At 31.6% G+C, this 72,089-nt stretch overlaps 2 protein-coding genes across 2 annotated transcripts; both read left to right on the top strand.

The window, feature by feature from the left end:
- Positions 1–32,641: 32,641 nt before the first annotated feature.
- Positions 32,642–33,620, top strand: LOC139887938 (uncharacterized). The gene is made up of 3 exons (XM_071870984.1): positions 32,642–32,809; positions 32,891–33,037; positions 33,435–33,620. The coding sequence occupies exons 1-3, from the start codon at positions 32,642–32,644 to the stop codon at positions 33,618–33,620; spliced, it is 501 nt and encodes a 166-aa protein (XP_071727085.1).
- Positions 33,621–57,757: 24,137 nt separating this feature from the next.
- On the top strand, positions 57,758–63,364 carry LOC139890968 (bifunctional dihydrofolate reductase-thymidylate synthase 1-like). Its single transcript, XM_071873904.1, has 12 exons — positions 57,758–57,946; positions 58,724–59,199; positions 59,804–60,203; positions 60,314–60,358; positions 60,447–60,512; positions 61,043–61,104; positions 61,203–61,277; positions 61,351–61,516; positions 61,597–61,720; positions 61,811–61,917; positions 62,183–62,318; positions 63,141–63,364. The coding sequence occupies exons 2-11, from the start codon at positions 58,769–58,771 to the stop codon at positions 62,291–62,293; spliced, it is 1,587 nt and encodes a 528-aa protein (XP_071730005.1). The 5' UTR covers positions 57,758–57,946; positions 58,724–58,768; the 3' UTR covers positions 62,294–62,318; positions 63,141–63,364.
- The last annotated feature ends 8,725 nt before the right edge of the window (positions 63,365–72,089 follow it).

The following is a 72,089-nucleotide window of genomic DNA, read 5'->3' as shown; positions in this document are numbered from 1 at the left end:
CCATCACACAGTGCTAGAACCCGCACTAAAACACAAAAATATATTTCATCCGCATAACGGTAGCGAACCGTCCGAATGAGGGTTTGTTAAACCCGTATGGCCACACAATATAAGTTCTCGCTTACACCCTGCAAGTGTAACTAATGATAATCGAATTGAGGCATTTTTGTTCTAACTCGCACGTGGAATGTTTGTTTTCACACTTGTGTTCAAAACATAAAAGTAAGTAGTACAAGATGTAACAAAGTAGATGTTTTCTCAGCCCACGATTTAAAGTATAAAAGTTGTTGAAAAAGGTGGGACTATGATCTCACCTTGAGCGCGAGAGTTAATAAAGTACTTCAACAAGTAAACGCGTGCAAAGACAAAGCTAGTCTTGACCTAAACAATAGGTTTGTATCAATAACGGTAAACACGATAGGTCAAAGATGTTCAATTAGTCCTATGGCTCGTTACGACTCAATAATGTAGCATGTGAATCAAGTTGTCATGTTTCATGCAAGATACAAGTATAAAAGCATGTTAGAACGATTGCACAACCATTTGGTTAAGTTTGATTAAAAGTCAAACTTGGTCAAAGTCAAAGTCAACGGGGTCGGGTCGGGTATCCGACAATTTTTCTAAGTTATATAATCATATATGAGCATGTTGGCCAAGTTTCATGTTAATCGGAGGTCTAGAACATGCCAAACATTTTTCGTCAAAAGGTCAAGCAAACAGCCAGTTTTAGGCAAACGGGACGGCGTCCTGAGAAGCTAGACGGCGTCCCTCTTTTAAGGTTGGGACGGCGTCCCTGAGAGCTAGACGGCGTCCCTCTTTTAATGTTGGGACGGCGTCCCCGAGAGCTAGACGGCGTCCCTCTTTTAAGGTTGGGACGGCGTCCTGCTTTTCTGGACGGCGTCCTGGTTTGTTTCCAGACCCTGTTTGCTGCAACTCTAAGTGCACGAACCAACAATCAAACCAACCCAAATTATAAACCGCAAACAATTAGAACATGTATTTTATATCACCGGAAAGGTAATTTGACGAGGAAAACACCTAGACACATTTCATCAAGCAATTCAACACTTACACATCCCAAAACCGCATTTAAACGTCCATAATCAAAGTTCAAGTTCCAAATATGCATTTCATGATTCGGGAATCCAATTTATACATATGATATGCCGTTTTGAAGGTAATGAAATGTGTAATACAACTAAACACTTATCAATAACATTAACAAGCATTCAACGCATCAAAAGTTCGTTTTTAAGAGTTGTCAAACCCTAACCAAACCTCAAAATCACTAATCATGTTAATGTAAGGTTTTCATGTCAATCAACACACCAAAACGAAGCTATTGAAGTAACTAACACTTTGAACACACAAACATTAACATCTAAACACATTTCATCATCCAAAATCAAAGATTAAGCATACACTTTTCATTATCAAGCTAGTTACACCTAAACATCAAGATCGAGCATACAAATCATATATTCATGTTATACACGAGCCATAGACACTAACTAACAACATATCAAGTCAAAAACACGAATTTGAGAAATCTAGAGTTTTAGAAATGTTACCCAAAATCGAAGTGGTTAGCATCAAATCGAAGAGGATGATGAGAGGATCAAGAATATGTAGTCGGATTTGTTGTGAGCTTCCAAGATCAAAATTAGATGATGAATTTGTGTTTGTGTTCTTGAGAGAAAAGGAAGAAAGAAAAAGAGGAAGAAGATGGTGAAATGAAGTGTGTGGTGGTGAGGAGTCACTAGTTAGCCAAGTTTACCCGAGTGGCGAGATTAGTCCCTCAAGTTTGTTGTCGGGTGCGGGAAATAACCAAACGACTATTTTTAAAACGCAAGTTAACGAGAGATGTCATAATTAAATGACGGAATTATTATGAACGTTAGTCAACGGAAACTACGAATTTAAATAACGAAAGGTATTATTTAAAAGAAAAAGACGGTGTTAAAAATAAATTTAACGGAAAAAAAAACGCGGGATGTTACATGACTCTGGTCCCGGTTCCGGATTTTCGAACGTCCTTGCGTACAATTTAATATCTTGTACTTTGCGTTTTGAATCTTGTATTCTTGTAATTTCGAGACGTTTCTTATCAATAATTGGAACCTCTTTGATTGTCTTTTGTACTTTTGAACTTTTTGGTCGTTTGCGTCTTCAATTCGTCGAATCTGTCTTTTGTCTTCACCTTTTATTATTTAAACGAATATCACTTGTAAATAGAACAATTGCAACTAAAAGCTTGTCTTTCTTGAGGAATAATGCTATGAAATATATGTTCGTTTTTAGCATTATCAAATATTCCCACACTTGAGCGTTGCTTGTCCTCAAGCAATATCGTCTTGAAATACTAGAATCACTTCTTTATTCTTCACACTTTGTACATCAGTGATTTCTATACGGTGGTATGAACAATGGTAGTAACGATATGGTTTACAGTCCCACATGACTATAAAAATTTAGATCCATTAAGGAAATTGGATCTTTATGAAAACATTTGATCTTTTGAAAATTAAATATAGTTTTTTACCCTAGATAAGTTTTCCGGGATAACCCTTTACCGGTGTTTGCAAAATATTTTTGTGGGTTTGGTGGGTTTCAGATTTGAAAATTTTAGCTCAAAACTTATGGTTTTGTGTCACCCACTTGCTAACCTTGTATTTGGAAAGCAACACGTCCAGTTTACTTGTCCCGTATATTACCTTTCGGTAAACTACCTTCCGGTTGTAAAGGAAAGCGTTGAACAAGCAACTGTTAAGGCAATGTCCCCTGACATGCTTTTAATTATGGTCTATAACGTGTCGGACGCAATTACTATCCTTGATAGGAGCAATAGTAAAGCTCACCCTTATGATTTTTCGGTATGGCACAAGGTCCTGTCTTTGACCACTATGCAACCACCGTTCTTACGGTTGACACCCAATTTGGTTCAGGTGACCTAATGAATTCCAGGTGAATTCCTAGGATTTTACGTTCAATGGTAATGAACGCATTGAAAATAGGGTTTTCAGAAAACAAATCGGTTTGTAATTTTGATCAAAATATTTTCTCGTTCAAGCTCGAGTTTAGATATCATTGAATTCCATGAGTTTGTAATTCTCAATCTTTAAGGTCAATCTCTAGGATTGAGTAATATCAGTCTTAAAAGCTAATTTTTAATCTTTAAGGAGATTATCCTTTCTGGGGATCTGATTCATTAGTCTTATCCAGCTAATTTGCATGGTGCCCCCCATTGTACGAGATAAATCCTTCTCATGGTTAGGATAAATCTGACCACTTGGCGACCCTGTTTAATGTTGAGGTCCGTGGATTTCCTGCTGATTTTAGTGATGACTTTTCTAGATTTTTCGTCAACCTACAGCTGGTCTGGACGACAACTTCATGACCTAAATCAAGAAGCGCGTTTCTTTTTCGGAAGACTTTACTTCCTTTTAATGATGGAATTGATTCATCGTGTAGATTCATCTCTTCTTTTCTTTCATCGGGTAAAACTGTTTAGTTTAGTCCAAAGCAAAAGTATTTTCAGTTATTTGTTACAGATATATGTGACATATGTTTAAGATAACTTGGTAAATTTTTTCACACTTGGCTTTTATTTTCCTTTTTATCGTCCTCTATTCCATTTTAAATGAATTTTAACATTTTGGTTTGTTTCTCAATTTATGTTCTTTCCGAGGTAACAATAATTTCGGTGTTAAAACCTAGTTTTATCGTTCATAAATATGTATAAACATGATTTTGAGTTCATTTAATTGAAAATTTTGAAAAATTTTACTAGAATTGGGTAGTCAGTATATAAGACCAGGGCTGTTCTTTATTATCAGAGAGCACTAGATTCTAATACAACTACTGCTTTACTAGTATTTTTAATGGTAACCAAGTGTATAAAGTAAAAAAATTTTAAAATCCGAAAGAATTTAACCCCTTCCCACACTTAAGATCTTGCAATGCCCTCATTTGCAAGAAATCAGTAATAATTTAAATTATTGAGGGTGATTTGTGTGAAAATGATTAAATTTTTACCAAAGTTTCCAAATATATTGGCGTTTGTTTGCTGAATGATAAATGGTGCACATCATTTGTTCATTCCGTCTTGTTGTTATTTCACATATATTTTGCATCTTGTCGTCAAAATTAATTGCTTTTGCTGAACTTAATGTCAGTCTTTGAAAATGCGTTGTTTTACCCTGTTGTGTACATAAGATAAACTGCAAACATATATACATATTTTTTTTTTTTTTGAAGTTTGGTATATTACCCCACATTCAAAAATTATTAAAATCTAAGAATAAAAGTTAGACAATTATAAAAATTATTACAATATTAAGAAAAGTATTAAACGTATCAATCATTACAAATTAAAAAAAAATAAGTATACTAGGGATGATACTGGTACCAATAGGGGTTCCAGGCATAACCATAGGTGCTATAGAATGCTTCGGCAGGGTTATACGTAGGATATGGTGGCTGCATCTCTATAGACCAGGGAGGGAAGATGGGTTTCGGTGTAGGAATATAGTTTCTACCTATATGTTGGCAATGAGCTATGATTTGGTTCTGATGAACTTGCCAATCTTCAAATGCTCTCTGTCTAGCATTTTCGTATTCCAGAGAAGCTATAAACCTTTGCATTTCTTGCATCTCATTCCCCCCTCCTACATTACCTTGCTGTTGGTTTCTCTCCACCTGTGGATGTCTACCATGGTATCGTACTGCGGCGTTATTTCGCCTCTTCAAAACTTTCGCACCATGGTATACATTTAAACCTATAGTATCGCGGGGTTCTGGTTCTTCTACTAATAATCCCCCCCGACTTATATCCACACCGAGATATTCACCAATCAAAGTAATAAAAATACCACCTCCTGTTATGCTATGCGGTCGCATCCCCCGAACCATAGCTGATAAATAATAACCCACACAATACGGTATACTTACAGCGCTTTGTGGGTCTCGAATACACATATGGTAAAACAAATCCTGTTCATTTACTTTTTCCTTGTTCTTACCCCTTTGTGTAATCGAATTAGCTAAAAACCTATGTATCACTCTTAATTCGGCTCTATCTATATCCAAATAAGAGTAATTTCCCCCTTTGAAACGGTGATGGCTTGTCATTTGACTCCACACACCGTGTGTATCAAAATTTTCATCTATCTTTCTACCGTTTAGTATCAACCCTCTACAATCGGCAGATGCTAACTCCTCAGGCGTATATATACGTAAAGCCTGAGCCATGTCTAGTAAAGACATGTGGCGCATCGAACCGCCTAACAAAAATCTAATAAAAGAACGATCGGTTAAACTAGCTACCCGATCATTCAACTCTATACTACATAACAATTCTTCACACCATACTTTATATACAGGTCTACGCATGGTGAATAAACGTACCCAGTCATTAAAAGTAGAATTACCATACCTCTGTACAAGTAATTCCCTAATTGGCCCGGCCAATTCTACAGCTTCTAAGGGTCCCCATTCTATGACCCTCGGTACCTCAACAACCTTAGAATGAAGAGTATGCAAACCCCTTTGATATTTTGGATAATCTATCCAAAGTCTGTCAAATCTCAGGTTCGGGTGCAACTCTTCCAAGTGCATATCAGAAAAGGTCATGACTGGATGAGGTATATCCTGCTTGTAGTAGTTATCCACCTCCTGTTGTTCCGCATTCTCAGCAGGAGCATTGCGGGCTTGGGATGAAGATTCACCCCTTTCAGTCTGCAAAACACATCAAACACAAATTTTGTGCATACAAATATGCATTAGTGTCAGCAAAATCATCAATCAAAATAATTACAATGACATTATCAATTTATATCAAACTTAAGCTTATTTTCATATTTTCATCAAATCTACACTTTTTCAAATAAGCATATACGAAAATGTTTGCCAAGTTCATAATCATTCAACTCAAATAACATGTCAAAATAATCATTACTAGCAATTAAACAAGTCTCAAATGGCATTATCTTTCAAAAATCAAGTTCATGAATTTTAGACTTGAAAAAGTCCACTTTAATTCTCAAAATCATGTTTAGGCTCAAAGTTTGGATCATTTAACTACCTAAACATGTTACACTACTTAATTTAGTAACAATTCATGACAAAAATCGGCCATAACCTGTTTATATCAAAAAGCCCCAAATTTGCTCAAGAACACAAACCCTAGATTACTCAAAATTTGAAGTTTAAGCCTTCTAATCATGTTAAACAACATCAATCTAAGTTATACAAGCATAATACATAAACAATTTAAGCCTAATTACACTAGAAAGCATCAAAATCAAATTGGGGAAAAAAATGGCTCAAGAACACTAATTTCGGATTAAATGGTGTTTAGGTGTAGAAATTTACCGTTTTTGTTGAGTAATTCCTAGATAGCATCCTTCTCAACATGATTTTAGTAAAAAATTTGGTGATTAACGGTTAAAAATTGTGATTTTGGAGGTGTTTTTGGTGTATTTTCGGAGTCTTTTTTCGCTGTGTTTTTCGGTTTTGAGGGTGTGGACTGATCAGTTTGCAGCTCTTTATTTTTTTTCTGATTTCCGGTCCTCCCGCGACTCGCGGTGAATAACCCTTCATACTCCGCGAGTCGCGGAGTTTGATATATATATTTTTTTTTATATAATCATTAACTTATAAAACAATTAAGTACTTAATTTTAAAATTTTGTTTCCTTTGTTATTTAGGACGAGGTCGTTTCGGATCGATGTCCTAGTCCGTCCCTCGACAAAATTTTAAAATTTGTCTTTTTGTAGCGATTGTTTTAAAAGCTAAGATTTTTGGGGTTTTTTAATGTTTTTGGCATACTTTAAATTAATAAGATTAAAAATAATGATATTAAAAGTTCTCGTCCCTTCCTTGGGTAAAGCAATTTCGGTTCAAAGACCTAGTCTTCAACTTACGACGAATTTTAAAAATCATATTTTTAACTTAATGAGATAAAGTAAAATTTTGTTTTTAAATTCACACAACTTAAATATAAAATTCAAAATTTATATTAAAAATTCACACCAAACTTAAAATTCGAAATGCATAAAATTAAAAATTTATATTTTTTTAAAAATTAAAAATTCACACCAAACTTAATTTAAAAATTTATATTATAAATTCATACCAAACTTATATTAATTTTTCAAATATTTACAATTTTAAATATATTGTTTTTACAAAGTTTACAATATTAATTTAAGATTTAAATATTAATTTTTAAAAACATGGTAAAAATAAAATTAAAAATCTTTTTTTTTGTCTTTTTATCCCACTTTAATCAATCAAATATTATCAAAAATATGCGCCCCTCTTTTCGGTAAAGTAATTTCGGTTCGAAGACCTAATTTAACTCATGACGAATTTTTGAAATATTTTGGGTTGATTGTTTAAAGATATTTATACCTTAAGAATAAACGTTAAATTTCGCAGTGATGTAATAAATTTTTGAATGATATCAATAATTTCGGTCGCCAAACCTAATTTTATTCAATACCAATTTAATACTTTTTAGCGAACAAATTAGCGTTTATTATCAAAAGGTTAAAAATAAAAATAAAAATAAAAACTGTACAGACATACCTGTGGAATAGATTTCTTAGTTATATGATCTATCCCATTCATAAGATAGTCGGTTTAATTGGTTTTCCATGGCTACATAGGCGTAACCTCGAGCATTTAGTGTCTTTTCTTCTAAACATATGAACGGTCCGTCTCTGCATAAAGTAACAAATTCGGTATTTGAATAGGTTTGATTATTTGAACATTTACCTCCATGTGACCATTTTCCGCATTTGTGACATCTTTCTAGGTGTCGTGCTCTTCTTTTCGCTGCGAATTTTGATTTTTCTTTACCAAATTGTAACTTATTATCTTCGCATCTTGATTCTTTTCTAACTCCGTCCATTCTTTCTCTGATTACTGATACTATTTCACTTGGTAGTATGTCATTATTTCTTTTAGTGATCAAAGCGTGTAGCATTAGACCATGGTTTAGTTCACAGGCAGTCTTCATTTTGTAAAAACCTAAAAAAAATAAAAATTCAGAATGGGGGGAGAAGACTAGTTCTTTAGGGTCTGCTAGGGAAAGACCATTCGGGTTCTATTTTCGAGAACTATATGAAAACAGACAATCTAACTCTATCAGAAATACATATTATCCTTTAAAGACTTGATTCTCCCCACACTTAGTTAGCTGTGGTGTCGAAATTGTGATTAACTTCGTTGTCGACTTCCATCGGACCATGTATGTAATGTTTAACTCTGTGACCATTAACTTTAAATTCAATCCCATTTGAATTTATTAATTCTATTGTTCCGTATGGGAAAACTCTTTTGACCATGAATGGTCCAGACCATCTTGATTTCAATTTTCCAGGAAATAGCTTTAATCGTGAATTGAAAAGAAGAACTCTGTCTCCTTCTTTAAATTCTTTTGAACTTCTGATTCTTTTATCATGCCATTTCTTCGTTCTTTCTTTATAGATTAACGAATTTTCGTATGCTTCATGTCTTAATTCTTCTAATTCGTTTAGTTGACTTAATCGTAGACGTCCGGCTTCATGTAAATCAAGATTACATGTCTTCAAAGCCCAAAATGCTTTGTGTTCAATTTCTACTGGAAGATGACATGCTTTTCCATAAACAAGTCTAAAAGGTGTGGTTCCAATTGGAGTTTTGTAGGCTGTTCTAAAAGCCCAGAGTGCATCCTCTAATTTAATGGACCATTCCTTCGGATTTGATCCTACGGTTTTCTCTAGAATACGTTTTAAAGCTCGGTTGGTATTTTCAACTTGTCCACTTGTTTGTGGATGATATGCGGTGGAGATTTTATGAGTTACTCCATATCTTTTAAGAACTTTCTCAAGTTGATTATTACAGAAATGAGTACCCCGATCACTTATTAAAGCTTTCGGTGTTCCAAACCTTGCAAAAAGACGTTTTAAAAAGTTGACTACAACTCGTGCATCGTTAGTTGGGAGAGCTTGTGCTTCCGCCCATTTAGATACATAATCAATGGCTACGAGTATATATAGATTATTATGAGATTTTGGAAATGGACCCATAAAGTCAATACCCCAAATGTCAAATACTTCACATACTTGGATGACATTTTGTGGCATTTCATCACGTTGACTTATTTTTCCGGCCCTTTGACAAGCATCACAGGATTTGCAAAGAAGGTGTGCGTCTTTGTAAATTGTAGGCCAATAGAATCCAGCATCATAAACTTTTCTTGCTGTTAGTTGAGGCCCATAATGCCCTCCTGTTGGTCCTGTGTGACAATGGTTTACAATTTTACTAGCTTCATCTCCAAATACACATCGGCGTATTATTCCATTGGGACAACTTTTAAATAGATGTGGATCTTCCCAGAAATAGTGTTTTATATCACTGAAGAATTTCTTTCGTCTTTGGTACGATAATCCTTTTTCAAGGAATCCACAAACTAAGTAGTTTGCATAGTCTGCAAACCATGGGATTTCATTATAATCTATCTTCAATAGATATTCATCAGGAAAGTTGTCTTGTATGGCCGATTCATTTAGAACTTCTAACTCAGGATTTTCAAGACGAGAAAGATGATCAGCGGCGAGATTTTCTGCTCCTCTTTTATCTCGGATTTCAATATCAAACTCTTGTAAGAGTAAGATCCAACGGATTAATCTTGGTTTAGCATCTTGTTTTGAAAATAGGTATCTAAGAGCAGAATGGTCGGTATAGACCACCGTTTTTGCTAGAACGAGATATGATCGAAATTTGTCAAAAGCAAAGACAATAGCAAGGAGTTCTTTTTCAGTAGTTGTATAGTTCGTTTGTGCTCCTTGTAACGTCTTACTAGCATAATATATAGGTTGAAATTGTTTTTCAATCCTTTGTCCTAAAACTGCTCCCATTGCAAAATCACTTGCATCGCACATTAGTTCAAATGGTAGATTCCAATTTGGTGTTATCATGATCGGTGCATTAGTGAGTTTCTCTTTAAGAATATTAAAAGATTTGATACACTCATCTGAAAAGATGAATGGAGCATCCTTTTCTAGGAGTTTATTCATAGGAGTGGCAATTTTAGAAAAATCTTTTATGAAACGTCGGTAAAAACCGGCATGCCCTAGAAAACTCCTAACTCCTCTAACATTGGTGGGATGTGGAAGTTTAGCAATTACATCTACTTTAGCTCTATCCACTTCAATTCCTTCTTTTGAAATTTTATGTCCATGAACGATGCCTTCTTTAACCATGAAATGGCATTTCTCCCAATTAAGTACTAGATTTGATTTTTCGTATCTAATTAGAATTCGTTCCAGATTAACTAGACATGATTTAAATGTATCACCGAAGACTGAAAAGTCATCCATGAATACTTCCATGCATTCTTCTATCATGTCGTGAAAAATCGCCATCATACACCTTTGAAAGGTTGCAGGGGCGTTGCAAAGTCCAAATGGCATGCGTTTGTAAGCAAAAGTACCATAAGGGCACGTGAATGTGGTTTTCTCTTGATCTTCGGGTGCTATTGGAATTTGAAAATATCCGGAAAATCCATCTAGAAAACAATAGTAACTATTTCCGGCTAATCTTTCCAACATTTGATCTATGAAAGGTAAGGGAAAGTGATCTTTTCTGGTGGCGTCATTTAATTTTCTATAATCAATACACAAACGCCATCCTGTTACAGTCCTAGTAGGAATAAGCTCATTTTTCTCATTTGTAATGACAGTCATGCCACCCTTCTTAGGTACGCATTGAACTGGGCTTACCCATGGACTATCAGAGATTGGATAAATTAGACCTGCATCTAGCAGTTTAATAATCTCTTTCTTAACTACATCTTGCATATTAGGATTTAGTCTTCGTTGGCGTTGCACATACGTTTTATGACCTTCTTCCATAAGGATTTTATGTGTACAATATGAAGGACTTATTCCTTTAATATCATGAATCTTCCATGCAATGGCTGGTTTATGAGCTTTCAACACAGAAATGAGTTGTGATTTCTCATTTTCAGTAAGAGAAGACGATATTATTACAGGTAATTCAGATTCACCATGTAAATAAGCGTATTCCAAATGGTTTGGAAGTGGCTTTAACTCTAATTTCAGAGGTTCTTCTATCGATGATTTGTATCGATATCTGTCTTCTTCTTTTAGCATTTGAATTTCTTCTGTTGTTGGTTCATATCCATTAGCTATAAGTGTAGCTAACATTTCAGCTTCATCAATTGGTTCATTACCTTCTCCTAAAGAACATTCTCCTGTTCCTTGTAATTCTGGAAATTCTTCTAATAATTCTGCATGTGCATCTATAGTTTGAATATAATAACATGTATCATCTGCAGATTATGGTTGTTGCATTGCTCTATCAACTGAAAAGGTAACACTCTCATCCTCTATACTTAGGGTCAATTTCTTACCCAACACGTCTATCATTGCTTTAGCCGTGTTTAAGAATGGTCTTCCTAATATGAGAGGAACTTGAGAATCTTCTTCCATGTCCAGAACAACAAAATCTACTGGAAATACTAAAGTACCAACTTTAACTAGCATGTTCTCCATTATCCCTCTAGGATATTTTATTGATCTATCGGCTAGTTGTATGCTTATTCTGGTTGGTTTCAATTCTCCAAGGTCTAGTTTAGCGTATAGTGAATACGGCATTAGATTTATACTAGCACCTAAGTCTGCCAATGCTTCTATTGAACTAAGACTATCCAGAAAACATGGAATTGTGAAACTTCCTGGATCAGATAGTTTTTCTGGTATCTTATTCAACAGCACTGCTGAACAATTAGCATTCATAGTAACAGCCGAGAGTTCTTCCATTTTCTTTCTATTTGAAATTAGATCTTTCAAGAATTTAGCATATCTAGGCATTCCTGAAATCACATCAATGAAAGGAAGATTTACATTTATCTGTTTAAACATATCCAAGAATTTGGATTGCTCGGCTTCAAGTTTCTCTTTCTTCATTTTACTCGGGTAAGGAAGTGGTGGTTGGTATGGTTTAACATAAGGTTTATCCTTAACTGTGTTATCTTCATTAACCTTTTCAACTACCGGTTCTTTTTCCTTATCTTGATCAGGTTGTGGTTCTTGTGTAGTAGGAATGGCTTCATCAGAAGTTACAGGTATTTCAGGTGGTTTAAGTGTTGTACCACTTCTTGTGGTAATAGCTTTAGCTGTTTCACTCCGGGGGTTAGCATTTGTATCACTAGGTAGACTTCCCGGTTTTCTTTCACCTATTAACCTTGCTAGGTTACTCACTTCTTGTTCCAGATTTTGAATAGAAGCTTGTTGATTTCTAATTGCTTGAGCATTTTGTTCATTGGTTTGTTTCTGAGATGTGAAAAACTGCGTTTGAGTTTCAACTAGCTTCGTCATCATATCTTCTAAATTTGGCTTTTTATCATCGGTTTGTTGTGGTGGTTTGTTTTGAAAATTAGGTCTTTACTGATTATAAGTATTATTGGATACTTGTTGATTGCTAGGACCTTGTTGGTTGTTGTATGGAATATTTCGGTTATAATTTTGGTTTTGATTGTAAATCGGTCTTGGCGGTTGATAATTATTCTGATAATTATTTCCAGGCCTTTGGTTTATGTATGAAATATTCTCTCTTTGTTCCATTGTTAATTCAATACTGAGACAATCTTTTGTCAAATGTGGTCCTCCACACTGCTCACAACTAATTCGTATTGAGTGAATATCTTTAGTCATCTTTTCCATTCGTCTTTCCACAGCATCTATCTTTGCGGAAATGGAATCTAAGTCATGGCTAGAATCGGCTCTAGCTGCTTTAGATGATCTAACGATATCTTTTTCTTGGTGCCACTCATGTGAGTGGGAAGCAGTGTTATCAATAATTTTGTAAGCATCAGTTTCGGTTTTCTTCATAATAGAACCACCAGCTGCTATATCTATGTCTTTTCTTGTAGTGATGTCGCATCCTTGGTAGAATATTTGTACTATTTGACAGGTGTCTAAACCATGTTGCGGACATCCTCTTAACAACTTTCCATATCTAGTCCACGCCTCATATAGAGTTTCATTTGGTTTCTGTGTAAACGTAACAATTTCTGCTTGAAGTCTTACGGCTTTAGATGCAGGAAAGAATTGTTTAAGAAATTTGTCAACTAAAACGTCCCATGTATCGATCGCCCCTTCAGGTAACGATTCCAACCAATCTTTGGCTTCTCCCTTTAAAGTCCAGGGAAATAACATGAGATATATCTGTTCATCCTCCACTTCTCGGATTTTAAATAGTGTGCAGATCCTATTAAAGGTACGTAGATGTTCATTTGGATCTTCCTTCGGCGCACCACTAAATTGGCATTGATTAGTCACCATGTGTAGAATTTGTCCTTTGATTTCATAATCTGGCGCATTAATGTCTGGATGAGTAATTGCGTGACCTTGGCCAGTGCGTTTAGCTCTCATTCGGTCTTCCATACTTAAAGGTTCCAGATTCTCCATAATTGAATTTGTTGAATTGGTATCACTAGATGATTCTGATTTAATGGTTCGTTCCTCAACAATCTCTGTTTGAATGATTGGTGGCTCCGGAGGAAAGTTTAATGGTTCAGGATCTACGAACCGTTCCTGAATATTTTCCGGATTCTCAATTGTGAGGTCGGGTTCAAAAAATGGATTATCGGAAATTTGAACTGAAGTACTTGGTCTACTGGATGACGATTCTAAAGAAAAATCAACGGCGGTTATATTTGCTAAATGTCTTGATCTAGTTACAGGTGGTGAACGTACAAAAGGTGATGAACGTCTTACTCGGTGCATTCACTGAATATCCTATTAGTTTTTAAAAGGAAAGAAAAATTATAATAAGTTATCCAATCAATAGACTTTTCTGATTTTGCCCACGTTTCGAATAGCTAAAAGATGCAGCAGAGGGGCAGGATTCGTTTGGTCTCAATATAATTGAGTACTGTTTGGCTCCAATAACCCGGTCCACGTACAAATCCAACTATTACTACGAACCAGAAAATTTTGATGTCTATCAATTTAACCACTTAAAATAAATTTTCGTGATTTTAAGAAATTTAGATAAGAAGTAGAATAAAAATTTATGTCCTAAAACTAGAATAGCGAGAAATAAGAAAGAAAAAGAGTTCGTCGGAAAAAGTCGAAAAAGAAAAATGGTTGAAAAATAAAAGGTGACGGAAAAATAAAAGAAACTTATAAAAACTTAAAAATACTTGACTAACCTAACCTTATTACTACAACTAACTTAAAATTATAATCGCAAATTGAAATTACTAATTGGAATGATAATTGATACATAGGTAAAAGTCGTCTAAAAATATTAAAGCTTACAAGAAAAACTAAATCCCAAATGGAAATAACTTAAAAAGAAACTAAAACTTAAAAAGGCATCGCAAAATTCTAAAGTACCTAAATCTTAGTCTAAAGAAAAAGCACTTAAGAAATTCTACGGCAAAGCCTAAAAATCTAGGAGTAAAAATGACTATGGCAAAAACTAAGTTTAAAATTAAATATGAGCGAAAAAATACAAATATTACGCTACTACGATTAAAAAGGGACAAAATATAAAAATATACAAAAAGTTGTAAGAATTACAATTTTTATAAAAATATTATTTTTATATTATTTATTTAATAAAACTACTAATTTTACAATTTAATTAAACTAATTTAACTAAAATATAAATTAAATAAAACTTAAATTAAAAATAAACTTAATTATAATAATAATAATAATTAGGGTTAATAATAATAATAATTAATAATAATCCGTAATAAATGCAGGATTAGGGCTTCCTGTTCGTGTGTCAGGTCCCCTCCGCGACTTGCGGTATTCAAAGCTTCAAACCCCGCGACTCGCGGGGTTCAGAAATTCAGATGACAGGTTTAATCTTCGACGCGTTTTTCTTTATTTATTTATTATTATTTTTTTTCTGTTTTCTGTTTTTATATAAATAAAAGATATTTAAATAAAACTTATATTTTTATAAACTAAAATAAAAATAAAGAAACTTATAAAACTTAAATATTTAACAAAATCTTAAAAATACTTATATTTTTGTTTTTCTTTTTATATTTTCGAATATTTAAAACGTTTTTTTTTATATTAGCGTTACGCTTCCGGCGTTTGAAAGTTTCCCCGGCAGCGGCGCCAAAAATACTTGATGTCTCGCGAGGGGTATATAAAATACTTATTAAATTTTTGCAGGAAATACTATTAAATACGATACATTTTTACACAAGATATTTATTTATTTAGAGAACGGATATACTTAAACCTTGCTACAACACTTATAGGCAGTGTACCTAATCGTACAGTAGTGTAGTTTTTAGTAAGTCCGGTTCGTTCCACAGGGAATATTTTTTAAACAAAGCTCAACGCTATATTAATTTACTTTTATAAAAATACAAACATATATATAAGTAATATTATTATTATAAAGGGGGGTTTTTACCGTTTAATGACCGGTTTGTCGATTTTAAAACTTTAGTCGCAGTTAAAACCTAATGTAAAATATTAAATAAATAAAAGACTTAATTTAAAGCGTAAAATAAATAACGATAATGAAATTGCAATAAAAGTGCGATAAAATAAAATTGTGATAATTAAAAAGTACGATAATTAAAAGTGCGATTAAATAACAATAAATAAAAGTGCGATAATTAGAAGTGCAATTAAATATAAAATAAAGGAAATTAAATATGAAATAAAAGAATTATGCTTATTTAAACTTCCGTAATCATGATGTTTGACGTGTTGATTTTAGTTTTATGCCCATGGGTTAATTGTCCTTTGTCCTGGATTATTTAATATGTCCGTCTGGTTTTTGTCCATAACAGTCCATCAGTCATAAATATAAAGTGCGAGTGTCCTCGTCAAATTATCCTTATACCCGAAGTTAAATATTCCAACTAATTGGGGACTTAAACTGTAACAAGATTTTAATACTTTGTTTAATAATTACACCAGGATGTCGACTGAGTGTAACCCAAGGTTTTAATATTTTGTTATCAATTATACCAAGTGTCCTTGTACATAATTTCACCCCTGTTTTAATTATTCTAGTGGCTATTAATCCATTCCCGTGTCCGGTTAAATGAACAATTATTCGTACATATAAATACCCCGCCCATCGTGTCCGATTGAGTGTATATGGTAAATTATAGGGACGCCCAATTGTAAATCTTTATATTAACATTAACAAACTATCATTTAGTTAAACAACTATAAAGCCCATTAATAGCCCATAGTCTAATTTCCACAAGTGTCGTTCTTTTGTCCAAACCCCAATTATGGTACAAAGCCCAATTACCCAATTTTAGTAATTAGCCCAACATCATGATTACTTTGTTTTAAATAAGCATAATAATAACTTAGCTACGAGACATTAATGTAAAAAGGTTGAACATAACTTACAATGATTAAAAATAGCGTAGCGTTACACGGACAGAATTTCGACTTACACCCTTACAACATTCACTAACATACCCTTATTATTAGAATTATAATTAAAATTAAAATATAAATTATATATATATATATATTTTACGTATGAGGAGAAGAAGAAAAAAGATGATATTTTACGATCAGAATGCGCGAGCTTTATAGGGGGTTTCTGAATTTGGGGCTCCGCGACTCGCGGCATTTTTGGCCTTCAAACTCCGCGAGTCGCGGAGTTTACTTTTACAGCTCAGAGGAGTTTGGCTCTTTGTTTACCGACGGTTTAAATATAAATATAATATATTAAATAATTATAAGAATTATTTAAATATTATATTATATTTATGTGCATAGTTGACTTGTAATTTTTAGTCCGTTGCGTCGAGCGTTGAGAGTTGACTCTGGTCCCGGTTCCGGATTTTCGAACGTCCTTGCGTACAATTTAATATCTTGTACTTTGCGTTTTGAATCTTGTATTCTTGTAATTTCGAGACGTTTCTTATCAATAATTGGAACCTCTTTGATTGTCTTTTGTACTTTTGAGCTTTTTGGTCGTTTGCGTCTTCAATTCGTCGAATCTGTCTTTTGTCTTCACCTTTTATTATTTAAATGAATATCACTTGTAAATAGAACAATTGCAACTAAAAGCTTGTCTTTCTTGAGGAATAATGCTATGAAATATATGTTCGTTTTTAGCATTATCATTACCCAAATGAGATGAAATTAGTATCAAGTTGTAGAGGAAGATGCAAGGATTCCAAATATGTAATTTGTTTTGTTGTAAGCTTGCTATTTTTGATTTAGAAGATGATTGAATGATTTGTAAGTTTGAGAGAAAAAGATGGAAGTAGTAGAGATGAGGAGGTGATTGAATGGAATGAGTGGTGGTGGTGGTGGGTTGATTAGTTGACCTAGTCAACTAGTTTGCTCACTTGGCAACTTTAGTCCCTCGAGTTTGAAAGCGGGTGCGTGAATTAACCGAACAAAATATTTTAAATACGCTAGGGTAACGAGTGAGGTTATAATTAAATAATGGGGAATATTAATACGCTAGTCAACAGAAGATACGAATTTAGATAACGAAAGATATTATTTAAAAAAAAACACGGCGTTAAAATAAATTAACGAAAAAACGTGGGTTATTACAACGATTTCCGAGTGACAGGCTACAATGACCTATGGCAGAATGATGATTGAGTGTGTGGTTTCTTGCGCTGAACAGACTGACAGACCGTAAAAACCACACTGGCATTAAATACACTGACCTAGTGCATTGTGCGTAATAATTTGAGTTCTGTAACACACGCGCTTCTTTACATTAAATGCAACTCTTTAACGCACTAAACGTCATCATTAGAAGCCTTATACCATGCACAACATCTTGCATTAAAAGCGTCTTTTAGCGCACTACATGACATGATTAGAGTTCTACATCATGCACAACAAATTACGCGCAATATAGAACTGGGGGGACTTAATGATTAGCATAGCTGCACATCTATCTGCGCTACATTAGATCAACGCGCGCCACCCCATATAAATCGCGCAGGCTCGTATCTTACACTGGCTAGCGCGCAATCTCTAGCTAGCACGCAATCTCGTCACGGATTAATAAAGAACTCACAAACATTGATCGCGCAGTTCGGACATATAGCCGCATTATGAGATGGATCGGGCTAGAAAGGTACTATGGTGAAACTAAAGAAGAGAGGACACCTGTGACAGCATGATGCGATCCTGACATCGCAGAGCAGCCAGAAAAGGACAGCATGGTATAAACAAGACAACACTAAGATAATGGCGGTACTTTTACAGCTTTTCGGAATAAAAGGACGGAGACAATACAATATGGCACCAACGTATCCTTTTGTCCTCTTACATGGCACCAATATATCCTCTTGTCCCCTTACATGACATTAAGGGACAAAAACTCACAAGTATAAATAGAGATAATATTGAACAAGGAAGGGATCCCATTTTTTATTCATTCAAAACAATATTCTAAAATACATCACGTTCCAGCTAACCCGTGCAACTGGTAAAGCATCCTTAAACACTTAGCAATTTCAGGTAGTGCATATATCGTAAATCCTAACATCGCCTTTGGGCCATCAACCCCGGTTAAACCGAATGATGGTGGGTTACGTTTAACCACCCTTTCTGAGATCATCATCTCGTATGAGGGTTATTCACGGTACTCCGGACCGGAGAGTTAAACTCAAAAACCCTTAAACCCCTCTTTATTATTGATCCCGCATGAACCGAACCCCTTGGACCTTTTTATGTTTGATCAGCATCATTTAAACGAAAATATAAAAAAAATAAAAAAAATAAACTAAGTTTCAAACGAAAAATAAAAATGAAGATAGATAGAAAGAAACGTGCTAAGATAGGAATAAAAAAATTGTAAAAAGATCATTTGATAATATGTCACTAAGTATATTATAATATTAAAATATAAATATTTATATTATATTATATAATACTTTAAATATTTGACATTTTAGCTCCGTTGGTCCCTTCTTTTTACCCCCATGTTGCATGTGGCATCTCTGTCATTTTTATACGGACTTTATTCATGTATTTTAGAAATGTTGCTTGAAAGGACCCGTTCATATACATTATAAACGATTCACAATAGTTGATTTCATCGCGAGGTATTTGACCTCTATATGATACATTTTACAAATATTGCATTCGTTTTTAAAAGACAAACTTTCTTTACATCAAAAATTGACAGGCATGCATACCATTTCATAATATATCAAACTATAGTTGACCTAATAATAATCTTGATGAACTCAACGACTCGAATGCAACGACTTTCGAAATATGTCATGAATGACTCCAAGTAATATCTCTAAAATGAGCAAATGCACAGCGGAAGATTTCTTTTATACCTGAGAATAAACATGCTTTCAAGTATCAACCAAAAGGTTGGTGAGTTCATTAGTTTATCATAAATAATCATTTCATAATTTTAATAGACCACAAGATTTTCATTTCCATTTCTCATAAAAATACGTCCCATGCATAGAGACAAAAATCATTCATATGGTGAACACCTGGTAACCGACATTAACAAGATGCATATAAGAATATCCCCTATCATTCCGGGAAATCCTTCGGACATGATAAAAACGAATTCGAAGTACTAAAGCATACAGTACTTTGGATGGGGTTCGTTAGGCCCAATAGATCTATCTTTAGGATTCGCGTCAATTAGTATATCGGTTTACTAATTCTTAGGTTAACAAGAAAAAAGGGGCATATTCGGCTTCGATCATTCAATCATATAATGTAGTTTCGATTACTTGTGTCTATTTCATAAAACATTTATAAAAATTGCACATGTATTCTCAGCCCAAAAATATAAAGGGTAAAAAGGCAAATGAAACTCACCTAATGTATTTTGTAGTAAAAATACATATGACTATATTGAACAATGCAGGGTTGGCCTCGGATTCACGAACCTATATAATTTGTATATTTATTAATATACATAGTTGTAATCGCATAGTATATATATAAATTCATTAGTTATATACTTTTTATATTAATAATATATATGTTTCATATATTTATTTTGTTATAGAAAATATTACTTTTCATTATGTTATATGTATTAAATGTATTTTTATATATGTATATATCATTTGTTTGTTAAAGTAGTAATTTTAGTAATACTACGATAAAAATAATAAAAATCATAAGGCTTAATATTACTAAATAAGGTATTATTGTTAATAATTATATTAATGATATTAATAATGATATTTATAATAATAACTGCAAAATATCATTTTTCGGTTAATGATACTTATCATAATGATTTTAGTAATTACATATTAATAACATTTATTATAATATAAATAATCATACTTATAATGGTAATAATAATAATACTGATCATGATACTTATAATGATAATTGTATTACTAATTACTAATAATAATTATAATACTCGTAATAATACTAGTAATAATGTTATCATTCATAAGATGATATAATTATTAATTTTTAATGATAGAAATATTAATGATATTAATAATAATCATAACCCTAATAATGATATTAATACTATATTGATAATAATAATATTAATGATACTTATTAATACTAATGACAATTTGGTCCCTAATATTTATACGTATATACTTATGATATTAGTGGTAATAATAATTATAATACTTAATAATAACAATAATCATAACAATAACTATAACAATACAATAACAATGACAATAACAATAATAATATTAATGATAATGGTAATGATAATAATAATAATAATAATAATAATAATAATAATAATAATAATAATAATAATAATAGTAATAATAATACGTATTCCCTTTATAATAGCTAAGTTAATAATAATGATAATAATAACATCGAATAATAATACTTGTAATAATAATACAATACAATCAATAATGATAATAAAAATAGTAATGATTCTTAAAATATAAAACTACCTCATAAAGAAGGAGTCCAAAAAAAAAATAGCTGTCCATACTGGGACTCGAACCCACAACCTCCCGTTCACCCTATAACCACTCAACCATTCATGACGTCCCATTTTTCTATTATGTTTCCCCATCCTAAATTTATGTAACTGGTATTCGATTTCTTCCCTCTTCTTCATTGTCTCAACTCAGACGACCCATATACAATCTATAACAATTATTTTTCGTTTTAAATATAGGAATTACCAAGAATTATATTATTAATTGTATTGATGATTAATATACGCGAAAAAAGAAAAAAAAATGAAAAATATATATATATATATATATATATATATATATATATATATATATATATATATATATATATATATATATATATATATATATATATATATATATATATATATATATACCTGCTGTGTTCGTCGCTGTGATTAGAGAAAAAAAATGATTTTTATTTTGAGCTTGTTTTGGACAAATGTTACAACACGAAATATATTGCAAATCCATCCTGTAAACTATTGGATTCGTCAATTGGACTTGAAACATCGAAACAATCACGAATTTGATGAAGAACGATTCATTTGACTTTTTGTTTAAGAACTTTGACTCTCCAAATTGAAGCTTGTTAGGAAGAATTGAAATATAGGATTTTGCAGAAAGATCACTTGAAGTATTCCTAACAAAACCTCATTAACACTTTTTGAAAATTGATTAAAAATCGAATTTTGACCAACGAGTTGAATACCAGAGAGGAACGAGCTGTTTCTTTTTCTTTTTTTATTTCTTTAGCAGAAGCAATTACAAGGTATATATCAGATAATAAGGGTTGTAATCGAATGATTGGAATAGAAAACTAGACTTGATCGATTTTTGTAAGATTGTGATGGTGGGAATCGACTATAGAGTCACGAGCATAGGAAAGAACAAAAAAACAAAAGGGAAGCAGGTGAAAGAAAGAAAGAAAAAAATACATATAACTAACAGATATAGATAGCAGATAGCAGCGAATGACCCTGCTGTTATATATTTATATTTATATCTTTATATCTTAATATTAATAACAATTAAATTTATTAATAATAATAATAATTGTAGTATATATATTTATCTGTATATCTATTTTTATATATAAATATGTAACTGAATTATATATACCTGGTTTCATAATATATTTAGTATAAGTGAGTAAATCAGTATGTTAATAATAATAATACTAATAGTAATAATGATATTAATCAAAAATGATAATAGTATTGTAATTGATAAACTTTTATAATAATAATGATAACTTATAATTATCATAATGATTTTTAATGTTAATGACAATTATAAAAGTAATAATATTAATAAGTAATATCGTATTAATAATAACTAATAATATTTGAATTACATTTAAATTACAATTTTAATCGTTCTTATACTAATATTTATTTTTAGAACCTTTATTTTGAGAATCCAAACCTTAAATTTATTAGACTTTTAATGTTTACAACCATAAAAAGTAATAACACAAATATTGATGTTCGTATTAATAATGATAATGAAAATAATATTTATATTATTTCAACAACTAGATTTTGATTTGTAATCAAATTTACATTGTTAATATTACATTTTATTATTTATGTAATACCTTATGATTATATAACATATACTATGTATTTGCTTATCTAATACCTATACATTTATATTTTCAATTATAGGTTCATGAATCGTCGGGTAATAGTCAAAGGTCAATTGATTATATGAACATAGTTCCAACATTTTCGAGACTCACCATTACAGACTTTGCTTATCGTGTCGAAATTATATATAGATTGAGTTTAAATTTGGTCGGAAATTCCCGGGTCGTCACAGTACCTACCCGTTAAAGAAATTTCGTCCCGAAATTTGAGTGAGGTGGTCATGGCTAACAATAAAAATGTTTTCATGACGAATATGAGTTGATAAATAAAGTTTTATCATCATTGAGTAATATGGAATAAACAATTTGATTATTTGAAGCATATGAATGAAGCTATCACAAAAGATCGAGATGAAGAAATGGAGATTTTCCATCACTTTTGTCGTAGTCGCGATTGAATTCCGGAATTAAAGGGATTTAAAGAAAATCTTCGAAATCTGAGAGATTTGATTCTTCGATGAATAAGGAGATTAAGATCTCTTTAATTAAATACGGTGATCTGCCTCGATTACTCTGTCTGATATTTCCATTATAAATTAAACTCTTCCGTTCCGTTATTCTCACCATTCCTATATTTTCTTTCTTATTTCATACATACAAAAGATTGTGAAAATGCTTAATCCAGTTCTAATCCTTGATATTTTCCTAATTATCATTTATTTCATCCTTCTTTTAAATCTTTCAAAATCTGTTTACTTTTACTATTACCTTGGGTGATACTATTCTTAATTATATCGTGTCTTTATATTGCTATTCGTATTAATACCCACGGGTTGTCACCTCCGTGTTGTTATTGGGCTTTATATTTTCTCTTATATTTTGGAGATCTTTGCCTCTTTATTCTCTTCTCGACCTCTAGTAAAGCGAGTAATGGTCCAGAATTCGTAAGTATAGAGTTTCGAATGAACTTAATGTTTTAAACAAGATAGAACGTAATAGCACGATTTGATTTGTCAAATTACCAGAATCACTGAGAATAGAACTATCAAGAATATACTTTCTTGATATGTTCAGAAGTTAAGCAGAATGAAAGAGTTATGTAACATGGCACATGATGATGTTATGATCTGTGTATCATCATGTCCCATTAGAAACTCAGCATGACTTACTGTAATATAATCACGTTGATCAAATGTCATTATATTATACTAACTCATGCATCAGTTCCCAACACTACTTCAAAAACATTCATATTTTAAATTCAAAGGTTTGCAGAATATAGAAACTAAAATAGTTTCCTTTTATGATATAATACGGATAGCGCAGAGAGATAATTAATATCGAACGAGAATATTTATGAAGATATCTTCAGAAATATTGAGGATATTAATAAAGAAAGATACGATGATATCTTAGAATTTCAGAGTCAAATTGTGATGAAGAATTTCATTCACAATGATTTAGAGTAATTAAGGAGTAAGGTATTCGTTAAGGATTTCATCAGAAATAGAGTCATCAGAATTCTTTAAATACAGAGTTTGGTCCTTGTATTTGTCCTTAGTCTCCTTCATGGTTAGCTCAATCTATTTTTCAGTACCAAATTTTTCTATCGAGCGTTCCCAACATTCCATTCTTTATTATCAAACTTTTGGCCGTTTAGACCATCTACGATTTTGCTGTTTCCTCTGCGTTTAATGCTACCATATTTGAATTATCAGTTATCGATCCGAGGTGGTTTTCAAGAGAATTGTGTTTTTAGATGATTAAACGCTAATGGTAATATGGTGGAATATAAAAGGTTTCCCGGTAACAATAAAAGAGCACGCATATAAATCAAGGTTATAATAAGGTTGTTTCGAACGAAAAAATCAAAGTTGACTTATTGGAGCTGTGACAAAGTTTGCTAATTTGGAAAGGGATTGCAAAGTTATTTTGAGTAATAATAATGCTAAAGGATCGGACACAAATACGTGTAGTTGGATCATCCTCTCGATTGAGGTGTTTCCAAGATTCGTGAAAGGTTTGAACGCAGATTGTAATTGTCAAGATACAAATGAGGTTTAAGATGAAATCAAGTGGCAAACTTGAAGAATTGTTTAGTTTCATATGTTATAATTAATATTTTAATTCATTTTAATTGTCTAATGTTGGTAGTCCTCCGTTGATAGTCCATAGTTAGCAATTCAATAACTCATATATAGTTAAATATATAATATTCGAATTAATCAATAACTCATGTTGGTATCGTGACCCGTGTACATGTCTCAGACTCGATCACAACTCAAAGTATATATATTATTGTAGAATCAACCTCAACCCTGTATAGAGAACTCGATCATTACTGCATATAGAGTGTCTATGGTTATTCCAAATAATATATATATATATATATATATATATATATATATATATATATATATATATATATATATATATATATATATATATATATATATATGCGTCGATATGATATGTCAAAACCTTGTATACGTGTCCCGATATTTAAAGTGCGTAAAATAAATACAGAAATTAAATGACGATAAATAAAATTGTGATAATTAAATTGCGATAAATAAACTGCGATAAATAAAATGTAATCAGTTAGCTAGGAACAGTTAGCTAGGATTTTATTAGCGTAAATTCTTAACAAAATTTCTCATAGTTAATTTGTTTGTTTCTAACAAATTTTTATTTTGTCAAATGTTTTCTTCATTATGCCACTTGTTGGATTCTGATAGGTCAAAATCCAAATATGAAATTGAATGAAAATGGTTATTCTGCGGTGAATGAATACATATATCCGTGGTTGTAAATAGGATAGTAAATGACTGTTGAATTAGATTTGAAAGAATGTATAGTGTACTTATTAGTGTGAAATTTAAATATTCCTCGGGTATTACCTACCCGTTAAAATATTTTCACCATTAACAGTTTGTACAAAATAATTTTTAATTATAGTCTTTATGAAAATATATATGTATATATTCTCTTCAGATGTAACATGGATTTCAATGAGTCAATACTAAATTAAGCTCATTCGATTTATGGTTGAAACCAGAATTGAATAATCCCTTGAAGGCTTTAGAGATTACATAAGTATTTCTCTAATAATATTGAAATTATGAATCAATACTTCGTTATTTGTTGAAATGTGATGTTGGTTTTCGTTAAATTCTTGTGATTTCGCAAAGTACGAATGATGTTATCTGAAAAGTTTCGGGTACATCGATGATGAAAGTGAAAAATCAAATATATACTTGATTTATTATGAATTGGAATTTGTTGAATTGCGATAGAGATTGTAGTTAACGATGGTTAAGTTGCGGGCGAAGGACGTACATTATCGCATATCTGTAATATGAATTAACCGAGTAGTTAAGATTCACACACAATAGCTTAGCACGGAAAGATTTATTTTTATTTCAAAATATATATATATATATATAATGTACATATAATTTCTTCAAATGGAATAAGTTAATTCTTCATAACTCATTGATACAATATACGCGTTATTGATTCGTAATGATGTCCACAGTGATTCTTGAACTGACGGAGTTTGTGATGCTATAGGTGTTGTTGATTCTGATGCTGTCTGTACTGACGATACTGGTGATGCTAACGATACTGTTGATGCTGTTGGTAAAACAAGTTTAGCTTGTTAACCATAAATTTTGTCATGGTTTCTACTCTTCCTTCTATCATTTTGATTTGCTTAACTGATTTATGGTTAGGGCTAGATTAGATAATCTCTAAGACTTTAGAGATTACATAATCGCCGCAGAATGTTTCTCCAATGAAGTTATGAATTAATATTTCATCAGTTATTGTTGTTGGTACTCCTTGGTATCTATGGTGCGTATGACGTTGATGCTCGTGGGATAGATTGTGAAGTTAAAGTTTACGACGCGGTTGTGGTTAGAGGTGGTAATGGTACTGTTGGCGGTTATGATAGTGGTACTGGTTATGCTGCTGGTGCTGCTGCTGGTGTTTGTAATCTCTGCACCATATTCTCTAAAGCCACTACCCGAGCGTGAAGCTCGTTGACTTCTTCTATTACACCGGGGTGATTGTCGGTTCGGACGAGCGGATAAATAAAATCTAGAATTTGATATAGTATATAATCATGACGAGATACTCTAGAAATGAGAGAGAAAATAGTATTTTGGACAGGTTCGCCGGTAAGTGCTTCAGGTTCTTCATCAAGAGGGCAATGTGGTGGATGAAAGGGATCACCTTCTTCTTGTCTCCAATGATTGAGGAGACTACAAACCCATCCCCAATTCATCCAGAATAGATGATGGCTGATTGCTTGATCCATTCTGATCACACTGCTTTCGGAGCTAGAGTGGGATTCCATTTCGGAATCCGAGTGACTTGAACTAATGACGAATTCCATTTCGTACGATTGAATAAAGGATTTTTCGATATGAAATAAGTTTTCGGCTATCGGATGGTATTCTAATTATATAGAATATCCATATATATAGAACAAAAGATTTCGTAGTTTACGGAGGAATTTACGGAATATGTCAGGCAAAGTTTACAGTAATAGATACGATAAGATATGATTTAGCAGATACGCTAAGATATGAATTTTGTCTGTACACTATTCATGTAATCAATGCAGCAAGACGTGTCTAGACTTAAGAATGATAAGCAGGTAATTTTCTATGGATGATAAGTAGAAGATTTCCGACACAAAATGATAAGCAAAACTTTTGACATGCAGACATGGTCGAAGTCCAGACTCACTAATGCATCCTGACGACTTATCAGTTAGACACACTATTGTAGACCTGGTTTGCTAAGACCACCGCTCTGATACCAACTAAAAGGACCCGTTCATATACATTATAAACAATTCACAATAGTTGATTTCATCGCGAGGTATTTGACCTCTATATGATACATTTTACAAACATTGCATTCGTTTTTAAAAGACTAACTTTCTTTACATCGAAAATTGATAGGCATGCATACCATTTCATAATATATCAAACTATAGTTGACCTAATAATAATCTTGATGAACTCAACGACTCGAATGCAACGTCTTTCGAAATATGTCATGAATGACTCCAAGTAATATCTCTAAAATGAGCAAATGCACAGCGGAAGATTTCTTTTATACCTAAGAATAAACATGCTTTCAAGTGTCAACCAAAAGGTTAGTGAGTTCATTAGTTTATCATAAATAATCATTTCATAATTTTAATAGACCACAAGATTTTCATTTCCATTTCTCATAAAAATACGTCCCATGCATAGAGACAAAAATCATTCATATGGTGAACACCTGGTAACCGACATTAACAAGATGAATATAAGAATATCCCCTATCATTCCGGGAAATCCTTCGAACATGATAAAAACGAATTCGAAGTACTAAAGCATCCAGAACTTTGGATGGAGTTCGTTAGGCCCAATAGATCTATCTTTAGGATTCGCGTCAATTAGTAGATCGGTTTACTAATTATTAGGTTACCAAGCAAAAAGGGGCATATTCGGCTTCGATCATTCAACCATATAATGTAGTTTCGATTACTTGTGTCTATTTCGTAAAACATTTATAAAAATTGCACATGTATTCTCAGCCCAAAAATATAAAGGGTAAAAAGGCAAATGAAACTCACCTAATATATTTTGTAGTAAAAATACATATGACTATATTGAACAATGTAGGGTTGGCCTCGGATTCATGAACCTATATCATTTGTATATTTATTAATATACATAGTTGTAATCGAATAGTATATATATAAATTCATTAGTTATATACTTTTTATATTAATAATATATATGTTTCATATATTTATTTTGTTATAGAAAATATTAATTTTCATTATGTTATATGTATTAAATGTATTTTTATATATGTATATATCATTTGTTTGTTAAAGTAGTAATTTTAGTAATACTATGATAAAAATAATAAAAATCATAAGGCTTAATATTACTAAATAAGGTATTATTGTTAATAATTATATTAATGATATTAATAATGATATTTATAATAATAACTGCAAAATATAAATTTTTCGGTTAATGATACTTATCATAATGATTTTAGTAATTACATATTAATAACATTTATTATAATATAAATAATCATACTTATAATGGTAATAATAATAATACTGATCATGATACTTATAATGATAATTGTATTACTAATAATAATTATAATACTCGTAATAATACTAGTAATAATGTTATCATTCATAAGATGATACAATTATTAATTTTTAATGATAGAAATATTAATGATATTAATAATAATCATAACCCTAATAATGATATTAATACTATATTGATAATAATAATATTAATGATACTTATTAATACTAATGATAATTTGTCCCTAATATTTATATGTATATACTTATGATATTAGTGGTAATAATAATTATAATACTTAATAATAAAAATAATCATAACAATAACTATAACAATACAATAACAATGACAATAACAATAATAATATTAATAATAATGGTAATGATAATAATTATAATAATAATAATAATAATAATAATAATAATAATAATAATAATAATAATAATAATAATAATAATAATAGTAATAGTAATACTTATTCCCTTTATAATAGCTAAGTTAATAATAATGATAATAATAACAACGAGTAATAATACTTGTAATAATAATACAATACAATCAATAATGATAATAAAAATAGTAATGATTCTTAAAATATAAAACTACCTCATAAAGAAGGAGTCCCAAAAAAATAGCTGTCCATACTGGGACTCAAACCCACAACCTCCCGTTCACCCTATAACCACTCAACCATTCATGCCGTCCCATTTTTCTGTTATGTTTCCCCATCCTAAATTTATTTAACTGGTATTCAATTTCTTCCCTCTTTTTCATTGTCTCAACTCAGACGACCCATATACAATCTATAACAATTATTTTTCATTTTAAATATAGGAATTACCAAGAATTATATTATTAATTATATTGATGATTAATATACGCGAGAAAAGAAAAAAAATGAAAAAATATATATACCTGCTGTGTTCGTCGCTGTGATTAGAGAAAAAAAATTGATTTTTATTTCGAGCTTGTTTTGGACAAATGTTACAACACGAAATATATTTCAAATCCATCCTGTAAACTATTGGATTCGTCAATTGGACTTGAAACATCAAAATAATCACGAATTTGATGAAGAACGATTCGTTTGACTTTTTGTTTAAGAACTTTGACTCTCCAAATTGAAGCTTGTTAGGAAGAATTGAAATATAGGATTTTGCAGAAAGATCACTTGAAGTATTCCTAACAAAACCTCATTAACACTTTTTGAAAATTGGTTAAAAATCGAATTTTGACCAACGAGTTGAATACCAGAGAGGAACGTGCTGTTTCTTTTTATTTTTTTTATTTCTTTAGCAGACGCAATTACAAGGTATATACCAGATAATAAGGGTTGTAATCGAATGATTGGAACAGAAAACTAGACTTGATCGATTTTTGTAAGCTTGTGATGGTGGGAATTGACTATAGAGTCACGAGCAGAGGAAAGAACAAAAAAACAAAAGGGAAGCAGGTGAAAGAAAGAAAGAAAAAAAATACATATAACTAACAGATATAGATAGCAGATAGCAGCGAATGACCCTGCTGTTATATATTTATATTTATATCTGTATATCTTAATATTAATAACAATTAAATTTATTAATAATAATAATAATTGTAGTATATATATTTATCTGTATATCTATTTTTATATATAAATATGTAACTGAATTTTTATATGTAAATATTTATATATACCTGATTTCATAATATATTTAGTATAAGTGAGTAAATCAGTATGTTAATAATAATAATACTAATAGTAATAATGATATTAATCAAAAATGATAATAATATTGTAATTGATAAACTTTTATAATAATAATGATAACTTATAATTATCATAATGATTTTTAATGTTAATGACAATTATAAAAGTAATAATATTAATAAGTAATATCGTATTAATAATAACTAATAATATTTGAATTACATTTAAATTACAATTTTAATCATTCTTATACTAATATTTATTTTTAGAACCTTTATTTTGAGAATCCAAACCTTAAATTTATTAGACTTTTAATGTTTACAACCATAAAAAGTAATAACACAAATATTGATGTTCGTATTAATAATGATAATGAAAATAATATTTATATTATTTCAACAACTAGATTTTGATTTGTAATCAAATTTACATTGTTAATATTACATTTTATTATTTATGTAATACCTTATGATTATATAACATATACTATGTATTTGCTTATCTAATACCTATACATTTATATTTTCAATTATAGGTTCGTGAATCGTCGGGTAATAGTCAAAGGTCAATTGATTATATGAACATAGTTCCAACATTTTCGAGCCTCACCATTACAGACTTTGTTTATCGTGTCGAAATTATATATAGATTGAGTTTAAATTTGGTCAAAAATTCCCGGGTCGTCACATTGCTCCGGTGGTCCCTCCGTCAAACTGTCGTCTAATCTGTCTGTTAAGTACCATCACGTGATTAGCGTGTGATGAACATTTTCATCTTTTGACTTCGTTTTCTGCCCGCTTAATCCCAACTTTTTTCTCTCATTTCACCAAATCAAAGAACGAACCTTTGAAAAAAATCAAATCTAGCAAACAAAAACTTCTTTGGTAGTATCCCTTTAGATGTACAAAATAGGATCATCAAGTTCTGCCTTTTGCTTAGGGATGGCAAAAAAGCCCGAACCCGACGGGGAAAACCGAAACCCGACATAATTAGGCCGAGTTTGGTCCGGGTCTACGGGTCTCGGGCCGGGTATGGGATTGATTTTCAAAAAATATTTGGGTTCGGGTTCGGGTCTGGGTTTAAATAAAGACCCGTCTACCCGGCCCGTTTACCCGCATAATAATAATAATAATAACAATAATAATTAAAATTAAAATTGAATAATAAAAAAATTAAATTAAAAAATATGTTGATTACAAGGTCAATATGAATCTATATATTTATTTATCATCTATCAACTTTACATTTTTATCTGCATTCAAATCAAGAATCTGATTTATAAAAATATTTAAAAATTGATAGCGACAATAATTGAAAATAGGAAATAATATATACTGTACAAATATACACATATAAATAAAGCATATAATTTACAGAGTTATAGATCGTATATGCTTTTGGTAATGTATTTATTTGTTAAAAAAAAGTAAACAAGTACCCATTTACCCGCGGATAAACCCGTTTACCCTCTAGTTAGTAAACCCGTTTACCCATCGGGTATTTGGTCCGGGTTTGGGACTAGTTTTTCTTATTGAGTTCGGGTCCAGGATTACTCAAACCCGGCCCAAACCCGGCCCGATGCCATCCCTACTTTTGCTGTTGGAAAATAACCATTGAAGTATTTGGGGGTCCCTTTGCTTGCTAAAAAGTTAAGTATTAAAGATTGTCATGGTTTGGTGGAGAAAGTAAAAAAGAAAGTCAACAATTGGAAGCATAAAACATTGTCATATGCACGAAGATTGTAACTTGTTGCTTCTGTTTTAGCTTCTATACAAATTTATTGGGCTTCTGTGTATGTGTTACCTAGTGGCATCATTGATGAAATTGAAAAATGTTTAAGGGATTTTCCGTGGTGTCAGGCAGAAAGTGCTAAAGGTAGAGCTAAGGTTGCATGGGAGAATGTTTGTTTGCCTAAAGATCAAGGGGGTTTAGGGCTTAAGCCTCTTAAGGATTGGAATGAGACACTTATGGTTAAGCATATTTGCAGAATGTTGACTCAAAAGGATTCCCTTTGGGGAAAATGGGTCAATATTGTAAAACTCAAAGGTGGCAGTCTATGGGATGCTAAAGCAAGTCTTGATGATAGCTGTGGGTGGAAGTATTTCGTGGAGCTTAAGGAGAAAGTTAAAGGCCATGTAAGTGTTGAGTGTAGAAATGGCAATGATGTATACAAATGGGTTACTAATGATGGTAAAAAGGTTAACTTTTCAACTGCTCAAGTCTGAATGGACTTTAGAAGAAACAGAAGTCAAGTTGGGTGACATCATGTTATCTGGTTTAGATATATGGATCCTAATCATGCTTTCATTTTATGGCTGGTTATGCTAAATAGATTGAATACACAAGACAAAATCCAGAAGTGGTTGCCTAATCAAGTTTTGAGATGCAGTTTATGTGAGAAGGTTAATGACTCTGTTAATCACTTATTTTTTAAGTGTGATTATAGTCTGGAGGTATAGTGTAGTATGAAGTCAAAGCTTGTGCTCAAAGGGTTGCAGAATCAAGTTAAAGACATTGTGTAATCCTTATCTCAGTATCCTTATTTGAATAACATTTGGTGTATTCTCAGTAGGGTTGTTTTGGCAGCTAGTATATATTACATATGGCATGAAAGAAATGGCATATTGTTCAATAAAAAGAAAAGGTCTGCTACTGAGCCTTCTATTTGTATTCAAGAGCATGTTAGATTGAAAATGAGCTTGTTGAAAGTAAAAAAGTCAAGTGTTGTTCTTCGAGCTGCAACTATGTGGAAGTTAAAGTGGGAGGATTTCAAGTTTGTTTTGGATTGAGTGGTATTTTTAGTTTGTTTTGTATGTTTTGTGTTTTGAGCCGTGGGTATGTCCTGCCCTTGTATGCTTTTGGTGGTTTATATTTTACTTTTGTGCGAAAAATAAATAAATTTGGAGCCTAAATCGTTAGTAATGGGTTGTCAGTGTGGTCAAGCAACTATAATTCGAACTTCAAAGACTATATCAAACCTTAGTCGTCGTTTACATTGTGGTAAACTTAACATATATATTAGTGCAATATTATATTAGGTAATTAAGATGTTGTATTATGATTTTTTTTATTGTGCAGATGTCAAGCTGCATGTTCTTTGCTTGGTACGATCCCCCTAATACAGTGAATTGCATACCTGCAATTATGAGCTTCAAAAGTGAAGTTGATGAAAAGCTTAGAAATGAAGAAAAAAGATTTAGGATTTTGAAGTTTTTGTTGATTGTTAGCTGGGTTGTGTTTGCTATGTATTATTTCAATAATTGAAATGGATTTTTGTAGCTTTTATTTTTATTTTAGTATAATGTAATGTATCACATTTTGTTGAATGTAATGGAATTAAGATTGGAATTTCAACTTATTGGTAGTTTTAACCCATTATTTCTCCAACATTGTAACTTTGAACAAAAAATATACAAGTTGAGCAAATTTGCAATATAACTAAGCGTCTAAGCATGTTATGTGAATGCAATCAACATTACTGATGCAATATAACTGATAAAACATAAACCAAACATAGATACAAAAGACTTTAAATCTATTACACAATCAACTTTACTAAACATAAAAAAAACATAAGTAGCATTACAAGTGTAACCAAAAGATAATAGTAGCATTACTAGTTTAACCAAAACATAAGCAGCACATTACAACCGACTTTCATCAACATTCAATTCTTCTTGTTCCCATTACCAACAACCCATGTTTCTTAACTGGAGAAGTTTCTCACTTTATGCTCTTATTGTCCATTTTGAACCACCACCTTGACTTGTAATTGCCACATACTTACAACTTCTCTTATTGTGTTCATAAATTCGACATTTTCTACAGTTCTTTAACTACATAGTGTTGACAGTTAAACCAAAATGATTTAAGGGTTAAAGAAATTAAATAGTAATTATACTTACATAAGATAATCAAAATAATAAAATAGTAATCATACATTGTGTTGACAATTTACCACCTACACCAATCTCATCAACCTCATTTGTAAACATCCTTCTTTTTTTCTTTGGTCAACCAGGAGTGAATACCTTGTATGGTGATATAAGTGTGTTTAAGTCAACAGATTTTGGCCATAAATGTCTGCCATTTAATGCTTAATGGTAAATTGGTATGTATTGTTCCACGTAGTTAACCAATAAACGCGATGAACCTTATCGTTCACCAACTTCCATATCATTTTGTGTCATTTTCCAGATAACTGCAACTGCATGCTTGCAAGGTATTCCAGTAACTTAATAGTAAACATACTGAATTAAAGTTGCTCGATCACACCAGTAATTCATTCCTAATGATCTAGGGCTCCAATTTTTATTTGCTAGACTTCGAGTTTTTTTTTTGGGTTCCTTATTTGTTTATTCTTTTAGTTAGGATTAAACGTATTAAAAGGTAGAAAAAGAACTCAAAAGACGAAAAATGCCCATCACGTTTGGGAGTTGCACATTTTATGTCATAGCCTGCTAGATTGAGGAACTGCCGAGCAGCTCTCCCTATGAGTTATAAGCATAGCTCGGGACATTAAGTGTTTGATTAAGTCACATCTTGTCACAATATGAACTGTGAAGGACATGAAGTAGTGACACAACTTAGAGTGCTCCCAACGATGGTTGCTTCGGAGCCGCCCAGCCGTCCGTCCACCTAGGCGCCGTTGGCAGCGGGCCGCCCAAGCTTTGCCCTGCACTTCGTCCCTTTAATTGTCTTCCTGTGAAATGTTGTTGGACGGAGGAGTAAGGTAAATGTGTGGTACTTTTAGATTCTTTACTTGTACATTTAATTAATTAATTAATATAGCGAGTCCCAAATGGAAGTATGTCATTATTTGTAGTGTTTAGTTCTGGGTTAGTCCTAGAAAGGAAGTGCTGATGTGGCAGCTAGTTATGGAGAAGAAGTATGTCACAATTGAGAGCACTCTTATGAGTAACAAAGACTAATGTGAGGTAGTGCCCTTCCAATAGAGTACCTTATCCCCGGACAAGTGATCACTCTGCTCAAGTAGCATACTAGACATTCTTTCCTATCGACTATCACAATACCATACGAGAAGTAGAATTGAGATAAAGCTGCAAGTATTGGCTGAATATTGATTTTATGCAGCTTTTAGACTATATAAACTTGATGTAATATCTCTTACACAAGGAAAATAGTGTTAATCATGTGATGGTAGTTAAAAGAGTGGAATCTCCGATCAATTTCTGGTGAAATTGAAACTCCATCATGTTTCTTTCTTCTTTGTAATCTCTACTACAATCTCTTCCTCAACCATGTTTTCTATACCTACATCTCCATTTTCCCCTAAACCTCCCTCCACCAACCGCCGTACACAACCACCACCGAACACCAATCGCCGGTCACACATTACAGATCCTATATTTGAGAACCACATCAACTACCGACCGGTAAATGAAGGTGTCTGGATCAAAGTCGATAGTAATAAGAAAAGTACCTCATCCAAACACCAACCACCACATATCCAATCCCAATCTGCAAACCCTAATTTCAGCACCAACAAACTCAACCCTAATTCTGATTACATATATCAACAATTCAAGCACCGTGAGCACGCCAAAAGCCTACTTAATCAATTTGGTAATCATAAACCATCGGATCTCAATAACACTGCCGATTACAAGCGCATCACTTCCTACATGTTTCACAACTTTCCTGATTCCTGGACCTCGGTTGATCTTTGGGAAATATTCAAGAAATTTGGTGATATCAAAGAGGTTTATATTCCAAATAAAACTCTGAAGAGCGGTAAACGCTTTGGTTTTGTGCGATTCTATGACGTCCCGGAGTATCATAAAGAATCATTAGCTAGAAGATTAAGCCTTATTATTGCTGGTGAACATCTCTTAAAGGCATATAAAGCATGGGAACGCCCTGGAACCAACTTAAATCAGACCCTCAATAACTGTAAGGTAAACGAAACTTATGACCCTAAACCCATCAGCGAGAATTTTGTTGATCACCGTCGATTCTCTGACGTTATTAGCAACAATCGCCAAAATAACATTCCCATGATTGAAGTCAAACTGAATGAAGATCATATTGATCTACTTGGTCACACTGTTATAGGAAAGATTAAGAACATTGAATTCCTCGAATATTTTTGTGATATTGTTCAAAGTGAAAACCTTACTGGATTCTCAATTAAATACCTTGGTGGATTAGATATTATGCTCATCTATGATGATAAGTTAGCTGCTCTTGATATGCTGGGTAATGTTAAGCACCCTTTATGGAACTGGTTTACTGAGATCAACCCTTGGGACCCGTCTGAATATTCCACATCGGACCGCTTGGCCTCCATTAACATTGTTGGGGTGCCAATCACTTGCTGGTTTGAAAAGACATTCACCGATATTGCCGGTACCTGGGGTGATGTTTTGGAAACGTTTAATTGCTCGGTTAATGATAACACCACGCAGGATCTCTCGCAAGGTACTGTCCTCATCAAAACTAATTCATTTTGCAGTATCAATTATCAGGCTAATATTTTATATGACAACAAAACTTACTTAATATCAGTTAATGAAACGAATAATTTTAATTTGTCTAACTCGTCTGAGGAATATGTGTCGGAGTGGGAGGATGACGATTTCGAATCGGAAAATTATCTATCTGATGAAGAATCAAATATTGATGGTGACCATCCGATTGATGATCTTGGGTCCAAATCTGCCCGACACAAAACACACCCTGTTGTTCCCGACCAAAACATAAATTTTCCGGCAAATAACACTGACCAACATCATGATAACGGTAACTAAATTTCCCAATCTTCCCCTCGATCATCGAAACGCATGGATTCGGTTAACTTTCAATCATCACACAATAACTACGAGGTTTGTCCCTATATAACTAATTCCAATAACTCAAACGGGCATAAAGATAACAAAAACAAAAAAATAACGACGTACATCCAACACCATCACATGTTTCGGATTCGCACTCTGTTAATAATCAGATACCTGTTGACCAGCCCTTTAACAATGATCACACCGAGCCCAATGATGAACCCACAAACAAAGAATTCACTGAACCCATTAACTTGAATAAAGAACCCATCGAGACTATCAGTCGGACCAATATTACCGAATCTGTTGATGAGCCTTTTAACCTAAATGATGAGCCTACTAGTATACCTAATCCTAACACACCCCCCAGCTCACCTTTAAATTTCATGCCATACCCAAACCCTCCCCTGACCCAACAGAAAACCCACGAACATTCTATCCCAACACATACTGACTCGTCTACAATCCCTAAAAATCTAAATATAATAATAGATGATAATAGCATTCTTATTGGTAAGTGTAAGGCACAACAAAATTCCAATCCAAAATATCACCAAATCAACAATGATAAAATTAGATCCAAAGGCATATCATTTAAAAGATAAAAAAAAGATGACCCTCTTATCCCCAAACCACCAAACCATATGTATACTTCTAACCTCAATACTGATTCACAAAAGAAAACAAAATCAAAAGGCCTTTACACCAAACACATTGCTCGTTGTGGACAAAAAATAAGGCTATCACAATTGTCTAAAAGAAGCACGTCTGAAACAAAGAGCAATAACAAATCAACAAAAAATTCATATACATCCAACTATAAAATAAATAAAAATGGCATATTATCGACTTCTAGTTTAGACACTAATGAATTGGGTCAAAATGTCGGGATCAAGTGGAACGCATGTTAGTCGTCGTTCTACCCTTTCATTTCAATTTAAGTTTCATCTATGTGTACAATCTCTTTAAACATTCGGGGTATTGGAAATGAAGGGAAAATTAAATGGTTCAAACGGATTTGCAACAAAGAAAAACCCATAATTTTAGGATTACAAGAAACAAAATGCGGTCAAACTCTTGATTCAAAAATCGAATCCTTTTGGGGAAATCCGGATTTTAAATTTGTATAAAAAGACTCAGTGGGGGCCTCGGGAGGTATCATGCTAATTTGGGACTCCAATTCCTTTAATCTTGACTTTGCGATTGAAGGAGAATTTTTCTTAGCTATAAAAGGCAATTGGGCGGGGTTCAATACGGATATGACTCTTATAAATGTCTATGGACCCCACTCCAATCCTAAAAAAACTAGAATGTGGAATGAACTCTCCGCCCTCACGAATTCACTTGACATCCCGTTTATTATTTTTGGTGACTTTAATGAAGTCAGAAATATAAACGAACGTATGAATTGTGAATTTAATCAAGCGTGGGCTGACAATTTTAACAATTTTATTAACTCTTCTGGACTTATCGATCTTCCACTCAGGGGTAAAAGATTCACTCGAATATGTGAAAAAACAATGAAATTCAGTAAACTGGACCGATTTCTGGTTACAGACAAGATTCTAAGACTGTGGCCTAATCTTTCCTCGAAAACACTCGATCGAGACTTATCCGACCATTGTCCCATAATTTTAAAAAACACTACAACTGATTACGACCCCAAACCTATTGGTGTTTTCAACACATGGTTAGAACTAAAAGATGTGGATAACATAATTAAGTCAGCCTGGCAAATACCTGTTAGTGGTAACCGTCCCGATTGCATCTTCCGCAATAAGCTAAAAAAACGTTAAATTGGAAGTAAAAATATACAGTTCACAACTTGGCGACCTTGATTCCCAAATTTCTAATCATATCAATGCTGCAAATAAATGGGAAGAAACCGTCAAAATCCGCACACTAACTAATTCTAAAAAAAAATAAATGGTTAGAAGAAAAAATGTCATATATCGAAAAAGGAAAAAAGAAAACAAAAATGCTAAAACAAAAATCTCGAATTAAATGGGCCCTCGAAGGGACGAAAACTCCAAATACTTTCATAACTATATCAAAAGACGAACAAATAAAAATAACATCCGTTGGCATTACATGAAACAGCACATGGTCCGAAGAACCCACCATTATCAAAATGAAGCATTAACTTATTTTAAATCCATATTTAAATCAAAAAAAAATTAACAAACTATGTTCCTTCGACAATGCATCTCACCTCGAATATATCTCACATTCCGATAATCTGATTCTCGAATCCCATTTTAGCGAAAAAGAAATTTGGGATGCTCTCAACGATTGTGAAAGCTCAAAAGCCCCTGGTCCCGATGGTTTTAATATGAAATTTTTCAAAAAATATTGGGACTTAATCAAGGACGATCTCATCAAGGCTCTTGATTGGTTCTGGGCCAATTCAGAAATCTCAAAGGGCTGCAATGCCTCTTTTTTTACACTTATTCCGAAAAAACCCATTCCCATCGGTTTTAACGAATATCGTCCTATCTGTCTAATCGGTAGTTACTACAAGATTCTAACCAAAATCTTATCAATCCGACTCTCCAAAGTAATCCACAAAGTCATTGGATGTGAATAAACGGCCTTCTTAAAAGGAAGAAACATACTTGACAGCGTACTAATTGCAAACGAAATCATCGACGAATTAAAACATAGAAAACAAAAAGGCCTTATTTTCAAAGTAGACTTCGAAAAAGCGTTCGATTGCATCGACTGGACATTCCTCCTTAACACAATGAGATGTATGGGTTTTGGCAAAAAATGGATCAGCTTTATTAGCGCATGCCTTACCTCTTCTTTTATATCCATTCTCATTAACGGGTCCCCAACCAAAGAATTCATCCCTGAAAGAGGTATAAGACAGGGTGACCTAATCTCTCCTTTCTTCTTTATCATCGCGGCCGAAGGACTTAATATTTTGACCAAAAGAGCGCTATCCATGGGCCATCTTCACGGTCTAAAGATTGGACACGATAATGTTTGTGTAACACACTTACAATATGCCGATGATACAATCTTTTTTGGTGAATGGAACAAAAGAAACGCAAAACACATCTCCAAACTTCTCAAATGTTTTGAAAAAATCTCGGGATTAAAAGTAAATTTTAAAAAAAGTAAACTATATGGAATCGGTGTTCCCCAATCTGAAATTAATCAAATGGCAAATTACATAAACTGTTTGGCTGGCTCTTCTCCTTTCACATATCTCGGACTGCCCATTGGCGTCCCCACCTCCAAAGCCTCATCTTGGAAGCCGATTGTTGAAAAATTTAACAAAAGGCTCTCAGATTGGAAGGCAAAATCCATTTCCTTTGGAGGTCGTTTGACTCTTATCAAGTCCATTCTTAGTAGTATTCCACTATACTATTTTTCACTCTTCCATGCCCCATCTTCCATCCTTAACACACTTGAAGCTAAAAGACGTAAATTCTTTTGGGGTGGGTCCGAATCGGAAAGTAAAATTAACTGGATTAAATGGGAACAAATCATTTTACCACATGACAAAGGGGGTTTAAATGTTGGATCTCTTTTTAGTAAAAACATCTCTCTTCTTTGTAAATGGTGGTGGCGCTTTAAAAACGAGAGTAATTCATTATGGGTTAAAATAATCTCTAGTATATATGAGGCGGGAGGGGGGTTGGATACTAATGTTTCATGCAGGATCATTTCAGGTCGCACAATTTGGAACGAAATTATTAAAGCTGGAAAGATCGCAGACAATCTTAGAGCAAACTTCACATCCTCAATCATCAAAAATATTGGCAGTGGCGAAAGCATAAAATTTTGGAATGATACATGGTGCGGAACTGAACGATTTAGCTCTCAATTTCGAAGACTCTTCATGATTGAAACAAATAAAAATGCATCGGTCGTTGAAAGAATCAATTCTATAAATGGATCATCTCATGGCGTTTGGAGCTGGAAGCGAACGCCAAGAGGACGTCTCCTAAATGAAATAACAGAAATCAACAATCTAATATCGAATGTCTCATTATCCGACCGTCCTGACTCATGGAAATGGGCGTTAGACAATTTCGGTACCTTCACAACAAAATCCCTAACACACCTAATCAATAAACTAAAATTCGGTACAAACACCACCAACATCACATTGAACAGCAATAAATACACCCCTCAAAAAGTTAACATCTTTGCGTGGAGAACCATCCAAAAGAGAATCCCGGTGAGGGTGGAACTTGACAAACGTGGCATAGATCTCGATATCGTACTTTGCCCACTATGCAACACACATGTAGAGACTACCGAACACATCATAATTCATTGCCCTTCCTCCTCGAATATTTGGAATCTTGTCTTAACATGGTGGAATCAACAACAATCGTCGATCACATGCATTGAAGATGCCATTATCAACAAACAATCCTTTACATCATCTGCTTTCGGAAATTCCATATGGCAAGCAACAAAATGGATAGTTTGCTACCTAATTTGGAAGTATAGAAACTTAAAAGTCTTCTCCAAAAAATATTGGGTCCCCGCAACTATCATATCCGAAATACAAACTCAAAGCTTTAGTTGGATCTCCAAGCGTTCTAAAAAGAAACCACTCGCATGGCAACAATGGCTCATAAATCCATCTTCTTATGTTACGACTCCCGCTAATCGAGTCGGCGTCGGCTAATTAGCTTTCCTTATATTGTCTAGAGTTTGGTTACTTTGGTTATGTCCTTTGGCTTATCCTCGAGTTGGCTATTACTGAAATCCATTGATGTATTGTAAAGATAGGTCCTTGTAACCACTTATAGTGTTAATAATAATATTTCTTGCTTTTCAAAAAAAAATCATGTGATGGTAGTTAACGGTCTCACTAGACGGCAGTTTGACGGAGGGACTATCTGAACAACATTATAAAAATCCAGGGATCATATATGTAAAAAACGACAGGATGCCGCATGCAATTTGAGGTAGACCTAAGGGACCAATAAAAAAAAAGTCTTAAAATATATTCGGGTGATGTATGATGATAATTTATAAATCGCTTCATTCCTTTCAATATATTGATTTGAGTATTTCACCTTACACATATCAATGTTTAAGATAAAGTTCTAATTAAGTTACAATCGTTTTTGCTATACAAGTAATCGTTGCATAGAGTTCATCTTTTCATTTTAATTTTAATTATTAAATAAATTATAAAGAGTACAATATATCTTAATTTTAAGACAAAATTACTCCCGTCGTCTTTGAACATATGTCGAAACCACAGGCGTCATCCTCAAAGTTTTTTTTTGTGTGTTCGTCATCACTGAACTTGCATTTTATAACTTGTGTCGTCCTTCTGTTAAATTTCTGTCTCTTTCCTCCGTTAACCTTCGACATGTGCCAAACATGTGAGGGTAATTATGTCATTTTGTCTCTTTGAAAGTTCAGGGACGACCGACGTAATATTGTCTTTTTCCCTTAAATAATTTAATTTATTTGTTCTTTTCTTCTCTTTTCTCTTTTTTCTTTTCTTTTCTTATCACCCTACTTTCGTACCGCTAATGTACTTTATGTTTAATAATGTGACTAGGACGTATGGGTTATTGTGTGGAGTAGTGGTGATGTTGGTTTTGATGTGGGTTGTTAGTGAAATGCTGACGTGACATTTTATTTTTATTTTTTGTTGTGTTCTATTAATTTTTTATATTATTGATATTTTTTATCAATCTTGCCGGCAACAAGAGTATTTCATTGATGCGCGTGAGTATGACTTATCAAAGTTGATTGAGTTTCTTAAGGAAGACCTACCTTTGTTTTTCAAACAGGTTTGGAATTTCAAAATACCCAACGTTCCCGCCTCGCTACTTGAAGATGACCACGATTAGTTTGCTTTGGTAGGGCGAGCATGTACGTTATGAAACAATTAAGCTTTATATCGAATTTAGGGATGAAAGCGAAAATATTGTTGAAAGTGATCGAGATATTCACGATTACGAAGATTGATCAAGGTGTAAGTTGAAGATAGCCGTTAGGAATTAATGTAATCGTTTTAGGAACTAAGTTGTTTTTCCGTTTAGAAAATAATATAATCGTTAGGAATTAAAGCAATAAATGACTATATTTGAAGCGCCCCGTCCTAATCCATCTGGACGAAGTCCATATCAATTACAAACGATTCACAATAGTTGATTACATCGCGAGGTATTTGACCTTTATATGATACATTTTACAAACATTGCATTCGTTTTTAAAAGATAAACTTTCTTTACATCGAAAATTCACAAGCATGCATACCATTTCATAATATTCACTATCCAACTATAATTGACTTAATAATAATCTTGACGAACTCAATGACTCGAATGCAACGTCTTTCGAAATATGCCATGAATGATTCCAAGTAATATCTTTAAAACGAGTAAATGCACAACGGAAGATTTCTTTCATACCTGAGAATAAACATGCTTTAAAGTGTCAACCAAAAGGTTTGTGAGTTCATTAGTTTATCATAAACATTCATTTCCATCATTTTAATAGACCACAAGAATTTCATTTCCAGTTCTCATAAATATACGTCCCATGCATAGAGACAAAAATATCATTCATATGGATTGAACACCTGGTAACCGACATTAACAAGATGCATATAAGAATATCCCCTATCATTCCGGGAAATCCTTCGGACATGATATAAAACAACATCGAAGTACTAAAGTATCCGGTACTTTGGATGGGGTTCGTCGGGCCCATAGATCTATATTTAGGATTCGCGTCAATTAGGCGTGCACTAATTCTCAAAATTAGTGATGTTCCATAATTCTTAGGTTACCAAGTGAAAAGGGGCATATTCGGCTTCGATCATTCAACCATATAATGTAGTTTCGATTACTTGTGTCTATTTCGTAAAACATTTATAAAAATTGAGCATGTATTCTCAGCCCAAAAATATAAAGGGTAAAAAGGCAAATGAAACTCACCTAATGTATTTTGTAGTAAAAATACATATGACGACATTGAACAAGTATAAGGTTGGCCTCGGATTCACGAACCTATATCATTAGTATATATATATTAAAACGTATAATCGTAATCGAACAAATTATTATATCTTAATTTATATATTATATATTTTATTTGTGTTTATATTCAAAATGGTTATTATTTATATAGTTATATTAATATATCCATACTTGTTTAATATTATATTTAAAAATCAATAGTTTATTAATTTGTAAGTATTTATATAAATAATATTAGTAAGTTTGATATATAAAGTTATATGAAATTTTGATATAATTATAATATAAGTAATAGGTATATTTTATGTACAAAATATTTATCTGCTTAAAAAGGTAGTTTTAAAGGTAATATTAATAATCTTAGTATTTAATAATAATACCTATTTTGATAACAAATTTAGTAATAACAATAATAATAATTATAATTATAATTGTAACTAGGGTTATGATAATGATATTAGAAATTACCTAATAGTAATACTCATGATAATACAACTACTAATACTTATAATCATGTTCTTGGTAACAATAATAATAATCTTAGTATTAATATTAATGGTGATAATAATATTTACGGTTATGTTAATAATACTCGTTTTAAATGATAATAATATGTAATGGCATTATTATATTATTATTAATAATTAACTTAACGATAATAATAGTAATAGTAGTTTTTAATAATAACAATACTAATAATTGTAATCACAATAATAATAATGATAATATTTATAATAATACACATGTTAATAATAATAATAACTCTAATATTTATATAATGATACTTAAGTTAATAATAATACATTCATTAGTAATGGTATTAATAATAATAATCATAATACTTGTGATAACAATAATTAATAATAATAATAATAATATAATAATACTAATAATAATAATAATAGAAATAAAAAAATAAAAGATTTATACCCTTTAAAGCTTTATGTAAAAAAATTGCCCACAACGAGACTCGAACCCGCGACCTCCCGCTCTCACACAAACACCTTAACCATCATGCCAAGTCTGTTATTCTGTTTCAAAACTCCTTTTAATTTTATAAGACCCGTATTTATTTCCCTTCCATTTTCATCTTCTTCATCAAACATGAACTAATCAAAATCAAACTAAAATCAATACCGCGAATTACAATTTGGATTAGGACTTTAAATTAAATTGTAAATAATCTGAGTAAGTTACCTTTGTAAAAAAAATATAAAAAATAAAATAAAAAAATAACAGCTTCGCTGCTGTTCTCGGTTCCAAAAAAAAAAATTGATTTCGAAATCTGGAACGTTTTAGATCATTAACACAACTTGAAAAAGGTTAGCAATCATTCATGTAAACTTCTCAAATCCCCAATTGAACTTAATTCATAACAGATAATACTAATTTAATTGATGAACAAAGTTTGACTTTTTGTTGTAAAAACTTTGACTTTGAAATTAATCATCAATATGAAAAATTAAAACTTGATAATTTGCAGATAGTTTGAGTAAGAGATTCTAAACACAACTGCACTTTTACATTTTTGAATTTGATTCTAAATCGAGGTTTTAAAATCTAAGATCAAAAACAGAGGTACAAACTGTATTTTATCTTTTTCTGTTTTAAAAATAACCAGACTAGACTTGTGTTGAATTTTAATTGAAAATACGATAGATAACTGACTGACTTCCCTATTGTTAGTGTGTATCTGGTTTGATTTATAGCCAAAGGTATCGACCACAATTTCAACCAGACGTGAAATAAATAAATAAATAAATAAATAAAACAGATTGAGACACACAACTGATTTTGTTTACATTATGTGATTCCAATTCAATTTGTGATCTGTTTTAGAGACAAAAACAAAAATGGTTTACAATGTTGATTGTAACTTGTAACAAACATGTACGAATTCTTGATTTTATTTTTATATAATTTATATATATAATTAATATTAATAATTAACAAATATAATTATATATTCATAATAATGTTTAAATAACAGTAATGAAACTAATAATAATTATTAATAATAATGTTAAGGATAATGTTAATAATGACAACATTAATGATAATAAATTGTATCTTAATAAAAATAATAATAGTTATAATAATTTTACTAGAAATAATAGTTTTATTAATCATGATAATGTTACAAATTAAAATAAGACAATCATAATAATGCAATACTTGAAGATAATAATTTTTAATATAACACAATAATATTACTATATGCCTATATATATGGAAAGAAATATTATAAGTTTATGTATATATATTATTTACAAATTTCTTATTTTACAATATTTATATATATATATATATATATACATATATGTCTAAACTAATAGCTTCATTACTTAATATATTATTTTACATAAATATTTATAACAACCATTTCATACTATAGTTTTAATAACCTATCAAGTTAATAAAAATATATCTATATATATCTCCATATCAATTTACAATTAGTTGTTCGTGAATCGTCGGAACTAGTCAAAGGTTAACTGAATCTATATAAATAGTTAAAAGATTTTGAGACTCAACCTATCAGACTTTACTTATCGTATCGAAATCATATAAGGATCAACTTTAAATTTGGTCAGAAATTTCCGGGTCATCACAGTACCTACCCGTTAAAGAAATTTCGTCCCGAAATTTGAGTGAGGTGGTCATAGCTAACAATAAAAATGTTTTCATGACGAGTATGAGTTGATAAGTAGAGTTTTATCATCATTGAGTAATATTGATAAAACAATTCGATTACGCAAAGCGTACGAGTGAAGCTATCAAGAGATTGAGATAGAGATTTAACTTTTGACGTAGTCACGGTGGATTTCAGAAAATAAGGTTCGTCTTAACTTTTGACGTCATCTTGGTTGAATTCCGGAATTCAAGGGATATAAAGAAAATCTTGGAATCTATAAGATCTGATTCTTCAGAATATAAGAAAATTAAGATCTCTATAATTAAATACGGTGATCTGCATCGATTACTCTGTCTGATATTTCCATTATAAATTAAACTTTTTCCGTTCCATTATTTTCCACCACTCCCATTTTCTATACTTTCATTCTTAATTCTTACTTCTAAAAGATTTTGAAAATGCTTCATCCAGTTCTAATCATTGATATTTTCCTAATTATCCTTTCTGTCATCCTTCTTTTTAATCTTCCACCAGAAGAATCTGTTTACTTCTACTATTACCTTAGGATGATACTATTCTTAATTCTACCGTGTCTTTATATTGTTATTCGTATTAATATCCACGGTTTGTAATCTCCGTGTTGTTATTGGGCTTTAGATTTTCTCTTATATTTCGGTGTTCATGCTTCTGTCTTCTATAATCATTGTCATCCACAGTTAATGCTCTCTCTTATTTGCTGCGATTTATACCCCCTTTCTATTTCGGAGCTTCATACTTTTGTTTTCTTTTCGCAAGTATTGGTCCAGAATTTGTAGGTATGGAGTTCCGAATGAACTTAATGTTCTAAGCAAGAAAGAACGTAATAGCACGATTTGATTTGTCAAATTACCAGAATCACTGAGAATAGAACTATCAAGAATATATTTTCTTGATATGTTCAGAAGTTAATTTGAATTAAAGAGTTATGTAACATGGCACATGATGACGATATGATCTGTGAATCATCACGTTCCATTAGAAACTCAGCATGACTTACTGTAATATAATCACGTTGATCAAGTGTCATTATATTTTACTAATTCATGCATCAATTTCTTTACATTTCTCCAGAATTTATTCATAAATTAAACTTAGATTTTTCAGAAGTTTCCAATATAATGAAACACAGGAAGCACGAAGAGGTATATAATTTCGAACGAGAATATTTATGAAAATATCCTCAGAAATATCGAAGATATTGATGATGATATTTTGGAATTTCTAAGTTCGATGGTTGATGTGACGATCGCTCCAAATCCATATGGACAATACGTCATTCATTGATTTCATTGCGAGGTATTTGACCTCTATATGATACGTTTTGTAAACATTGCATTCTTTTGAAAAGGCACACCATAAATGAATATTTAAATCAAAGGTTTTTGACATCTGATGATTTCTACATATAGACAATCACCGTAAATAATAGTTTACAATAGTACTTCCGTTGACAATGCAGTCAAAATAAGATACATGGTGATAATTTGGTGAATGCAACGTTTTCTTGAAAAGTATGTCATGTAAGACTCCATGCACATAGCTTATCTAACATATAAGCAACAGCGGAAGACTTCTAGGAAACCTGAGAATAAACATGCTAACAAGTGTCAACACAAAGGTTGGTGAGTTCATAGTTTTAATGTTTCGCATAATCTGTGTATAAAGGTGGATCACAAGATTTCAGTTGTTTCATCCAGAAACGTTTATCAAAATATTCTACAAAATTGAGCACCCTGGTAACTAAACTTAACGTATATATAATTTGTACCCTTTGTATAATCATCTTAATAATACACGCAAACCAATGTGTACGCTTCTCAAATATCATACGTCCATTAAAAGGCTAGTGCTCTAGCTCGGACGGGGATATCAAGCCCTATGGATCCATATACTACTACTCGCGCCCACCAGTTCTTATAACTGGCAGTTAACAGTTACCAAAGCTAAGGGATTTTCGGTTCAAACTCAGTGTAGAATTTAGTATGTACTTGTATCCATTGCGTTTAAAATAAAGTGCATGTATTCTCAGCCCAAAAATATATATTGCAAAAGCAATTAAAAAGGGATCAATGAAACTCACAGTTTAATATTGATATACAATATTGCAGGAAAGCACGTAGACGCATCGGAGATGATAAACACGAGGTTTGATTTGAGAATAATACCCTTGAACATTACCCATAACCTCCTTGGCAATAACCCATAGTTTCCTTAGCTCTAACCCGTTCAAAACTCATTTTGAAAGTGACACTCTCATGACCTCGTCGTAGTATTTTATGTCTAATACTAATATTACTAATAATAATATTAAGATAAATAATAATATTAATCTTAATAATATTAATAATAATAATAATAATAATAATAATAATAATAATAATAATAATAATATATTTATACGGAGGAATATAAGATAGAAGTGAATGAGTAAACAAAAACAGAATTCGATCGAATTTATAGCACTTGGCCTGAAATCCACTGTCATGCGATCGCATGGCTTGGTAGAAGGATTCTCATGCGATCGCATGGGGTCCTTTTCCAGCTCACAAAACTTTTGTCCAAACGTTTGTCGACATAATTTTTATATTAATATATAATATAATTTATATAATTAATTATATATTATATTAAATTCACGTGCATAGTTGACTTGTAATTTTTGTTCTGATATGTCGTATGTCGTCACTCGACTTATGTCCCGGTTCCGGTTTTTCGAATGTCCTTTCGTACGCTGAGAAAACTTGTACATTACATTTTGGGACACGTACCTTAGTCAAAATATAGCCTTAAATTATCCCTAAATTATATCACTCGAAATATAACTTATACATTTGAGTGTTTTAGTCATTTACTTCTATAAATCATCATCTCGCTATTTGTTAAAATACATTTTAAAATAGTGTTTTACTGTAGCAAAGTTATTGTAGCAAAGTCAATTTTCACTGTAGCAATTCACTGTAGCAAATAGTGATTTTCGAAAACACTGTAGCATTTTGGGTACTGTAGCAATTTGAAAATACTGTAGCAAATTAGTGTTTTACTGGTTCATCTTAAATGTTTTAGTTCACTTATCTAAATACCAATCGAATTAACAAATGAATGTTACTATCGTTTACTAAATAACTTGAAATTATATATATGTATATATATGTATTATGTATATATCTTTATTTGATATACATAAATCAGTTTTTAAATACACATTGAAAGTTATTTATAATTAATTTTAATAATAAATATTTCAACTTATCATATATATTCAAATAGATATTTAAACCAATAAGTTTAATGTACGGTATCAAACAATTAGTACATTGTTACTTTTTCAAGTTATAGTATATATGTATCTATTTACATATAATTGTTCGCAAATCGTCGAAAACAACCGAAGGGTATTTAAATATATAAAAGTAGTTCAAAAATTTTGAGATTCAGTTTTACAGACTTTGATTATCTTGTCGGAAATGTTAATCATACAAAGATTAAGTTTAAATTTGGTCAGAAATTTTCGGGTCATCACAGTTGATGGAGAAAGATTTTTCGCAAGATTTTAACATGACTTCGGAGCAAGATATTCTCTAAAGATTTCAACGGATCCAGAATTATCTGGATTCTTTGAATATAGGATATGGTCCTTGTATTTGTCCTTGGTCTCCTTCATGGTTAGCTCAATCCGTTTTCCAGTTCCAACGTTTCTGAGCTTTTCCAACATACTATTCTTTATCATCAAACTTCCGATGACTAAGGTCATTTACGGTTGCCTACAGTTTCTGCTACTTCATTCAGCTTTTTCAAAGTTCAGAGTATTAATTCGCAGACTGGGTGCTTTTCAGAATTTCAGAATGAAAGATCATAGTTCTAAGAGATAAATGTTATATGGATACATATAACTGTTGATGTAGAAACATTGCGAGACTCACAATACAGATTTATTGATTCCCGGTAATTGATATGGCAATTCTTGTTACAAGATGCGGATGAGTATATGATGAGACTTCAATAGATAAATATAGTGATTTGTCGGAGAGATTTAAGCCAAGGAGCAACGAGGTTGCTGGTACGTCTGCTGGTAATATGATGGAATATAAAAAGTTCCCCGGTAACAATAAAAGAGCACACATATATATCAAGGTTATAATAAGGTTGTTTCGAACGAAAAATCAAAGTTGACTTGTTGAAGCTGTGACAAAATTGGCTAATTTGGAAAGAGATTGCAAAGTTATTTTCGGTAATAATAACGGTAAAGGAATTAGCACAGCTACGCGATCTTTTCTTCTGTAGATAACGTGTGGTTGAATTATCCTCTCGATTGAGGTGTTTTCAAGAATCATGAAAGGTTTGAGCGCAGATTGTAATCGTCAAGATACAAATGAGGTTTAAGACGAAATCAAATGGCAAACTTGAAGAATTATTTAGTTTCATATGTTATAATCAATATTTTAATTTATTTTAATTGTCCAATGTCAGCAGTCCACAGTTGATAGTCCACAGTTGATAGCTTAATATATAATACGTATCGTGACCCGTGTACATGTCTCAGACTCGATCACAACTCAAACTATATATATTATTTTAGAATCAACCTCAACCCTGTATAGCTAACTCCAGCATTACTGCATATAGAGTGTCTATGGTTATTCCAAATAATATATATAAATGCGTCGATATGATATGTCAAAACCTTATATACATGTCCCGATATTTAAAGTGCGTAAAAAATAAATAACAGAAATTAAATGATGATAAATAAAGTGCGTAAAGTAAATAACAGAAATTAAATGACGATAAATAAAATTGTGAGAATGTAAATTGCGATAATTAAATTGCGATAAATAAAATGTAATCAGTTAGCTAGGAACAATTAGCTAGGAACAATTAGCGTAGATTCTTAGAAAAATTTCTCATAGTTAATTTGTTTGTTTCTAACAAATTTTATTTTGTCCAATGTTTTCTTCATTATGCCACTTGTTGGATTCTGATAGGTCAAAATCCCAATATGAAATTGGATGAATATGGTTATTCTGTGGTGAACGGATTTGTATATCGGTGGATGTAAGTATGATAGTAAACGACTGTTGAATCAGCTTCGAAGAATGTACAGTGTAACTTATTAATGTGAAATCTGAATATTCCTCGGGTATTACCTACCCGTTAAAATATTTTCACAATTAACACTTTTTACGAAAGAATTTTTAATTACAATCTTTATGAAAACATATATACATATATATTTTCTTCAGATGTAATCATGGATTCATTGAGTTAATATGATATTAAACTCATTTGGTTTACCGTTAGAACTAGAATACATAATCTCTAAAACATTTAGAGATTACTTAATCGCCATGAAGAACGAAGATAATTGATGTAGAACGATACGTAGAACGATGATTATACTCGAGATACAGAATGAGAGGTTGAGGTATGGATTGTTGATGGTACTGGTGCTGTTACTGATGGTACTGTTGGTGCCGGTGATGTTGCTGAAGCTGGTAAATTTTACACCTTGTTTTCCAAATTGATTACTCGAGTGCGAAGCTCGTTGACTTCTTCCATTATTCCGGGATGATTGTCGGTCAGAACGAGCGGATGAATAAGGTTTTGAATCTGAGATAGTATATGATCGTGACGAGATACTCTGGAAATGAGAGAGAAAATGGTGTCTCGAACAGGTTCGCTGGTAAGCGCTTCAGGTTCATTGTCAAGAGGTGAATTCGGTTGGTGGAAAGGATCGCCTTCTTCGCGTCTCTTAAGTCGACTACGAACCCATCAGATGAATTGGGGATGGCTGATTGGTTGATTCATTTCACTTACACTGCTTTCAGAGCTTAGGTGAATATCCATGTCAGAATAGCTGTCGGAATAACTATTGGAATAACTATCGGAATCTGAGGGACTTGAACTGGTTGAGGGATTCATCTCGTAAGATCAGATGAGAGATTTTCGATAAGAAATAGATTATAGGATGTAGATTAGTACTCTGTAATACATAATTTACGTATGCATATATAATACTAAAATCCCATAGTTACGGAGGAATCTACGGAAGCTGTCAGGCAAAGGTAACAATAACAGATACTCTAAGATATGAACTTATCTATACACTGTCTATGCAATAGAGGTAGTAAGACGTGTCTAGACTTTAAGGATGATAAGTAAATAATTTTCGACACTAAATGATAAGCAAAACTTTTGACATGCAGACACGGTCGAAGTCCAGACCCACTAATGCATCTAATCAACTATCAGTTAGACACACTAATGCAAGACCTGGTTCGCTAAGACCACCGCTCTGATACCAACTGAAGCGCCCCGTCCTAATCAATCTGGACGAAGTCCATATCGATTACAAACGATTCAAAATAGTTGATTACATCACGAGGTATTTGACCTCTATATGATACATTTTACAAACATTGCATTCCTTTTTAAAAGATAAACTTTCTTTACATCGAAAATTGACAAGCATGCATACCATTTCATAATATTCACTATCCAACTATAATTGACTTAATAATAATCTTGATGAACTCAATGACTCGAATGCAACGTCTTTCGAAATATGCCATGAATGATTCCAAGTAATATATTTAAAATGAGTAAATGCACAGCGGAAGATTTCTTTCATACCTGAGAATAAACATGCTTTAAAGTTTCAACCAAAAGGTTGGTGAGTTCATTAGTTTATCATAAACATTCATTTCCATCATTTTAATAGACCACAAAAATTTCATTTTCAGTTCTCATAAATATACGTCCCATGCATAGAGACAAAAATATCATTCATATGGATTGAACACCTGGTAACCGACATTAACAAGATGCATATAAGAATATCCCCTATCATTCCGGGAAATCCTTCGGACATGATATAAAACAACATCGAAGTACTAAAGCATCCGGTACTTTGGATGGGGTTCGTCGGTGTGATGACCCGGAAATTTCTGACCAAATTTAAACTTAATCTTTAACGTTTCCGACACGATAAGCAATGTCTATGAAGTTGAATCTCAAAATTTTGAACTATTTAATCACCCTTCGATTGTTCTCAATGATTCGCGAAAAATTATATGTAAATAGATACATATACTGTAATTTGAAAACGTAACAAAGTGTGGAGTATATGATACTGTGCATTAAACTTATTGGTTTGATTATCTGATTTATATATTTAACTACGGAGTTAAAAGATTATGCCAAACGATTGAATGAAAGGATATTTATTGAGTCCCTTAAGGATTATGATATTATTACGGGTCTCTGTTGTGAGGTCCACGTTGATTTGGGAAATCATTCATTTTTAATAGTATTCGGAATAAATGGTAAAGTGTTTGTTTAAATAACGTAATTTGGACACATACAATAATAAGGAATATTAACTGTTAGAATTAGATATATTTGATTTCAGGTTATTTAGTAAACGATAGTAACATTCGATTGATATTTAGATAAGTTAACTAAAACGTTTAAGATGAACAAGTAAAACACTAATTTACTACAGTATTTTTGAATTGCTACAGTACCCGAAAAGCTACAGTGTTTTCGGAAAACACTATTTGCTACAGTAAAACACTATTTGCTACAGTGAAAACGACTTTGCTACAGTGCTACAGTAAAAACTACTTTGCTACATTAAAACACTATTTTGCTATAGTAACGATTTTGCTACAGTGAAAACGACTTTGCTACAGTAAACCACTATTGCTACAGTAACACTATTGCTACAGTATTTTTATGTCGACGAACTAGCAAACAAAAGCGGATCAGGCGGCCATGCGATCGCATGGCAAAAGCACTGAAAACTCATGCGATCGCATGGGGTACTGTTTCAAGTCACATATTATAAAAACTCGATCTGGTGCCATTTCTTTACTCATTCAAATATTACTCTGTATTATATTATTATTATTATTATTATTATTATTATTATTATTATTATTATTATTATTATTATTATTATTATTATTATTATTAATCTTAATTAGTAGTATTATTATTAATTAGTATTATACATAAAATACTACGACGAGGTCATGAGCGTGTCACTTTCAAAATGGTTTTCAAGCGGGATAGAGCTAAGAAAATTATGGGTTATTGTCAAGGAGGTTATGGGTAATGTTCGGGGGTATATTTGTGAATCAAACCTAGTGTTTATCATCTCTATTGCGTCTACGTACTTTCCTACAATATTGAATCTCGATATTGATACGTAAGCACTCATATTTTATCTTTTATATATTAATTGTGTATCCATGTCTAGTGCTCGAGTATATATATTTATACATGCTTATATGCTAAATTTCGTCGTTAAACAGTTTATGATGAATCACGAATTAAATACATATATTACTGGTAAAAGGTATATGATATGCACGTTTTTGGAAAGCTGGCGAAAAATCAATGACTTTTCATTTAGATATCGAATAGTTTCGATGAACGGATTAAGAGATATGATCAAATGAATTATGATTGACGTTAATTGAAATTGCTTTTGAATCTGCAATTAAGATTTAAACAACTTGTTTACGAGATTGATAAAATGGATTTTTTTACCAACCAAGTAAATGAATCCTTATATAAGGTACGTCTCGTTTTGTTGAACTATTGTCAAAATTGACTTTTTGAAACGACTTTGGATAACTTTTGTATGTCGATCTCGAGCATTAGGATTGTGATACACTATGACCTGACCTAGCTTGATAGACATTTATTGACCAGCATATGTTCTCTAGGTTGAGATCTACGGTTATTTGGTAATTCGAGTTTCGGTCACATTTTGGTGAACGACTTTATATGCTGCTAAGGTGAGTTTCATTTGCTCCCTTTTTAATTGCTTTTGCAATCTATATTTTTTGGCTGAGAATACATGCAATTTATTTTAAACGCAATGGACACAAGTACATACTAAATTCTACACTGAGTTTGAACCGAAAATTCCTTAGCTTTGGTAACTAGTAACTGCCAGTTATAAGAACTGGTGGGCGCGAGTAGTAGTATATGGATCCATATGGCTTGATATCCCCGTCCGAGCTAGAGCACTAGCCTTTTAACTACAAACTGTATTTTATCTTTTTCTGTTTTAAAAATAACCAGACTAGACTTGTGTTGAATTTTAATTGAAAATACGATAGATAACTGACTGACTTCCCTATTGTTAGTGTGTATCTGGTTTGATTTATAGCCAAAGGTATCGACCACAATTTCAACCAGACGTGAAATAAATAAATAAATAAATAAATAAATAAATAAATAAAACAGATTGAGACACACAATGGATTTTGTTTACATTCTGTGATTCCAATTCGATTTGTGATCTGTTTTAGAGACAAAAACAAAAATGGTTTACAATGTTGATTGTAACTTGTAACAAACATGTACGAATTCTTGATTTTATTTTTATATAATTTATATATATAATAATTAATATTAATAATTAACAAATATAATTATATATTCATAATAATGTTTAAATAATAGTAATGGAACTAATAATAACTATTAATAATAATGTTAAGGATAATGTTAATAATGACAACATTAATGATAATAAATTGTATCTTAATAAAAATAATAATAGTTATAATAATTTTACTAGAAATATTAGTTTTATTAATCATGATAATGTTACAAATTAAAATAAGACAATCATAATAATGCAATACTTGAAGATAATAATTTTTAATATAACACAATAATATTACTATATGCCTATATATATGGAAAGAAATATTATAAGTTTATGTATATATATTATTTACAAATTTCTTATTTTACAATATACATATATATATATATATATATATATATATATATATATATATATATATATATATATATATATATATATATATATATATATATATATATATATATATGTCTAAACTAATAGTTTCATTACTTAATATATTATTTTACATAAATATTTATAACAACCATTTCATACTATAGTTTTAATAACCTATCAAGTTAATAAAAATATATCTATATATATCTCCATATCAATTTACAATTAGTTGTTCGTGAATCGTCGGAACTAGTCAAAGGTTAACATAATCTATATAAATAGTTTAAAGATTTTGAGACTCAACCTATCAGACTTTGCTTATCGTGTCGAAATCATATAAGGATCAAGTTTAAATTTGGTCGGAAATTTCCGGGTCGTCACAATATTGTAAGGAATCACATTATTAAACATAAAATACATTAATTAAAATTACTAAAACATAAGATTTCATAATTTAAATAAAAAGATACATAACAAATAATTAATTATTAATTAGCGGTACGAAAGTAAGGTGATAAGAAAAGAAAAGAAAAAGAGAAAAGAAAAGAAAAAAGAAAACGATAAGAAAAAATAAATTAAATTATTCAAGGGAAAAAGACAAAATTACATCGGTCGTCCCTGAACTATCAAAGAGAGAAATGACAGAATTGCCCTCACATGTTTGACACCTGCTGAAGGTTAACGGAGGAAAGAGACGGACAGTTAACAGAAGGACGACACAAGTTATAAAATGCAAGTTCAGTGACGATGAACGCAAAAAAAAGAAAAACTTTGAAGACAACACCTATGATTTCGGTATATATTCAAGGACGACGGGATAAGTTTGTCTATTTTAACTTTTATAATATAAAATGATTAATTTTTGTGTAAAAAGTGTAGATCGGCAGGGACACCTTAACCATGTGTTGCCTTCGGCAACCCACCAAGCCAACTCCGTAATAGCCGGATGCCTGTAAAATACCTCCCCCAAAACCCAACAATTGCGTGCAAGCCGAGTGATTCGAACCTGCGCCCCATTTTTGTGTAAGGGGTAAACAACTGCGGGCCCAGAAATCATAGGCAACGGGTAACACTGAAGCACTGCTTCGTTGGTAAAATGATTAATTTTTTAGTTTCGTGCGTGTGTGTTTTCCGCCATTTCTCCCAAAAATCCCCCTTTTTCCCCCTCTTAACCCGGCGCAATGCTTTTATAAATACCGCTTATTTTCCGCTACTCGTTTTCACACTTTTTCCTAATTCCGTCTCTCATCAATTACTACTGATTGAGACTCACACACACACACACCAAACTCACACACACACACACACTGTTTGCAAATAATTTCAACACAATTTCGTACATTTCACGCTTCATTCATCGATCGGTAATCTTCTTCTTTTCCTTTTTCCATTTCGTTTTTTTAATTTATTCAGTTCGATTGTTGTGAATTTAACTATCGCGGTGTTGGTAGTTAGTAATTTTGACATAATGCAGTTCAATTTTGTTGATACTTTTTGTTAGGTTTTGTATATTAGTCTGTTGTTATCATTATTATATGTTTTTGGAAGGGAATGGTATTGGAGAATCAATTTAATTTTGATATGATTAGTATAATTGTTATTATAATGATGATGTTGTTGATATGGCTGTAGATTATTTGATTTTGGTTTGGATAATGATGCGTGTTACACACTGAACATATACCATCATAATATGGAGTATATTAGAGTATAATATAATATATAATTGGGTGATGATTCTAACACACCTTTTTTTATCCTTACACACCTATTTTAACCTTTTACTCTTCTAATAATACTCCATTGTGTGAGGATTAAAAAAGTGTGTGTGAGAATCATCCCATAATTATAATTATATTATATAATATAGTATAATAATATAATAATATAATATAATAGAAATTGTTATAATAGTAGAAAAATGAATTTATTTGGTGGTTGGGCATATTCGTATGTTTTATTGTTGTTAACAGATACTATTTCTTGTCATGTTAATTATAAATGTATCAACAATTAATAATTCTACCTTGAAAGTAATTGTCAGTAGGAATGTGTATTTTTGTGTTAACTGCATCTGTAATTAGAGGAATAAGTAAATAACTTAAGTAATTTTCATTGTCATGCTCTTATTGTTTATACAGAAAACTGGACTTTTAAGTCTGTCCCTGGCTGTTAATAATCTATTAATGGCTGGTGAAACACTTGTGGGCGTATGCAATGGCACTATCAGCACACCACCTCCCGAACCTCGGAGGACTTATCAAGTTGTAGTTGCTGCAACTCGTGCTATGGGTATCGGCAAGAATGGGAAATTGCCTTGGAGTTTGCCTTCTGACCTTAAATTCTTTAAGGATATAACTATGAGTACATTGGATCCAGCTAAGAAAAATGCGGTCGTAATGGGAAGAAAAACTTGGGAAAGCATACCGCTAGAGCATCGTCCCTTGACTGGTCGACTCAATGTTGTTCTAACCCGTTCGGGTAGTTTTGACATTGCAACTGCAGAGAATGTTTTAATTTGTGGTAGCCTGGTCTCTGCGTTGGAATTATTAGCATCTTCTCCCTATTGTCTATCTATCGAGAAGGTGTTTCTTATTGGTGGTGGCGAGATCCTAAGGTTTGTACCAACTATGCTGTATATTTATTTCTAGCAGCAGTTACCTTTATGACCCACCCACATATTAATTGGTTGGTTTGGGTGATGGGTCAAATGGGTAAATAATTGATAAAAAAGAAATGGGTCGATGTGGTAAACGGGTCTAAAGTTGGCTAAAATGTTTGTTTAATGCACAAAATTGTATACAAAGTACAAAGTATTATTGAATGTATTTATTTATTTTTTCGAAAGGCAAACTCTCTCTATCTCTCTCTCACACACACACACACACCCCTAATAATATGTTATTATTATATATACACCACGAAATGTCCTAAGCAGGACTCGAACCCTCAACCTCAAGGTTGTAAGTGTGACCTTGATACCGATGATACCACCAAGCCATTGACTCTTTGGTGAAAGTATTTATATAATGCATGTACAACTTTTAACAAAAAGTGGCTTAGGCCAAACCAACCTGACCCTAACCAATTTTTACACGTGCCTCAAATTCATGTTGACCCAAACTGTTTTTCAACCGTTACCCAACTCGCCCCATTTGCTACATCTAATCAAGAGGTTTCTTTTTCAATTTGTCTGTACTTAGCTACTAGCTTTATTGCAGGGAGTCCTTAAATGGTAGTGGCTGTGATGCTATCCATATTACTGAAATTGAAGCAGACTTTGATTGTGACACTTTTATCCCTGCTATCGATACTTCACAATTCCAGCCATGGTACTCCTCATTCCCATCAGTGGAGAAAGGAGTCCGCCATTGTTTCACTACTTATGTTCGTGTGAAGAATTCTGAAACTGATACACCTATTAAGACTAATGGCTTGTTGTCTGATAGTAGCTCACACTCAACAACGTTTGATGTGAGGATGTTCTCTTTCTTGCCCAAAAAGATATTTGAGAAGCACGAGGAGTACCTTTACTTGAAACTAGTGGATGACATCATTTATAATGGTGCTTTGAAGGGTGACCGTACTGGAACTGGTACTTTGTCTAAGTTTGGCTGCCAGGTACTTACTTCAAGCTCGTTTTATGCAAAGATTAAATCAAGTTATCCTTGTGTAATGAAGGTTTAAGTTATTTCTCTGATACATTTAATTGTTTTCTTTACTGCCACTAGATGCGTTTCAATCTGCGAAAGTCTTTTCCGCTTCTTACAACCAAGGTATGTGTCTTTTTAATGAAAGAACTCATGTTACATGCTTGTCTCCATTTTACTATATTCCATGACATCAACAATTTTGTTTCTACAGAAAGTTTTTTGGCGTGGAGTTGTGGAAGAACTTTTGTGGTTTATCAGTGGGTCAACAAGTGCAAAGGTAATCTTATTCGCATAACAGTTTTCGACCCATTTCACCTGTCTTGTTTAAGTTAAAAGTTCACAGACCTATATGAATACTGAAGGATTGTTGTTTTTCATCGTTTAATAGAAACATGTGAAGAACTCATCTCTATGTGTGTTCAACTTTATGCATCAGATTGTTATTTTGATGGTCTAAACGTCATGCTATTATGACCAAAGTGCCAGTTTACATATTTGCTATATCCTTTGTGCAAGGATAATCCTGAGCATACATATCAGTTTTCTTTTGTGCTGCTGTTATCTTTTGAAAGCAGTAGAAAAAATACCTTTAGTTCTGCACATTTGTGATATTTGTCTTGTTAATGTTCTAACAAACATGTATTTACCTTTTCTGTCTTCAAACCCAATTGAAAATCATTTAGACCTGAGTTCCAGACCTGACATATGCAAAATATCATTTTTCGTCATTATATGTTTCGGCATAAATTCTGTTTGTGTTTCCAACTTTGAGAAACTTTCTTGGCGACTCACGCCTATGGTTATCAGGTCTTACAAGATAAGGGCATTCATATATGGGATGGCAATGCATCCAGAAATTACTTAGACAGGCAAGTGCACAGTTGCACACCTTTTACTTGCCTACTCGCACGAGCTTTATATCTTCTAATTTTGTTTTATATTTATCTATTTTTATAATATACTGCAGTATTGGTTTGGTGGATAGAGAAGAAGGTGACCTGGGACCGGTATACGGATTTCAGTGGAGACACTTTGGTGCCAGGTTAAAACATTAAATATGTAATTACAATAATTTGATAAAGAACATAATTACTTATAAACATTCGTATTTACAGGTATACTAACATGCATGCTGACTACACTGGCCAAGGCTTTGATCAATTGCTTGATGTTATTGACAAGATAAAAAATAATCCAGATGACCGTCGCATTATTCTTTCTGCATGGAACCCTTCAGATCTCAAGCAGATGGCACTTCCACCTTGTCACATGTTTGCACAGGTTTGTGTTGGAATGGTTTGTTCATATTAATTTGCTTCTTATCGACCCCTAAGTAACACATAGCTGTTTAATTTATGCAGTTCTATGTAAATCAAGGAGAGTTATCTTGTCAAATGTATCAGCGATCTGCAGATATGGGTCTGGGTGTTCCGTTTAACATAGCATCATATGCCCTTTTGACATGCATGATTGCCCATGTTTGTGGTATGTATATTTGTAAATGCATTTGCTACAGTTTATGTTGATTCATCTGAATTAATATGCATGAATATGGATTTGATCTTACAAATGCAGATCTTGTTCCTGGTGATTTTGTCCATGTTCTTGGTGATGCTCATGTCTATAGCACACATGTCAGGCCTCTGCAGGACCAGCTTCAAAAGCTGCCTAAACCTTTTCCTGTAAGTATAATTATATGTAGAGGTGACAAGATGGGCGATGGACAATTCATTTAGGTCAAAACTGGTCATATGGATATGTTATTTCGTCCAACGAAACCTAAAAGTTAACAAAAAAGCCCAAATTGACCTGGTTTCGTTCATTTGGGCCAAATCAACCCTACCCATCTCCCCTTTAGTGTTGTGATGTCTACTCTCTGTGTTGAATAGTTTATTTTTATGGTCTTATATTTTGAGCGTGTTTAAGAAGAGAACATTTGGTTTTCAGATATTGAAGATCAATTCTGAGAAGAAGGATATAGATGCTTTTGTGTCTGAAGATTTCAAACTTGTTGGTTACGATCCTCACCAAAAAATAGAAATGAAAATGGCAGTATAGAGATACCTTCTATCTTCCGATTTTGGTAAGAAAAATATAAACTATAGTCCTCATTAAAACTTGTATATACGCCTAATGGTTTTGCAGTTATTATTTAATCAAATTTGTTAATTGTCATATTTGCCACCTCCAATGATTCGTGCACATAAAAAGTTTCTATATACACCGAGTTCACTCAAAACTTGTCATTACCGGCTATATCTGAGACTGTTAAGTAGAGGTGTGGGATAATAGGCAGTGCGTAATGGGTCACAATGGGCTAGGTTGATCCGAAAATTATTTTGTTTCTAACTTCTATCAGTACGTCACAATGGGCTGGGTTGACTCATTTGGCTCGTTTTCTTTGAACCCAATTCTGTTGATTATATATGTTTGATCTATATGGACGAAACATAAGCCAAATGCTCTAATTTCAAAGTTAATTGGTTAAAAATGCCACCTTTAATGTAAAAGTTTTTTAATATGGTGAAAAAGTCATTTTTATTGCACCATTTGACACATGTTTTTCGACATTTCTATAATTCATATATATATATATTATTATTATTGCAAAGCCTTACTAATCTGCTAATAGTGGAAATCACATTAAAATATACTTTCTAATCTACGAGTGGACAGAATCAATTCTATTGACTTTCAGGTTTAAAGCTTTACATCTAGTGCCTTAGTTCTTAGTCAGCCAATAGCCCAACATGTTGCTTTTAATGTCGAAAAGCATCTCCATTTTCTTTCTTTTTATAAAGATGTTATTATGGGTTGGTAGAAGAAGATACCCATCTACTGTAAACAGTATGCAAATTGAGTTATGAATTTTGATTCTCTAACAGTGTGTAATCTTTACCTGCAGGCACAATTATATGTGGTCTCTTGACGCCGAGTTTTTACCTAACGGTGTGGTTATGCTGAACCTATTATTATCTACATAGTAACCGGGAATCCTTTAGTTTTATCATACAGTTTACGGATGCTAAGGTGATTTGGTATGTAGTGATGTTTTGTCTTCAAAGATTATTTTAACATAATGTGTTATGACTTGTGCTACTTGTACCTTGATTGTGCCTTGTTATGAAAAAAGTAGACTTTGGTGTCCCTTAATCTAAATCTTCTTGGGAAATTTGTCTTGACCCACTGACAAGGGATATGGGTCACATTTGAGTCATAAATGAACTCCACTTTCTTAAAACATACCAAGTAGTAGTAATTTTTCCAAAGAATAACAAGTTGGAATGCTGTAGAGTTATCAGGGACTCAGGGTGTCTATTTGATCAATTTACTTTCACTTTGTGTTTTCAGGATTCATTATAAGAAATGGCCATTTGGCATCAGGACTTTAAAAAAATATTCCCTTTCATTATCTACTTTTAAAAGGAAATTAGTCTAAACAAGATAATATAAAATAATAAAATTTATAATATTACTTTTTTGCTTAATGGTTTAAGATTTTTTTGTTTTTGAGTTACAGTATACACAAGGGGGTTCAACTTGCACAAAATGTTTGAGCTAAGAGGATGATCTATTTAAAACTATTAAAACAAACTTATTTTTTAGAATGTATTTGGATAAAACAGCGTCCACCGGTTCACTATATGAGCTGGTCTTATTATTTGTCATGCGGATGTAATTAAAACAATAAATAATGAAAGAAACACTTTATTAATTTATGGATATTTTCAATTATAGCCTTAAACTTTTGTTATGCCAGTTTAATTATAATTGTTCACTTTGAAATTACACAAATTTTTAGATAGTTTTTCACCCATTAATCGTTTAAAAAATAAAGTAGACAATCAATTTGGCATGGCTGATAATAAAAGTTAAAACTAAAAACAATTCTTACAAAACGAATGCTAATATAAACACTATTTTAACCACGAATACACTTAACAATCATATATGGATGTGTGTGTGTGTGTGTGTGTGTGTTTTTATGTGAAATCTTAAAATTGAAAGAATAACTTCATTTCACTATAGTTTCTCTTCAATACCACCCAAAAGCCACTTTATGTTACATCTTACATTTTGAAATACTTATTTGTTCTATGTTAGTTGTTAACATGAAAAACTTGTTTTATGAATTATTGTAATTGAATCACTTACAAAATTTATAATAAGTAAACATTTTAATTGAGTATTTTAGTTGTTAAATATAGTTAAAAAAGAAAGAAAGATAAAGTAACAACTAAATTATTCACGGATGATGTTGTCTAAAACACACTCAGTAACACGAATTAATCCACGAACATATAAAATTGTTCCATCTCATAACTTCAATCCCTCAACCTCATAGTTGAAAATACCAACTTGATATGGCTAGGCTAATGATTATTTGATGACCATAAGGATAATTTAAATTAAAAAAATATATTTAGAAATGCAACTAGTTTTTCTAGCTAACCACGTGAACGAATTGTATAATTTTTCTTGTATATATATATGTACATTTACTACTATTATTAAATTATATCTATCTATACATTATATAAAGCGCGTGATAATAATCCTACGTGTCAACTCCTGATTAATTCTTGTCACGTGTCAACTCCCCCTTTATTCTTGTCACGTGTCAGTCTATCAGTTATTAATATATATTAATTGAATTATTAAATTTCCTAATTTAATTTAATATACAAATTTAATTACCTAAAATATTATATTATATTAATATTAACAACAATAGATGTTATGATTATATAAATTAATAATACTATATATTATAGGTATTGATTATTATTAAAATTGTTTTGAATGATCATAAATAATATTTTTTTAAACAATAATTTATTTAATATTAATATATATATATATATATATATATATATATCGTTCTAATATATAGAGTCTTAAAATACATTAAGATTAAGGTAGGAAGCCATAAAATTTTGACACATGTCCACTAATATTAATGGAATAGTTTATAGATTGAAAGCGTGATTTAGTCAAATACAAAAAAGTTAAATAAGGAGAACATTTTAACTATCGTATCATTCCACTTAGTCTGATCGTCCTCCTACTAATTAGGAATTTGTTTGTGAAGCATTGTTAATATGCAAAGATATACTCCAATTGTTACATCATTTTTTAAAATTTTTATCCTTCAGAAACTGAATAATTATATAAATCTATTTTCTAATAGTTATATACATCAAAGAGTGTATCTTGTATCATCATGTATCTTGTATCATCATGTATGTATCATAATGAATAATGAATCATGTATCACATATCAATATCATGTATCACGTATGATGTATCATGTATCACGTTCACGTTCACGTTCATGTATCATGTATCATGTATCATCATAGATAAAAGTTTGTGATTCAACGTTTGGATTTACTGCAAATGATATACAAGTAGTTGTTTATGCATCATTTTAATAACTTCTACGTATCATTATTCTATTTAGATGCGTTATTTAGAGAAAAATCATTTACTGTGATAATGTTTGTGAAAAGTAATGTGGTGAATCAATTTTTGATGATCAAAACATTTACCATCAACTACATATTTGCAACAGAAAATAAAGGATATGATTTTTGATGATTCAATATATAAGTTAATTGCAACAATATTTGTCGAGTAAAGGTTTCTCTAGTAGTACATCCGAAAATGAAGGATATGCTGCTATTTTTGAGGAAACGTGATTGGAAGGAAAGATAGTTGAATGGACTATCATGCCCTTAATTTCAAATAAATGACAAAAATAAAATTGAATTTCTTATCATCAGATCTCATCAATCCAAGGGTCAATATTACTTTGTACCATTTGTATTTTAATATTCAATGTACAATAACCTAACCCTCTATATATATATATATATATATATATATATATATATATATATATATATATATATATATATATATATATATATATATATATATATATAATAAATAATGTAATAAAAATTATCATTACAATGCTTTTTATTGTAATAAAAATTATCAAATAGATATTTATTTATTAACATTATAATATTATTTATGAATATATTTTATATGATATGAAATTAATTTACAGTTTGCGCATAAGTATAAAAAATTACGTTAATATAATATTCGTAGAATATTACTCCGTATATAAATGTACGGGCTCAAGTTTGTCAATTAAAGTTAAAATGATTATTTGATAATTCTTATAGATATTTATACGTACGTGTACTCTGTTTCATATAAGATTTTGACATAATGAAATTAGTTTGTACTAAAAACATATACAATTAGAGATACATAAATTATTATTCTTAACGATCAGTTTTAAAACAGCTTTTTAGGATCTCATGTTTGGTGTTTTATAGATTATTTGTCAATTGAAGTTAAAATTATCCCACGGACGGGCTCATAATCTATGCATTGGTATTAAATACAAATGTTTTCGATACAAATGTTATCAGTAATAAATAATTTTTTATTGTAATTGTATTATACATTTGATAAGTATCAATATTAACATTATTGACTACTAATTTATACAAATAACGTGCAACGCACGAGCTCATTAAACTAGTTATAATTATATTACACATAAAGAGGTTAAAATAATTACTCATCCAAATACAACAACAAAACCTAAAACCGCATGAGTAGTGTATGTGGGAGGTGATATGTAGACAGTCCTTCCCCCTATAAGAGAATAAAAACAAGTCATTTCTCCACCCAGAGTGAAAACACTCTCAAAAGTAGAAAAATCATCCATCTCTCTATTCGACGGACAAAGAGATTGCTTTCGAGTGGACATCTGGCCAATAAATATGATTTTTTAAAATAATAGTAAAATAAAGTTAAAATAAAATTGAGACGCCATGAAAATGGTATAATTAAATTTTCATGTTTTTTAAATTCTGCCTGAAATTCAATTTAGGCTCTAGACGACAGTTAAGACACCAATAAATTGACGCTTGCTGTTGACTGAAAATAGAACCAATAGAAATAGAGCCAATAAAAATAATTACTCAACCAAATATATGTTCCAAATTTTCTTCATTTGTTAAACTTATGCAAAAAAAAAGTAACAACAACAAACAAAATACATGATCATGAAATGAAACCAAGTCTATGAACCAATGTACACCATAGGAGAAAACTCTTCTTCTATCAATATCTTTTGCTGTCTTGCAATAAAAGCTTCCACTGTTTTCCTAAAATCTTCACAACTCAATTCATCCTTCATCACACTTTTCTTCTCCATCACCATCGTGTCATTGCTATCGCAATCAAACTTATCGGTAGCCGACCGCCTCAGTTCCCTATACCTTCGTTTACCGTTACATTTACCTTTAATCCGATTATCCGATTTGCTTCTACACATCTTTTTTTCGTTACCATAATGAGCAACATTATTGTTCACATCACTAATTGTAGTACTTTTTACTAGATGACAATTTTTAACGTACTCATAGCTTAAATCAGTATTAATACTCTCATTAGTTTGAAATTTTAGAAACAAGATCAAAATGATCATGTTTCCAATAACAAACACGAACTTAGGACTAAGTAACATTAAAGTTATGCCTTTGAAGTAATCTGTTGAGAGATTAATAATAGTGAAAAAAGGTAGTTGAGATGAATAGTTTAAAATCATGAAAAGGAAAACAAGTATCTCAATGAACCTAAAAAGTGTGGTGAGTTTTTGAAGCTTTTGGTACTTCAAAATTGCGTTGATTTTTTCGATTTTGATATCAAAAGATTTCATTTTTCGATTCAAGGGTATATATATATACAGGAATACAAGATTATAACTGTATGCTTTAAGGAAATGGATTGAGTTTGTTAAGTGATGAAAGGTTTGAAAGGGGGAATCATTAGTGTAAAAAGGAGAGTGATTGCCATTTTGGTAGTACTGATTGTTATGTATTCCTTCTTTTTTTCTGGTTATGGGATTGAGATGTAGTTGGTTTGAAGTTTGAAGGTGGGTGTGCTTTTATAGCCTCTCAAAATAATTTGAATTATTGATTCTTTAATTTGAACTTTTTTTCGTTACTTTAACAATTTTATTAAAGTTAAATGTTTTTTTTTTTTCAGTCACGGACGTGTAGCCTGACCGGTCACCGGTTAAGGGCATTGAGCCATTGAGGTCTTGCATAACGATAATAAATGGACCGGATTTAAATCTCACTCTCAAACATTGTTGTCTTGCCGTTAAATCATATTGATTTACTTTTTGCGTGTTAGACATGAAAGTGTTTGGCGTGGACTGGCTTAGATCTCCATGAGAACTCAGTTCGTACAAAAAAGAAGGAAGAGCGCACAATTTAGATTATGTTAGAACAATTTTCGTTCTACGACACAAAATTGTTCTAACAGATACAAAATTGTTTTAGTTCATTTTTTTTTTGTTCTAATTCAGTTTGTTCTTCTAAATTTAGCACGATTTACACTTTAGGATTTAGATTTAAAATTTAGATTTAGCGTTTAACACCAACGGTTTAGAGTTTTTTTGAGTTTAGGGATCTAAACCCAAAACAATAAACCTTAAACTTTAAATCGGGTTAAATTTAGAAAAAAAAAGTTGAAGTCGAACAAAAAAAGATGGATTGGAACAATTTTGTGTGTGTCAGAACATGTGTGTGCTAGAACATTTTGTGTTGTAGAACGAAAATTGTTCTAACACAGCCCAAATTGTGCGCCTTTTCCCTTTTTTTGTGCGAACGTCGAAGTCGAACAAAAAAAGTGAATTTGAACAATTTTGTGCACGTTAGAACAATTTAATAGTTCATGTTTGACTTTACAAGTAGTTCTTTATCAATTTTTTGACTTAAAATATTTTTGTTTGTGTTATGTATTATTTGATGAAATTTATATGAATGTATTGGTTTTAAACGTATTTTCATTGATATAAATTTAATTAAATGATACTCCGTATACAATAAAAATAAAGATCTTTCAAGTCAAAGTTGGTAACGAAAGACTTGAAAAGTAAGAAAAAAAAAAAAAAAAGGACTACTAATTGAGGCATCTTTAGAGTGTGATAATAATCTTCTAATTACCCAGTCGAACAATAGAAAGGTAAATACTCTAACTTTCAATAATAAATTCGAAAAAGTTATTATCCTAGAGAATTAAAAAGAATATAAATTGTCGAAAACAGTTACGATGTAATCCCGTTAAGCCTTGTATATATTAATATAAATATTCATTCACCTCGATTAGTATGAGCAGAATAACCTCATCAATTTACCTTATAAATTACTACTTTCTTCGATTCAATTGTCATGTTTTGATTTTAGAGGTATTTTCTTTTCAAATTTGACTTTTTTTTTTTTGTTATATAATACTTGATGAACATTATACCGGTAAAAATATATTTAAAATTCAATCAATTGATATAAATTTTATTGAATAATACTCCTTATTTAGGGTCAAAGTGAAAATGAAAAGATCTCTGTAAAACAATTGAAATGTGACGAAAATAGTATATATATATATATATATATATATATATATATATATATATATATATATATATATATATATATATATATATATATATATATATATATATGCGAAAGAAATTGTAAATGTCCAATATTCAAGTTATATAATGTACTGTAGTATGTAGTAAAGTTAAGGGTTTAAGGGCTTTAAATGATTATATATACGTGGCGAGTTGATTATCACATTTGTAAAAGCAGAGATGGGCTATACAGTGTGCAATTCTTGCTTACTAATTAAGAAAAGAAATTGCCACATAACCTAAAAAGTGTCATTCTTTGTTATCTATCTACCGACTTTATATATTACCAGGATTTTTTTTCACCGAGGGAAAAAAAAAAAGTAACCCGTAGCAAATTTTTTGGCAAAATATAGAGGTTTTGGGACAAAAAATGGAGGTTTTTAGGCAAATTATGAAGGTTTTAGGACAAAATCTGAAGGTTTGTGGGCAAAATTTGAAGGTTTTGGGGTAAAATTTGGAGATTTTTGGGCAACATTTGAAGGTTTTGGGGTAAAATATTTAAGTTTTGGGGCAAAAAAAATCCACCGGAGACAAAGTCGAAAAATCCAAAATATTTACACTAAAAATTGCAAATCCACTGGAGGCGGCTGCCCCCACTTGTCCCTTCATAAAATCGCCCCTGGTAACATGTATTTTAATGCACGACGCATGTATTTAAAATATCACTGGTTAATAATGTGTGATGACCCGGAAATTTCTGACCAAATTTAAACTTAATCTTTGTATGATTAACATTTCTGACACGATAAGCAAAGTCTGTAAAACTGAATCTCAAAATTTTTGAACTACTTTCATATATTCAAATACCTTTTGGTTGTTCTTGACGATTCGCGAACAATTATATGTATATAGATACATATATATATACTATAACTTGAAAACGTAACAATGTATTAATTGTTTGATACCGTACATTAAACTTATTGGTTTAAATATTTATTTGAATATATATGAAAAGTTGGAATATTAATTGTATGAATAACTTGCGACGTATATTTAAAACCTGTTTATGAATGTTGAAAATATATATTAACTTGGTCATAAAATGATTTGTTATTATATATATATTAACAAATAGCGAGACAATGATTTATAGAAGTAAATGACCAAAACACTCGAAAGTTTAAGATACACTTAGAATGATATAGTTTATTGATAATTTAAGACTATATTTTGACAAAGGTACGAGTCACAAAATGTAAATTGCGAGTTTTCTAAGCGTACGAAAATGCGTTCGAGAAACCGGAACCGGGACATAAGTCGAGTGACAACGTACGAGTCATCGAAATGAAAATTACAAGTCAACTATGCACATGAATTTAATATAATATATAATTAATTATTTAAATTATATATATATATATATTATATATATATTATATTTAATTATGTCGACAAACAAGAAAACAAAAAATATGTGAGCTGGATCTGACGGCCATGCGATCGCGTGAGAAATAAGCATAAAACCCATGCGATCGCATGGGCATCAGAATCAAGAATTATGGCTATAAATACCAGGTTTCTGCTCGAGTTTTTTTACACTTATATTACTCCCTAAGTATTTATTTATTATAATAATAATAATAATAATAATTATTATTATTATTATTAAGATTATTATTATTATTAATCTTAATATTTTTAGTAATATTATACATAAAATATTACGACGAGGTCATGAGCGTGTCACTTTCAAAACAAGCTTCAAACGGGAAAGAACTAAGAAAATTATGGGTTATAGCTATGGAGGTTATGGGTAATGTTCATGGGTATTGTTTGCAAGTCAAACCTAGTATTTATCATCTCTGTTGCGTCTACGTACTTTCCTGCAATATTGATTCTCAATATTGATACGTGAGCATTCATATCTTATCTTTTATATATTAATAGTGTATACATGTCTAGTGCTCGAGTATATATTTATACATGCTTGTATGCTAAATTTCGTGGTTAAACAGTTTATAATGAATCACGAATTAAATACATATATTACTGGTAAAAGGTATATGATATACATGTTTTCGGAAAGCTGGCGAAAAATCAATAACTTTTCATTTAGAAATCGCGTAATTTCGATGAACGAATCAAAAGATATGGTCAACTGAATTATAATTGACGTTAATTGGAATTGCTTTTGAATCTGCAATTAATATTTAAACAACATGTTTATGAGATTGATAAAATACTACTAACCAAGTAAATGAATCCTTATATAAGGCACGTCTCGTTTTGTTGAACAATTGTCAAAATTGACTTTTTGAAATGACTTTTGATAACTTTTGTATGTCGATCTCGAGCATTAGGATTGTGATACACTATAACCCAACCTAGTTTATTAGACAT

The sequence above is a fragment of the Rutidosis leptorrhynchoides genome, chromosome 2, assembly GCF_046630445.1.
Source record: "Rutidosis leptorrhynchoides isolate AG116_Rl617_1_P2 chromosome 2, CSIRO_AGI_Rlap_v1, whole genome shotgun sequence".
NCBI lineage: Eukaryota > Viridiplantae > Streptophyta > Magnoliopsida > Asterales > Asteraceae > Rutidosis > Rutidosis leptorrhynchoides.
Note: the sequence above shows the minus strand (reverse complement) of the source record. Positions and strands in the feature narration are given on the sequence as shown.

Bases quoted from the DNA above. Each gene is read 5' to 3' on its own strand.
- LOC139890968 (XM_071873904.1), top strand. From the start codon at position 58,769: ATGGCTGGTGAAACACTTGTGGGCGTATGCAATGGCACTATCAGCACA. The intron at 61,105-61,202 runs GCAAGTGCACAG...AATATACTGCAG, and splicing joins TCCAGAAATTACTTAGACAG to TATTGGTTTGGTGGATAGAG. The intron at 61,517-61,596 runs GTTTGTGTTGGA...TAATTTATGCAG, and splicing joins CTTGTCACATGTTTGCACAG to TTCTATGTAAATCAAGGAGA.
- LOC139887938 (XM_071870984.1), top strand. From the start codon at position 32,642: ATGGATCCTAATCATGCTTTCATTTTATGGCTGGTTATGCTAAATAGA. The intron at 32,810-32,890 runs GTATAGTGTAGT...TCCTTATCTCAG, and splicing joins AGTGTGATTATAGTCTGGAG to TATCCTTATTTGAATAACAT. The intron at 33,038-33,434 runs GTTAGATTGAAA...TTTATTGTGCAG, and splicing joins CTATTTGTATTCAAGAGCAT to ATGTCAAGCTGCATGTTCTT.